This window comes from Theobroma cacao, chromosome 9 (assembly GCF_053813885.1).
Source record: "Theobroma cacao isolate CCN51 chromosome 9, ASM5381388v1, whole genome shotgun sequence".
Taxonomy (NCBI): Eukaryota; Viridiplantae; Streptophyta; class Magnoliopsida; order Malvales; family Malvaceae; genus Theobroma; species Theobroma cacao.
In genome coordinates this window covers 31432543-31504631 of record NC_142647.1, presented here as the reverse complement: position 1 = coordinate 31504631, position 72089 = coordinate 31432543, and the positions used below count along the sequence as shown (strand labels likewise).

The following is a 72089-nucleotide window of genomic DNA, read 5'->3' as shown; positions in this document are numbered from 1 at the left end:
AGGAATTACATAAGCAACGGATATAAGTAATTTTAGTAAAAATGCCTTAAGATGTGAGTTAATTGAATATGATTTCATGATAGGGTGAGAAACAGAGGTGGGATTGATGCACTAAATATATTGTCACGACCCGGAACTCCCCATCGAGCCCTTGACAACCGTCGCGAAGCCTCGACAAACATTCTTCACCTCGAATGTCGATCGAAACCTCGCAAGGCTCTCGTATCATCTTTCGCACTTCCCCGGTGAGCAATAGTTATCAAATAATCAAAATACGAAGGATTACAAATCATTACAAATCATAACAAATCAATAAAATTCATTCTAGCATGACATGGCAATTTATCGCAACCTAGCCTCTCAAGGCTGAATACACAGTATAAATCATTCTAACACCAAAATCAGTTTAGCCATTCATGCTCATTTATTATCATAAGCCATTCAATTCAAAACCATAAATTTGCAACACAAACTAGCAGTCTCCAATTACTCTATTTTCAAAACCAATATTCGATTTTCCAGAAAATTTATAACATCATTTTATAAAATTACAATTTCTCTTAAAACATAGCAATTTACCATTTAAACCCATTTTTGATAAAATCACACAGTTGTATAAAACAACTCTAGATAATTAAGACGATAATAAGTTCACTCACTGTTCTAGGAGTCGATGTACTCCTAATTCCAATCTCCAAGCACAATTTTTGTACTTTTACCAATGTACTTTGCTCACCACCTATCCACAATGTACAATACATAATTCACCACATCAATACTTGACCATTATAAAATCAATTCAGGCTCAGTATATATGCATGATAGGATATACAACTTATCCGACTACCGCTTAAATGCGGTGTTGACCTAATTCGGCCTATTATCTCCAATTTAACTCCAAATCAATTCTTCTCACTTTCGACACTCCAATTATAACTAAATTACCTCCATCACTGTGAATGAGATTCAATTTATCAGTCTCGATAGCAAATTACGAAAATACCCCTAGTGGGTAAAAATCATATTTTTGCTCCGAAAATTTCCATTATTTTTCTAGGCTCATAATTCATCATTTCTTAACCAATTCTCCTAAAATGAAAATCAAATTTATCCTCACTCAACACATGATAAATTCAGCCATTAATGATTGTGGGAGAAAATAAATTCTTTTCTTGTTGTTTTGTTCTTAAATATGCTAAACTAACTTAAAACACTAACATAACTTAAAATCAAATTAATCTAACAAGTTTCTCTCTCCTAACATATGTTTTGAGAATTGAATTCATCATGAAAACATGTAATTTAATCATGGAAAATAAATAGCAATGCTTGGGAATAAGAAAACTCAAGCTTAGTAGAAAAAATCTCACCTTTTTTCACTTAATTTCCTTGAAAATTCACACTTTTTCTTTGATTTTCTCTCTCTAGGGTTTTGTTTTTATTTTCTCTCTCTTCTTGCTGGTTTGGCCGGCCATGGGGTGGAAGATGAGCTGATTTTTGTGCCTTTTAAAAAGGAAAATAATAAATTAATAAAGGCATGACACGTGGCATCATGTCATTGGCCAGTTTTTAAAACTTTAAAAATTTTAACCCTTTTTATCTCCACCACACAATTAGTCAATGGTCAAAATGAGGATAAAGGAAGACCATGTGCTGGAAAAATGTCGTGATGGTGGAAAATTACAATTTTGCCCATGGGGTGGTAAAATTACCATTTTACCCTTTTACTCCAAATTATACCGAAATTAAAATTTTTCATTTCTAAACCTCAAATCTTACTCCAATAAGTCAAATTATGCTCCAATAAGTGAAATGGGGCCAAAAAAAATCTTTTCTAAAATTCTCATTTTATCCCTAGGTGGCAAATGACCATTTTACCCCTAGATAGCAAAAATTTCGGTTTGACTCCAAATTGATCCTCAAACTCCGAATCACCATATTAAACCATTCTAGGACTTTAAAATTCTTAATTTCATCGTAAATTCTCTATTTGATCTAGTTCGAGGCTTAAATCAACTTTATTGTACCTCTAGGTACAATACCGACTTTTGTAAATTTTTCGGGACTTTCCTAGCATGCAAACATGCTATCCATCACATGTATGTCATGATAAATATTTTTATAGAGTCGGGCTTGTCATCTTCTCCCCCACTTGGATCAACCATATGATCCTTCTTCTTGATTGACTTCGACATCAGGCTAAATATTAATATTTTAATATTATTTCATTAATAAAATATTATTTTATTCTAAAAATTTTATCTTGTCTCCTTGGTACCCAAAATACTTTATTATGCCTCACTTGACTTCCAAATCCCCTTTTATCTCACAAATTCTCCTCCGATAAAAGTATTATTATTTTATTGTTATTTTTTCACTTTCGAAATATTTTATCCTAAACTACTCCTTTTGTCTTTTATCACTTTTAAACATTTTAATTGACCTCAATTTGCATTCGATCAACTTTATTTATCACCATATCAAAGTCTGGGGTATTTCAATCTCCCCCACTTAAATAGAATTCGTCCTCGAATTCCTGTCGATGTTGCATTATCAATCTCCTTTTATGATCCTACTCCTTGTTCCTTCTATGGGGACATTCAATTTATTTACCTCGTTCACCTTCAGTTCAATTAAATGCTTTATTTATGGCAATTATCATCCTTTGGAACTGAATCAGTAATACTTTTCATAACCATGATCTCTTATATCGAGACCCTAAGCATGCCTTTATCACCCTTATTAAATTTGAACCATAACTTCACCTCAATTATACCGATTTCGATCACATATCATACTTACTTATGTATACCTATTCATCATTTTATTAATTTGCTCCATACCAAAGTTCTCAACCTTGATTCATCCATCTTATACTGGTCCATACCCTTCCTTTAATAGAGTTCCATTAAGAACTTAAACAATTCAAGGTTTACCTTCAAAGTCATTCATAACTTTAATCGTTCATTACATGTCCGTTAACACTTTAGCTCACTAACCTCTCTAGACACTATTTCAAAATCTCTCAATTACCGAGAACCATTCTTCACTTCAGTTAGTAAAATTATCAATTTCATATATACATATATACATGCATTTTCAAATGTCAACATCTCTTTTTATATATAGGAATCCATGTGTTCACATGCTTTGGACTACATTCCCCCTTTATTCATCCGTATCCCAATCCTAGTTTCAATATAATAATTCTTATAGTGCATGTCAACCTTCTTATTATACTTGTATATAACTTCATATCATTCATATCATTTCCAACTATATGTTTGAGTTTCCTTATACTATATATCATTCATCACAATGTCATCTCCATTGAATTATAATCTATTATGCATGTATGCTTTATAATTCTATTGATGCCTCAAAGATTTATCTTAACTTGATCATTGCATCTCATGCAATACCACAATTCCTAAGAGTCATCCTTTTGTCCTTAATCATCTTTCATGCCTCTATATTACCTTGTATCTTTCTTGCATTATGATATTGATTTGTCACTTAAGACTCGAACCCATTTGAATCATGTATGCCTTAAGCATTTTCGAATTCCAATTTCCATAATATATTAGGAAAGTTTCATTATCTGACTTCATTTTCAAGGTCAACTTCTATCATCCTTTGTTCCACTCCTTCATATGAACATAACATCATTCTTCCTTAACTAATTTATAAATTGTACTTGAAATTGTAAAACTTAAAACTAGATTATCCTCAAGTATTTTTCAATACTAATACTAATATCACTCTCAGCTTACAGCTTCTTTTTTATAATCACATAACTTAGTGCTAGCTTTAACGAGATTTAGAGTAAAACTTCTCTTGAGTATTTCCTTGGGAATATCTATCTTAAACTTATGTCTCATAGCATGTGATCTCTTAACTTGTGATTTAGCCGTTAGGCTTCTCAACAAGTTTTAAAAATTTTACATTTCATACTTGCTGTGTATGATTATAATCTCTTCTCAAAGATGTTTATGTATTCCTAAAACATTTACTCTTAAAGATATATAAATACATACTCATCCATTCAATCCCTAACTCATCTTCATAGGTTTCTAGGGTGTCACACAATTAGCCTCATGTTGTTCCTAACTCTTGTCATTTTACTGTATCAAAACAGATATTACAAATTCTTGTAATGATATTCTATATAAACTGATTTTCTATACCAGTCTCGTAATTCTTCCTTCACACTTTCATTACTTGGTATCTCATCTCAATATAGTCATCTCAAGAATCTTTCAATTTTTTTCTTTTAATTATATGCCTATATACAAGGCAATAAAGAAGTTTTTCAATTCATTTGGGTAAACATTCTCCAGAATATTTAAGACTCCCAGATAACAAAACACATTGACCAACAACAAAAATTCAATTTGTAAGCTCATTATCGTGTCACTCCCATCTTACTCATGCATCATATGCGTGAGGTATTCGAAGCATTACAACATTGAACAGTCAATGTTGAAGTACTGTAGCTATTAGAAATTTTCTCATCAAAGCTATTTGTTTGCATTCAAAGTCACCACATCAATCATTCTCAACCAGTGGTTTCCCTTTTAGATATATATCATGAGTTCCATAAGTATAGGTACCTTCTATTTTCTTATCATACACACTAAGCCAGATTAATACTTTCATCTCATGTCATCTTTTGACTTTTATCAACATTCATAAAATTCCACCTCAAAACATCCTTTCCATACAGTGTAATAAATTCATGATACATATACCACTCCACACATAAGTTGCTTACTATCTACAATTTTTCTCAAATTTATTGTCATCCCTATCCAATTATCTTCTTTGTCTTATACTCCAATAATTTTATTGACTTTCGGTATAATTAACTATGAAAACAGCTAAGCTTCCTCCTTACTTTATTCTCACAATCCTTACTGAATCAAAATTTTATATTCCCCATATTCCATAATTTAACTTCATTGGGTTATATTTGTGCCCAACTATTACCTCATAGTGTCATAACATCACTGAATAATCCCCTTCATGCTTAAATTACAATCATTAACTTAATCACATTATCCATTTCGAATGTCATTTATAACCTTATTGCTTCCTTCTATAACCTTCTTTAATAATTATATTACCAATTTATCTTTGTTATACTAAAAGATTCCCATACATATCTAATTATTTAAACATCTATTTTACATTTCGTTCGAGTCATACAAAATAAAAGCCACTCCTAACTCCTTTATACAGGTAACTACCACATTTTCCCTTAAACGACACTTGCCTAGATTTATGATAATACAACTTCAACTAAAGTATTAAACATCTTTAGGTTCCTCATTGTCTTGATCCGGGAACATCAATGGATCCTCTTCCTCTTGAGATTTTCTCCTTTGTTCTTCAATCCAGGCTTGTTGCATTCTCCTACGTTCCTCATCACTTATCAGTGCAGCATTTCATCCACAACTGGGAGGAAAATGTCGTACACCTGACACTTTTCTAAGGGGTTTACTCACCACTGTTACTTTCTCCTTATCCTTTTCTGGTTGTCCCCTTACATTTCTCCCATAGCTTGGTGAAAAGTGTTGGACTACTGTCATGCTCTTCCTAGAACGAATACCTCATTCGGCTATCCTTAATTTCCCCCTTTCTTTAACATGTTCCTTAGATTCTCTCAAAAGGGAACCTTTCATGCTTACATTAATATTATTACTATCTGCACTTTTTAGACTACTCGGTTCGGGTTGCCATCGGCTCCTAGCAGTAGAATCTAGCGATCCCTCGCTATCACTATGAGAGGTATCGAGACTACCACCTCTTCTAGACATGGTGTGTATGTCACCAGTGCACCTCAAAACCTATATGTAATCAAATAGTAATTGTTTAATTATTTATGCATCTCAAAAGTAGGTAGATTTCTATATGAAGATGCATATATTCTATTCAATCTAACCTAACTTAACTTAACCTAACTTATCTTAACTTAACTAGACTTGGGGCCACGCAGTGTCAGTGTAGATTCCTTAAAACAACTTTAAAACCAAAGGCTTTAAAATCTAATCCTTTACAATAAAAATATCTGATCTTTAAACCATGCTCTGATACCAATCTAAATTGTCATGACCTGGAACTCCCCATCGAGCCCGTGACAACCGTCGCGAAGCCTCGACAAACATTCTTCACCTCGAATGTCGATCGAAACCTCGCAAGGCTCTCGTATCAGCTTTCGCACTTCCCCAGTGAGCAATAGTTATCAAATAATCAAAATACGAAGGATTACAAATCATTTCCAAATCATAACATAACATATTGTTTTTTTTTTTGCTCATAGGGGCATTTTCGTCATTTTTGTTGAAAACCTCGAAACTTGCTAAAAATGTAGTAGGTAAGCCGAAATTATATATTTAATGATTAAAAAAAATTAAGTATCTAAAACGTTCATTTGAAGTGAAAATTTGACAATTTGAATATAATAAAAATATTCAATAAAATAAACTATTTTCTTGTAAAATAATTTTCATAAAACTATCGGTACATAATTCTTATAGCGTAAAAGATAATTATATTCATATATACTATAAAGCAAATAATAAAAGCATAAATTTTCTTTTACAGTGACACGTGGGCCCACATCTATCCAAAATGCATCGGAAGCTGAAAACCTACAGCTTTTACCGATTCGAGTTCAAATGAAGGTCCTTATCAAAGTCAGCTAACTATGGAATTCCCCGAGCCTGAAATGGTGAGATTATAAAATCCTAGTGAGTAAACAGATACCATCTAAACTATCTAAAGTCGAGTAAATGGAGACAATTAAAATAAGTCATCATACTGTAATTTCATTACCTTTCAATTCATTTCAACCAAATAAAATCAATTCATATAAATCGAGAAATCAACTTGGCTTATGAATTTCTTAAAACTTTGGCTCATGCCAAAACTCATACTCGGTGATACCTTGCGCAGGGCATCTAATCGAGTCCGCCAAGGCTGTTAAAATTTTGTATACACTTAAAATATATTTTAGTTTGAGAAAAATACAGCCGTTTCTTGACGTTGGCTGAGTTCCCCTTCATGTGGTGGTTTGACGTGAAGTGAACCCTAAGCTTTACCCCAGGAGATACCCTACGCGCCTCTCCGTTCGAGGTAATAATATAATGGAGTTTACCGTGCCCCTCTAATAGGTTGGTCCACGGAACCCCCTCTGCAGTAAATAATTAATATATAATCCATCAATCAATAAAATTCATTCTAGCATGACATGGCAATTTATCGCAACCTAGCCTCTCAAGGCTGAATACACAGTATAAATAATTCTAACACCAAAATCAGTTTAGCCATTCATGCTCATTTATTATCATAAGCCATTCAATTCAAAACCATAAATTTGCAACACAAACTAGCAATCTCCAATTACTCTATTTTCAAAACCAATATTCGATTTTCCAGAAAATTTATAACATCATTTTATAAAATTACAATTTCTCTTAAAACATAGCAATTTACCATTTAAACCCATTTTTGATAAAATCACACAGTTGTATAAAACTACTCTAGATAATTAAGACGATAATAAGTTCACTCACTGTTCTAGGAGTTGATGTACTCCTAATTCCAATCTCCAAGCACAATTTCTGTACTTTTACCAATGTACTTTGCTCACCACCTATCCACAACGTACGATACATAATTCACCACATCAATACTTGACCATTATAAAATCAATTCAGGCTCGGTATATATGCATGATAGGATATACAACTTATCCGACTACCGCTTAAATGCGGTGTTGACCTAATTCGGCCTATTATCTCCAATTTAACTCCAAATCAATTCTTCTCACTTTCTACACTCCAATTATAACTAAATTACCTCCATCACTGTGAATGAGATTCAATTTATCAGTCTCGACAGTAAATTACGAAAATACCCCTAGTGGGTAAAAATCGTATTTTTGCTCCGAAAATTTTCATTATTTTTCTAGGCTCATAATTCGTCATTTCTTAACCAATTCTCCTAAAATGAAAATAAAATTTATCCTCACTCAACACATGATAAATTCGGCCATTAATGATTGTGGGAGAAAATAAATTATTTTCTTGTTGTTTTGTTCTTAAATATGCTAAACTAACTTAAAACACTAACATAACTTAAAATCAAATTAATCTAACAAGTTTCTCTCTCCTAACCCATTTTTCAGAATTGAATTCATCATGAAAACATGTAATTTAATCATGGAAAATAAAAAGAAATGCTTGGGAATAAGAAAACTCAAGCTTAATAGAAAAAATCTCATCTTTTTTTACTTAATTTCCTTGAAAATTCACACTTTTTCTTTGATTTTCTCTCTCTAGGGTTTTGTTTTTATTTTCTCTCTCTTCTTGCTGGTTTGGCCGGCCATGGGGTGGAAGATGAGCTGATTTTTGTGCCTTTTAAAAAGGAAAATAATAAATTAATAAAGGCATGACACGTGGCATCATGTCATTGGCCCGTTTTTAAAACTTTAAAAATTTTAACTCTTTTTATCTCCACCACACAATTAGTCAATGGTCAAAATGAGGATAAAGGAAGACCATGTGCTGGAAAAATGTCTTGATGGTGGAAAATTACAATTTTGCCCATGGGGTGGCAAAATTACCATTTTACCCTTTTACTCCAAATTATACCGAAATTAAAATTTTTCACTTCTAAACCTCAAATCTTACTCCAATAAGTCAAATTATGCTCCAATAAGTCAAATGGGGCCAAAAAAAAAATCTTTCTAAAATTCCCATTTTATCCCAGGTGGCAAATGACCATTTTGCCATTGGATAGCGAAAATTTCGGTTTGACTCCAAATTGATCCTCAAACTCTGAATCACCACATTAAACCATTCTGGGACTTTAAAATTCTTAATTTCATCGTAAATTCTCTATTTGATCTAGTTCGAGGCTTAAATCAACTTTATTGTACCTCTAGATACAATATCGACTTTTGTAAATTTTTCGGGACTTTTCTAGCATGCAAACATGCTATCCATCACATGTATGTCATGATAAATATTTTTATAGAGTCGGGCTTGTCATCTTCTCCCCCACTTGGATCAACCATATGATCCTTCTTCTTGTTTGACTTCGACATCAGGCTAAATATTAATATTTTAATATTATTTCATTAATAAAGTATTATTTTATTCTAAAAATTTTATCTTGTCTCCTTGGTACCCAAAATACTTTATTATGCCTCACTTGACTTCCAAATCCCCTTTTATCTCAGAAATTCTCCTCCAATAAAATTATTATTATTTTATTGTTATTTTTTCACTTTCGAAATATTTTATCCTAAACTACTCGTTTTGTCTTTTATCACTTTTAAACATTTTAATTGACCTCAATTTGCATTCGATCAACTTTATTTATCACCATATCAAAGTATGGGGTATTTCATATATTGCGTTTGGATTATTGCTAGGACGTGTTAAAGTAAAGTTAAAATACTGTGGTGGCGTGTCGGAGGGAATAACGAGCAACCGACAAGTAGAAATAGCTAGATACACCTTTGAGCTAATAGCGATGTAACATCCGCTATCGTAAGGTGAGTGAACTTGCACTAAAATGTTTTGGGTAGATATACATATGTTCGATTGAATTACTTGAACTATTTAAATTATCTTTTCTACAAAATGCATGGGAACAAGCTTTTAGTGAAATGTCTTTGTGATGTGGAACATAATTGTAATGAAACTATATACTTCTATATGATGTTGATATGTATGTAAAGATATATGATGTGTATTGTTAAGCAAAGTAATTTTGTATAATGGATGTAATCGTGCATGTGCGGAGTGGGCAGTGCACATGTCGGTTAAATGATGAGGTTTCGATAGTTACAACCGTCCATGTGCAGAGTGGGTAGTGCACATGCCTGTTGAATGACGATGTTGCGATAATTACTACCATGCATGTGCGGAGTGGGCAGTGCACATGCCGGTAATTATGCATATGAGCTGGGTGATGTGATGGAGGTGTATGTGCTTATATATATACATGATTACTATATAGATATGTTTGGATTTAAAATGTGATCGCATTGACTGGTGATAACTTGAGTATTGTCAATGTGTTCAATTTAATTTGCAACGTGGCATGAGTGGATTTTTCCAATGGCAGTGAATACCCCTTGGATTTTATATGGCTAGAATCTCGATGCAGAAAAAATACCTTTTTACTGCAGTGAGAGTCAATCTATTATGTTTGACTTACTTGAAGTTTACTAAAGCTTTCACTTCTCAACCTCTTTGTTGTTCATGAGTCTTTCGTTATTAAGTGACTAAAAGATCAAGATTTGAAATGAGGGGTTTTTAATAAGGGTTAAGCTAAACTGCTTCGTTTTGAACTTAAATGCATCATGATTTTTTTTTCTAAAACCTTTCTTAATGTTGCTTGTTCCCTTCCTATGTTCACTCATTGAGTTTATACTCACGTTTTCAACTTCATGTTTTCAGATTCAGTGGTGGTTGATACATAGATTGTCAGTTAAAATCTTACTACGCAAGTATACGTATCGAATAGATAGTATATTAGCAAGCAGGGTATCGATCCCACAAGGAATTGATCTAAAACTTTACTAAGTACTAAAATTATAACAATTTAATCTTATCCAAATAATCAAAATTAAATAATTAATTAAAACTAAAATTAAAACCAACAAGAAAAATCGAAATAATAACTTGAGAAAATATCAAACAAGCCTAGGATTACAATATCCCTCACACTTCATCTAAATCTTACCTCTCTTTCTTAACTTATTTCAATGGGTTGAATTGGTAACCTAGAGGCCTCAATTATTTATAAGGCTCTCCCAACTCGTCCTATAAAAATATCTATTTTAATCAAAACACTATATCCCTATGTGAATTGAAATTAAAATAGACTCATTAAGTTCAGGCTCTAATCTTGCTACATATGGCCTATAGGTATATCCCTATCCTATACGCAAATCAATTAATATGATCATATGCTATCCCAATTTTAGTCTACTCTAAACTCCCTTTCCCAAGTTTGTTTAGGTTCCTAAATCAATTTAATTGGTGGCCAAGCAAATTAAAAGCATTAAGAACAAATTGGAATAAACAATTCAAATCCCATTGAAAATAATTAAGAAGGAGATTTAAAAACTTAGACTACATGTGAGTTCAATTGCAATCCTAGAAAAAGAAATTTAGCTACACATAATCGCAAAATAAAATAACATTATATAAAATTCAACCATTGAAAGTATCAAGAACGATAAAAGCTAAGGAATAAAACAAAACAATATTTGCCGTCTTGATCTCCAAGTTTCAGCCTCAACTTCTAGTTTCTTGAATCTCCCAAAGGGTTTTTTTTTTTAATGTTGTTCAACATATCCTACTTATACTAATAAACTTAACCTAATGTTTCTTAAGCTGACCTAGGGTTTAATTGGGCTTAAAAGTATACTAAAAGGCCCAAAAATCAATTATCAATCTTTACAAATTTCCATTCCCGATACAGTACGTCTAGCCATTTTCCAACGCGATTTTCTCTATTTTTAAAGCTGAAATGGGCAAAGTAATCTTCATAAAAGTTGTAGTTCTGTCTCTTATCTTTCCATTGGTTTAAGAATGGCATCATTTGGAGTTCTTTAGCTTGAGATATGGTCAAAATACTGAAGTATATGCAAGCAGATTCTGGGTCTGTCTACACCTTACTTTCCAAAATTAAGCCCAATCACTTTTATTCCTACAAAAGAAATATAAAAACTAATAAATAATAACCAAATTAACATGAATAACATAAAATTAAAATAACTAACTTAAAAGTAACCTAATTATAAAAACAACTAAAAATAAGTAAATTATAATTAAAAATTGAGGACTTAGCTGATATTTAATAATAAAATTGGAATAAAATAATTCTATAAAATAGAATTATCATAGATTGAGGTGTCCGCATACCCCCATCTTTTGGGTAGGTATCTTGACACTCAGTAGTCACATCTCCCATCCAGAGCCACTTCGCTGACGGTCAAAGTCTTTGCATATGTTTAATGTGAATTGCAAAGATATATTGACAAACTATCGATGTATGATTTGAATTATGATGCTAATGTGAGCATTCATTTGGGTTTTATGAGTTGCGTTGGAGAAATCGATATTTGAACACTATTAAGCTTATTCTTAAAGAAATATGCTAGATAGATGAGTTAATATACAAATGCATATTGAGAGGTTTGCTTGGGCCTAGTAGGCTATGCGTATTGGGTCCTTGCATCAATCATGGCTCGAGAACTGGGCTGTGACATTAACGTAGATGGGCAACCGAGTATAATGAATTAACGAGAGTTCTAATAAGGCTTGTTCGGGACTTGGCGGATTCTCCTAGAAGTCTCGGATGTTGTTAGCGATCGAAGAGCGATCGTTACAATCCAAGTGTACAAAGTTAAGCTCAAACACTTTTTCAAAGGATGGGAGTGAAACACAAGTGTAAAGAAAAGGTTTTTGGTCTTCTATGATGGGTTTGGCTACGGACAGCATGCTCAAAAAACGCAGTGGAAAGAAAATTAAAACTTTATAACTAAATAATAAAAACATGACTCAACCCATGGATTACCTTGGTGATATTTAACAGATAAAAGCACAAAATAAATTATTATTTAGAAAGTTACCTTGCCAAAAAATTTCGTAATCACAATGGCACTTCCTGAAGCAATCTCGTGAACACCACAAAGAGCAAAAACCTTAGCCAATTAAGTGTTTGGCTTTCAATGATAGTACACATGATTTCACTTGAACCTTCAACAAAGAAGGGGGTTTTTAATTATACTTTGTGCTAGCAAAGAGGACAACAATTATCATTTTCTTCTTTTTCACAATCTTAGTCGAACCTCTCTCAAAAATTGCTTCATAAGAAATTTTCTTTTCTATATAAAGGGAGTGGTGGAAAAGAAAGAAAATGTTTTTCTTTTTCTAACAAAAACTACGTTTTCTTCAATTGTGAAAAACTCTCGTATGGAAAATGGTTAAAAGGTTACTTATATAGTTAGGTTAAAATAACTTCAATTTTGCAATTAAGCCCTCAATATTATAACACATTATAATATTGGACCCATTACTAATTAAACTCTTTTAATTAAGTCCTTGAAAATTAAAATCAAAATTAATTTCCTTTATATTTTGCAATAAAGGCCTTATAATTATAACTATTCATAATTATGTCTAAAACTTAATTAAAATCTTTTAATTAAGTTTATAGAAGTTAATTACCTAGCATGTGATTTAAGTCTAACTTAAATCATCACTCTCCTAATTTAATTCAAATGCAATCATTGTGTGTAACCCATTAGGTTCCCAACATGTTGGCAATGGAATTGATTAATGACTTAACTGATTAATACAAATTTCAATCAATTAATTTATAATCAATTCCATAGACCAAGATTGGCATCTAGCAATGCATCATGGCCACCCAATTGTTAGGAGAGTTAAAGGGTTCTTTGACAACCTTTCAACGTATAGTCTATCAGTGTAATTCATTCCCTCATCATATATCCCAAAGATGATAAGAGCTCGGTATGGTGTCTACTCTTATTAACCTCCATATTTGTTCCTGCAGTTATAGCATTAGCTTTATAGAGAGTTATGAAACCTTTTTCATAATCTCCATGTTGCCTTGGCCAAGGACTTCAATAAGCTAATGTTAACCAAGAACTGATAGGATATGTCCTCTAAAACACTTGAGGTGATGATTCCTATCTTGATCACTCATTTGCCTTCACATGCTTCATACTATACTCAAAAGCATCTTGTTTAGGCATCCTTGGTTAAGCACCCATAAGGATGAAATCAAAGCCTAGCACTCCACATATAAGACAACCTGGTGGCTTAAGTCTAGGTAGTATTTACATGACTGACACATGAGAAGTGTTGCATAGACACTAGAGTGTATTACCAAATGCACTTCTCATCACGAGTCATGTTTAGTGAACTTGCTCTCCAAGGTAAGAACCTATATTCTAGTTCCAAGTATCTCTATACTTCAATCTATGAGATTGATTGCTTACTTCCAAAGTAAGGAACATAGAATATACCAGTCTATAGGCATCATTGATGTCCAGTCTTAGATACATTGACCAGGAACATTTTGAGATTACATTTTGATGCATAAGGATCTCATAATAGCAACCCATTACAGTTTCCTTGCAAGGCATATTAATCTCATGGACTGCATCCAGTTAGACTTATAACTCATTATAATTGATGTCTTATTGATGAAAGAAAACCTTTAATCATTCAACATGAATGATACTATTACCTGATTGGATTCAAGCCTTAACTAATCCCAATTGGCTGCAGGGCTCATTCCAACATCTCCCACTAGCACAAAGCCAATTGCTACCTCATCATATGTGTATTCAATCCATCTAGCAATCGTGTCTGCATGTAGACTCGCTTGTGCCCTTTAATGTGGTTAATTACTTTTTCTATCTTCGTGATGTCCATGCATCACATCATGTCATATTACTACATCTAGATCCAATGAGACCCAGGTTCTGCTCGTATGGCTCCATTGTTACATTAACAATGTTGAGAACCTTTTGTTAGTTCCATAAACTAATGATCTAAGTATCTTCCTATTAGAACCCTTTGAATATGATGTATATGACTTTAATTATATACATGTACATAGTCCTCTTTCTTTCTTTAGAACCATTCCAACTAAACTATGCTGTATGCATCATATGCATTTGTCACTTTTCATTGTGCTATCTATCCCTTTTAAATTTTGGCACTTTCTTTGTATACACATTGCATCCCATGTAATTATATCACCAGAGAATTGTATTCACTCCTACTAATCTCCTCATGTGTATGAGATAGATACACTTGTACATTCTATTAAATCCAACACTTTGGATCCTATTTTAATACAACAAAGTGTGTAACTTCAACGAAAAACATATTTAGTAGTTCATCTCATATGAATAATACATTTCCAATGTATCCTACTAAATCCATGGAGTTCTCATACATATGATTATGCATCTCTATGCCAAATCTTAAGAGTTAGATTCCAATGTAACCATGTAATACTAAAGAAACTCCTTTCTTAGTGTCATCATGCTCCCGCTAAATCCAAGATCCTTTGTGAAAGTAATATTCGAACTCTTTTGAATATTCCATCATGTTACATACATACATCTCAATGTATACTAGGAATCGTATTGGTTTGGAATAATATAATTGGCTACTTATATATTAGAGAGATATGGAACGTATCATATCACTATATGAATTTGCTTTCTTCTTTGAACAAACATCTCTATATTCTATTCATAAGAAAGTTCCATGTCACATGTATCTACATTCATCTTTTGAATGATTAATTAATTAGTAAGAGTAATCTTTACTAAGATCATATCTCAATAAGAGTACTTCATACTGTATAGCTCATATGATCTTATATTTGAATTCTTTGAACATTTCAAGGTTTCAAATTTTGTTTCTTTAAGTATACAAGACAAAATCTTAATTTGGTCTTGTGTAAACTTAATGAATTAGGAACATTTCCCATAATATTTTATGTTCAATGGTTAGTATACATCTATATGTATAAGATCTTTTGAACATACTAATTTATTCATTTTTGCATGAAAATTGATTTGGTCATATAAGAATTACTAGCTCCTTTATGATTCCCAATCAAAAAGATCTAAGTATCTTCATACTTTAATTCTTACTTCAATGACCAAGACTCCAATGCCATAATTGAGATCATATGCAATCAATTTTCTTGACATTTATATTGAGCATTGACTTGCTACTATTGTTTTACGCTTTATGTCATTACTTAAATGCGTTCAACATCTAGTATTGAATACTTTTGATGTTAATACAATAGTAGTAACTTCTAGCTCAATCATAAACTTTGGCAAAGTAGAAGCTTTTATAAGTTTCTTCTTTTTTAACTTTATCAAGGAAACATTTTTTTTAGTCCCTCATTTGTCCATCTTTACCATAAAAATGTTTCAGAACATTTCCCAGTTAGTGCCATTATCATGGTTGCCTTTCCAATTCATAATTAAGGCAATGTAAATTCCATCTCATGGAAGCTCACTCCTAATTATGAATTGTATTTGGTAGAGATTGTGAAACAAAAAGCTTTTTGCTTGAGAACATTTTTCAAGTCTTGGTACCTTTAAAAAGGGTTTGGTCTAATGAGTTTGATTTGCATCTAAGATGCACCATAGTGACAGATTATTAGCCATGTATATAAATTATGTCTAAATAGATAAAATAAAGCAATAAGTAAATATCATGCATAAACTATTTAAAACAAGGTTTTAAAATTTTAAATAGTTCTCCCACTATTTTCTACAAGATGATAATCCTCCATATCACCTTGAGAGATCTCTATTAGGATTCTCTTAGTGGGCTAGGATCCCATCCATCTAGTCATGGCCTTGAGTGTACTCAACAAACCATGATAGGTAGATTAGGTAGGTAACTGAGCTTACCAATTGTATCTCTATATAACTCCTAGATCATCTAAGTGATAACACAGTGCCTAAACATATCATATATGTTTTGCCTAGCCTTTGCCTCTAATTTCCATAATAATCAAGTTTCAAAGCATCCAGATTTTATGAAACTAGTTGAGTAAAACCTACCAATAGCTCAAACATACTCGTGTAAAAGTGTGACCTTGAGTGTGCTCAACAAGTCTCTGATTAAAAGAGCAGCCAGGTTATCTTGCTATATGGTGGAAGGCAACTTGCTCATGTGTGGCATGTGACTCAATATATAATGAAGGATTTTGTTTTCACCTTTATTAGGGTCTCATTTTTGCATGCATAGCATTTATTAAATCGCATAAAATAAATCTATCACATGCATATTATTTTGCATTGCATAACATTTATTAAATTGCATAAAACAAATCTATCACTTGAAAACTACTTTGGATGATTATGGACTTTAACTATACTAATTTCCTTGAGCCATCAAAGGAAACTAGCTTGTTCAAACCTAGGGGATTGCATATAAGAATCTTCAAAATTTACTTGTAATCTCCTTATCCTTTTTGGCACCTTGGATCTCTATCGTCAATTTTTCCAAAATTCAATTCCTAATCTATCCTAATTCTAATCACATTTGAATGTAGAAACCTCGAGTTACATTCGAGGGGAGTAAGATAAGGAAAGAATTTTACAAATTGAGATAAAGAGATAACGCAGGACACGCATGCCCTATTTCAAAATTACCAAGAATATACATTCAACCATAGCATAATCATATTGGGCCTTAGTCCATAATCATCCACATATATTCATTAATATGAATAAAATTTAAAGACATGTCTTATTCAAATTGTTAATCATATGAGGCATTTGAGATTAGCAATTTTCAACATTTGAATTTTACAAATTTCAAATTTTCAGGTAACCATTTAATTCTATATATATGTAAACTTCTTTCATATATGATAAGTATTACTAATCAAAATTAGTAATTTATCCATTCCTAATATTCTTAGGATTAGAATTAAATTTTTTATTACAAATTACAAATTAAAACATTTTTAATGTGTGCTCTTAAACATTTTACACAACCTATTATTAATCTCATTTAATTAAAGATTGAATGTCTATTATTACCTAATCTTATTAGGAAATAACTAAGACAATTTAAACTTTAAATTTAATGTCAAATTATAATAATCTTCTGGTAAGAAGTCAATTCAAAACAAAATTTGTCCATAAATATTTAGACTCTCATTACTCTTAGGAATCTAATTCCTAAATTAATGTAGTATTAAATTATTTAAATTTTGACACCCTTAAATTAAGGAATCACATTCCATAATTTATGAAATAAATTATGGATATTTATGGAACATATTCCTTAAATATTTAATTGGCTAAGGAAGATATTTTAACTTCCATAATTTTAGAAATCGCATTTCTTTATTTGTGGATGTTAATGCATCATCTTTGACATCCTTAATTTTAGGAATCACATTCCTTAATTTAAATGTTTTAAAAAATAAGCATAATTATGGAACCAATTCCACAATCCTCAGCCAATTAATTAATTTAATTGATCATTTATTGGTGTAAAATTTCAAGAAATTCTATGTCTTAACCAAGATAGTGTCTTATTAGAGAAAAAGCAGCCATGTCCTAATGAGGTGGCATTATGGTGGTGTATCTTTAGAAATTTAATTCCAATAAAATTTATTCTGATAGATACTCATGGAAATATACCAGAAAAAATTTTCAGGATTTTCGAAGGTGATTTGGGCTATTCAAAAAATTAAAAAACCATGACCTTTATCTATAAGTGGCAGAAATGGTTTTTGAGAACTTTTGAAATTCTTTATGACTAAAACTTAGGAATTTAATTCCTAATAAAATTTATCCTGATAGATAACTCATGGAACCATTCCATAATATTTTTTTTGGATTTTAGGAGATTTTTTGGCTGTTAAAAAAATTCAAAACCATGACCTTTATCTACAGAGGTAGTTTCAGTTTTATCTTTCTTTTGAAGTTATTTGGTGGCATAAAATCAGGAATTTAATTCCCAATTAAATTTTCCTTGATAGAAAACTTATGGAGCAATTCCATAATAATTTTCCAGGATTTTAGGAAATGTTTTTAGCTGTCAAAAAAATTCAAAACTGTGGCTTGCTGTTGGAGAGGCAGCAACATTTTTGACTCCACCAACTCAGTTTAATGAAGGCTTAATTCTAGAGATTTAAATCCTTAAAATTATTGGCAACAATTTGTATAATTTATGGAACCTTTTCATAAAAAAATCCTCGGCCAATTGGTGCAACTAATTGCACAAATTTAGGCCTTTCTTGGTTGCCAAGCCAAACAAAACCGTGACTGTCACTATTGCAAACAACAACTGTTTCAGCCACGTTTTAGTAGCTTTACCTCCACCATTTGTCACACATAATCACCCATCTTGGAACATTTCTAATGTGTATTAATCCCTTAATTTTCCTGCATTTTATGAAGCACTTAAACCTCACTTTTATGGCTGAAAATGGACCAATACCATGGGCAGATAGAATTGAATTCTTGCATTTGAATCACACCATAATGTCATGAGATCGAATCTTTATTTGGTAAATTAATTTTGTGCATCTCATGCACTTGTTAATCTTCAATATTTTGACATTAAAATGAGATTAATATTATGACAAATAAATTTTAAAATTTTCAATTAAAATCCATCTTGAAATCAAAATAACTAGAAAAAATTGTAAAACTTTAAAACTTACTACTTTGTGTATAACAAAACCCGAACACCTCATATTCCTTTTCAGCAAGGTATTAACAACAATAGACATAAAAAATGTGTTAAAATCGAATCAAGGATGGCTTTGATACTACTGATGGGCTTAGCTATGGACGGCATGCTCAAAATACGCAGCGGCAAGAAAATTAAAACTTTATAACTAAATAACAAAAACATGCCTCCACCCATGGATCACCTTGGTGATATTTAACAAATAAAAGCACAAAATAAATTATTATTCAGAAAGTTACCTTGCTAAGTAATTTCGTAATCACAATGGCACTTCCTGAAGTAATCCCTCGAACACCACAAAGAGCAAACACCCTAGACAATCAAGTGCTTGGCCTCCAATGGTAGTACACACGATTGCACTTGAACCTTCAACAAAGGAGCGAGTTTTTAATTATACTTTGTGCTAGCAAAGAGGACAACAATTGTCCTTTTCTTCTTTTTCACAATCTTAGCCGAACCTCTCTCGAAAATTGCTTCATAAGCAATTTTCTCTTTCACACAAAGAGAGTGGTGGCAAAGAAAGAAAATGTTTTTCTTCTACTGACAAAAACTATGTTTTCTTCAATTGTGAAAAGCTCTCATATGAAAAATAGTTAAAAGGTGACTTATATAGTTAGGTTAAAATAACTTCAATTTTGCAATTAAGCCCTCAATATTATAACACATTAAATATTGGGCCCATTACTAATCAAACTCTTTTAATTAAGTCCTTGGAAATTAAAATCAAAATTAATTTCCTTTATATTTTGCAATCAAGGCCTTATAATTATAACTATTTATAATTATGTCTGAAACTTAATTAAACTCTTTTAATTAAGTTTATAGAAGTTAATTACCTAGCATGTGATTTAAATCTAATTTAAATCATCACTCTCTCAATTTAATTCAAATAGAATCATTGTGTGTGACCCCTTAAGTTTCCAATATGTTGGCAATGGAATTGATTAATGACTTAATTGATTAATAAAAATTTCAATCAATTAATTTATAATCAATTTCATAGACCAAGATTGGCATCTAGCAATGCATCATGGCCACCCAATTGTTAGGAGAGTCAAAGGGTTCTTTGATAACCTTTTAGTGTACAATCTATCAGTGTAATTCATTCCCTCATCATATATCTCAGAGATGATAAAAGCTTGGTACAGTGTCTACTCTTATTGACCTCTATATTTTTTCCTATAGTTATAGCATTAACTTTATAGAGAGTTATGAAACCTTTTCATAATCTCCATGTCGCCTTGGCCAAAGACTTCAATAAGCTAATGTTAACCAGGAACTGATAGGATATGTCCTTTAAAACACTTGAGGTGATGATTCCTATCTTGACTACTCATTTACCTTCACATGCTTCATACTATACCCAAAAGCATCCTATTTTGGCATCCTTGGTTAGGCACCTGTAGAGATGAAATCAAAACATAGCACTCTACAAATAAGATAACCTGGTGTCTTAAGTCTAAGGAGTATTTACACGACTGACACATGAGAAGTGTTGCATAGACACTAGAGTGTATTACCAAATGCACTTCTCATGGTGGGTCATGTTTAGTGAACTTGCTCTCCAAGGCGAGCACCTATATTCTAGTTCCAAGTATCTCTATACTTCAATCTATGATATCGATTACTTGCTTCCAAAGTAAGGAACATAGAATATACCGGTCTCTAAGCATCATTGATATCAAGTCTCAATGATACATTGACCAAGAACATTTTGAGATTATGCTTTGATGCATAAGGATCTCATAAATGCAACCCATTACAGTTTCCTTGCAAGGCATATTAATCTCATGGACTTTATCCAATTAAACTTATAACTCATTATAATTGATGTCTTATTGATGAAGGAAAACTTTTAATCATTCAACATGAATGATACTATTGCCTGATTGGAATCAAGCCTTAACCAATCCCAATTGGCTGTAGGGCTCATCCCAACATTCTAAGCTCAAAATCACTTTAGATCACTTCTCTGTGTGATGTTTGACTGTTGGAGAGGCTTTAAATACTTGAAAAATCACTTTTGGCCGTTTGATACAAAAACTAGTTTATATTGTCCTTTTGTGCTTAAATTCAAATGCAGATAGTGCTTAATTAATCGGTTAAAGGCAGGCTTTAACTGATTAAGTCTTCTTTGACTTGCACACTGCTTTTTTGTGTTAACCGATTAACGACAACTTTAACTTATTAATAACTTTTTATTTTCAAACACTTTCGAGCATTATTTTTGGCTAGCCTCCTTGCAACCGATTAATGCTTCCTTTAACTAATTGAAGCTTCTCTCTATTCATCCTTAACTGATAAAAATGGGCTCCAACCAATTAAGAAGGCTTTAACTTTAAATCTCTAGGTTTGGTGCTTTGGATGGTCATCAATATTTTGAATTCGAATTTTGGTGTTTCTTGACACTTTAACTTTGACCTTTAACTAGTTAAATCCTTTCCTTTAATTGATTAAAAGGCTTCTGTTTTGCATAAAGCACCTGTTTAACTGATTAAACCTTGTGTTAACTAATTAAGACTTTTCTGTCTATCTATATTGTAGCACCCATAATTGCTTTAATTGATTAAGGAATTATGTTAATCGGTTAAGACTAATCTATCTTCATTGAAGCTCTTTCTTCTTTACTTGTTTAACCAATTAACCCATCTTGCAACTAAACAAGCATCTTGACTTGCTTTCAAATACCAAATATATTAATAAATTTAAGCTTTCTCTTGCACACTTAAATAATATAATTAGACACCAATGAATAGGAATGTTTTGTTATTATCAAAAACATATGGAGTCAACATTCTCTTTCTTTCTTATTTTTTATGATGACAAAACACTTCTAGATTAAGAGTGCAATGTCTATGCTCAATATGAATGCTTCAAATCTTTATGCATAACGAGTTTCTCCCCTTTAGTTAATGCATCTAGTTGTCTTTAAGGATTTGTAATAAAATATTTGTAACATCCACAGTAGCTAAATAAGATATACAGTATCCATAATAGCTAACTAAGATATATTGAATATCCATAATAACTAGCACATAATATTCAACAAAACCATAACTAAGCATCGCACACATAAATTAAACATGAAGACCTATTAAACTCTATTTAACTTCGTATTCTTTCTCTCCTTTTTGTCATCATTAAAAAAGATATTCAAAACTCGCCCTTAATGAGTGCATCTAGATTTTCCTTGAATCTTTAAATCAGACTTTAATGAATGGAAATCATAAGCACTCATACATCTATGTCATATAAGCTTATGGATATAGTTCAATAACTTCAAGAGTTAAGTTTGTAACTATATAAGAACAAATGTATGAGAGTTAAATCATTTCAAGAAGTTGTCAAGGATCACTCAAATAATGTTCAAGCAAATTTGATCATTTTGTCATAATCAAACTATAATAATTTTAAAGCTAACAAAAATGAAAGAGACCGATACGGTCTATTCGACGAAGATGCATTATGAGGAGCAATAATTTTGATAGGAGTGTAATCTTCTCTATGGGGAGATAGTACCTTAAGCTATTAAAGTCCCATTCCTTATCTGGCATCATGAATTGTCTTACATAGCTATGGTATTCAAAAACTAATACTCTTGATCTAGCTGCTTCCACTGGTGGCCTTTCACCCACCCAAGTGTCCATCCAAAAAGGTGTAGAAAGGCCATCTCTTATTGGACAATAGACGTTCCTTTTAAATATGTCCCATAATTTACAAATGGAACTCTAAAAGAAGAAATCAAATTTTGTAAATGATCCGTACAAGCATGTTTCCCAAATTATATTTTTCACGAATTAACCACACCCATAAAGCTTGTAGTTTTGCCACTATCTGCCAACATGTTTTTACCAAAAAAGAGTTGTTCATCAACCTCAAATTGTGAATGCCAAGACCTCTCACTTCCTTGGGCTTACAAACCTCATGCCATCGCAACAAATGGATTTTTCAAGAGTTACCATCACCACCACATAGGAATTTTCTACAGAGGGCCTGTAATCTTTTGCATAAATCCACCTGGATAGCCATTGTTTGCATCGTGTAGTAAGGAATTGTAGATTACAAACTTTATTAATGTGAGTCTGCTTGTAAACTATAATGAAGAAGGTTTCCAAGAACTTAATCTATTTCACATTTTTCTTATAAATACTGATATAACAATCTTCTTTTTCATCCATAAATTAAACCCCCCAAGTACTTACCTATATTTTCAGTATAGGTAAAACTAGATAAATCGTGTAAGGCAGCAATGGTATTTTGATCGACATTTTTGGAGCAAAAGAAATAAGACTTCTGTACATTAACTTTTTCACCTGAACATTTACAAAAGTAATCTAATACTCCTTAATAATCTTTAATTGGTTATGAGTGGATTTTGCAAATAAAATTGAGTCATCTGCCACAAAGAAATGGGTGAGTGTAGGACCATGTCTATGTTGTCAAATTTTCATGCAAGTCCACGTTATTGCAAACAAGCAATATAGTAGAAGTAGAGTATCGTTTCCACAGGGATTTGTGTTTAAATTTTCACTAAGTACTAAAATTTTATAACAAATCAATCTTATTTAAGTAAGCAAAAATTGAAAAAAAAAATAAAATGATATTAAAATAAAGACTAAAATAACTAGCAAAAATTAAATATATTTTAGAACGACAATAGACTAAAGTCTTATGATTGTAAGTTCATTCAGCACTTCATCTGATACCAGCTTCTTTAATTGTTTCCCTTCTTGGGTGGTTTTACTAACTTGGGATCCAAACTATGTACAAGTCTTCGTCGAGATTGTGAGACCCCAACCTCTATAGGCTTGTAACTAAGCATAGATGTAATAATACGAGCTTGGGGTAATTTCGTCATTTTCTCTAATAAGCTTCCAGAAGAAAGTTTTATGATATTTTAAGGTCTAAATGGGTATAAGACTGCATAAATGATGTGTACTGATGAAAACACGAAGAAATCTAGAAGTTTCAACAATTTTCATAACAAGGGTAAAATGGTCATTTTTCACCTCGAGTTAAAATTTTATGTTTTTATGAACTCGAGTATGTTTAGACCATTATGGATCTTGTCCCAGTGTTAAAAGAGCAAAAAGATTGCATAAAAGATTGGAGGAGAGTAAGTTAATTGGTGGAAGGGTAATTTGGTAATTTTATGAGAATGGATAAGTTGGCCTATAAATATCTTGAAATTTCCAGCACCTTCTTGAATTTCCAGCAGCTGGTCTTCTTCTTCCTTTCTCCTCTCTCATGTTTCTTCAATTCCTCCATGGGAGTTTTCTTCAAGCTTCCATAACTTTCTCTCTCTACCTCCAATTTTCATGCTTTTGGTGTACTCTTCCATAAACCCTTATGCTCTTTCATCCTCTCACTTTAAAACCCTTCAAAAATATGGTTTTCATACTTTCTCTCACTAGTTGGACGTTTTAGAAAGAGAAAGAGAAAATTACACCATTGATTTGGAAGTAATTGGAAGAGGATTTGACTACAAAGGAGCCCTAGGGTAAGTAATGAATTAAGCTCGATTTTTAGCTGCAGAAAATGGCTAGTAATTGGGATTTATGAGCTATTTTATTGTTGACTATGTTCATTACTTTTTAGTGATTAAGATAGTGAACATAGATAGCCGTTTAATGTGGCAACTGAAATCTAGCTAAGAGATAGCTTTTAGAGTTCATAGTGTGTAAATTGATCTATTATTTATGTTAATGTGATCCTAGGTTTTAAGGAAGCCCCATCATCTCATTTGGACAATTAGGGGAATTAGAGTCATCTAAAGGCTTTACAATCAATTGGTGAGTGGACTGCCTTCAAAACTTATTTTGGGAATATAATGTATTTGACAAACATTTAAATGATTTTATACGATTTTTTATGAAAATGAATGCCTTGGGAACAAGCTCTTGAGAAATGATTTATGTTGTGATATGTGGTTATTATAGATTTCTATGTGGCTACATTATGTTGATATACATATATGCTTGAATATAATGTTGTGTAATTATATTGACTCGGCTATGTGTGAGTAGGGAGTACGCATAACTCGGTGATGACCCAGCCATGTGCGAGTAGGGAGTGCGCATGAGCTGGTGAGGATGATGATGGGATGGTGTGATGATGATGATTGGTATATGCGCATATATATATACATATGTAAATATGTGTGTTATAGGAAATTGATGGATAATGGTTTATGGTTGTAATGCATGTGAAACTTGACATGTTAAACCTTGAGAAATTGTTATGTGTTTCATATTGGTTTTGAACATTTCAAACAGGGTGGTTTTCTTTGGGAGAAAGGCAAATTTTCATTCGATGCCCTATATTTCGTTGTAGAGAGAATGATTCTCGCTGTAGCTAAAAACTCTCGAGTTTTGAAAGGGTAGGCTGGCCGAAAACTCGCTGCAGCGAGGATGCATTTTCGCTGCAGCGAGAATGACACTGTAGCTTCTCACTGTAGCAAGAAACTTTCTATTTCTGGGTTGTAATTTCGCTACAGCGAGATTCAATCTCGCTGCAACGAAAAACTTTCTATTTTGGTCTCTTATCTTGTTCAATTGCTGCCCTATCTTTTACTTCTTTGCTACCATATCGGAGCATGGATTGCCAACAGTAAGGATTAAATGAGTTAAGTTTAAAATAAGGAGGTTTAGTGAGAAATCCTCGGCCAGTGGAGAAACCCTCATTCAGTTAATAACTAAATCCCAACGTTGCTGCAACGGAAATTCATTCTAGCTGCAGCATAGCTGCAGCGAGAATGCCTTTCCGCTGCAGCAAAGATTCATTCTCGTATTTGACTTACTTATGTAATATTGAAGCTTTTATTCTTCAAATAGTTTGTTATGTATAGGTTATTAGATTTTTAAATGATTAATCATTTAAAGGCTTGATGAGGAGTTTTTAATAAGAATAGAAACAAATTGCATTGTTTTGAAAAAGAATGCATCATGATTTCATTAAAGATTCCTTATGGTATGCTTGTTCCCTTCCTTGTTTACTCACTGGGTTTATACTCACCATTTTCAAATTCATGTTTTCAGATCACGAGGCAGCCGGTAACTAGGACGAGGTGTCCTTGTAGACTTGTGTCCATCTTTTGGTAGGTGTCTCGACATTCAGTAGTTGTACATTCATCCGAGTCCCTCCGCTGGAAGTCGAGTGTTATTTTGTTTTGTGTAGACAAACTTAATGTAAATTATTAGAATACATGTTGTAGACATTGTCTGTAAATTTTTAAGGAGTAATGCCAGTACGAGTTAGCAATGTATATCACTATTTTGATTCAAAAGTATGAAATATGACTTAGTGATATATGATGAAATGATGAGTAGGATAAATTGATAGGCTTGCTTGGGCTTAATAGACTACGTTTATTGGGCCCTTGCGTCGGTCATGGCCCGAAAATTTGGGTCGTGACAGAGATGCTTGCATAGATACCTAACTTAATTAGTTCATTATATGTCTATAGGAATCAATTAAATTAAGTTCATTAAGCTAGTGTCCTAATTTGGCTATGTATGGCAATTAGCATATGTCTACTCGAATTGCGAATTAGATCACTTAAGTGACGTGAACATACATTATTCAAATCTTAGTCCAATCTAAAATCTCTCTATTGAGTTTCAATTAGATTCACACATTAATTAATTGTTGGCCAGACAATCAAAAGCTTTAAAAGCAAATTTAAATAAGCAAAACTATACCCATTCATAGTAAATAAAAGAGAAACAAATATTTAAACTACATGTTGATATACACCATAATCCTAGAAAAGAAAATTTGTTCATGATATCTAAATAAAATAATATCCAAAGAAATTTAGTCATGAATTCAAGTCAAAGAAAATAATTATAACATAAAAGAGAGAAATAACTAATGTTGAAGCTTTGTTGATCTCAAATCTTTCTCAATTGCTCTTGTTCTCTTGGTTGATTCTTAGCTCTAATTCTCCAAAAGAGCTGTTGTAGTTCACCCCCCTTGAATGCTCTAAATAAGTTCTTTTTATAGGTTCAAGTTAACCTAATTTCCTTATTTCCATCAAAACTTTTTTTTGGGAAAATAGCGGCACTGTGGCTGCATTATGGAGCCATAACACTACTTCTTCAGTGCCACGACTTTTTGCCTTGGGAGTTTCTATGATGCACCTTAACTATCCAGCACTCGGCCATGATCTTCCCAGCACTGCAACCATAGCTCCCTCAGAACCACAGCCTTGAGTAACTCAAGGCCAAAACCTCCAATCAACATGCTGCCTTGTGCAGAACTACAAAATCCATCATCTTCCAATGCGATTTTCACCTTCGCCAGATCTGAATTATGTAAAATGGTAAACATGAAAGTTGTATCCTGTTCTCTTATCTATCCAATGCGATTTTCACCTTGGCTAGATCTGAATTATGTAAAATGGTAAACATGAAAGTTGTATCCTGTTCTCTTATCTATCCAATGGATCAAGAATCGCATCAATTGGACTTCTGTAGCTCAACTTATCTTTAAAATACTTCATCATGTAATAAAGAAGCCCTTACCATACTTGTACGATTTTAATTCAAATGCACCTTTCTCATCAAATATCCTATAAAAAACCATGAGAGAAATCAACAATAACTCTTCTTAAAGTAAATTAAAGAAAAATAAAGTACAATTACACTAAAATAACTTAAATTAACTACTCAACATTTAGTCTAACTTAAACTAAAAAAAATCTTAAAATGCTAAAATCTGAATCTACAACCTCAAAGATCTAGCTACTTAAGCCCCAAAATGTGTCAAAATAACTCTATATAGTAGAGTTAGCAATCTACTTAACTTTATGGATTTCCACAAACCTTGATTAATAGTTGCTTTTATGCCATGTGCCAATCTCTCCATACACAATACAAAGAGGTAAGGAGATAATGGATCTCTCTAACAAACTCCTCGAGATGGAATAAAAATATTTGATAAGGTTCCATTCCAAACAATTTGAAGCTGTAGTATCTTCAACAACAAATAATTATATCCACTATGTTTTTTAGTATTTTAGCATCAAGCAGAGTATCATGAATGAGCTCTTAACTAAGTCAATCATAAGCTTTTTCTAGGTCAATTTTGATCATCATCCACCCTAATCTTCTTTTCTTTCTTCTGAAAGAATGCATGACCTCTTGTGCTATGATGATATTGTTGGTGATGTGTCTCTTAGGATAAAGCTAGACTGATTTTCTCCAATTAAACAACTCATATAGGGCTTCAATAGATTCATGATTACCTTCATTACAACTTAAAAAATCATTGGCAACAAGCTAATCAGTCTAAATTGTGATATGGACTTTGGGGGATTATTTTTGGGAACAAGAGTGATAATAGACATATCAAGTTCCATACCAAATTTGGCTCTAATAAAGATATCTTGAGCATATTTGATGAAATCTTGGCCTACTATATTCCAATGTGACTGAAAAAAAAAGTTGGAAATCCATCCACCTTTAGAGCTTTAAGTGGTTTCATTTCATTGAAGGCCTCACATACTTCATTATCCTCAACTGGTCTTTTAAGAAAATCCAATGCTGATTGGCTAAGCTCTGGAAACATTTTTTGATTGGATATTGTGGAAAAGGTCTTTCTTCCTTGGAATACAACCTTTTGAAAACCTCCATAGCCTGTATTTTTAAAATAGTCTAGTCATCACACCATTAGCCATTAGGAACTCTAAGTCTTAAAATTTTATTCTTGCTTCTCCTAAAAGCTACCTTGAGATGAAAGTACCTTGTGTTTTTATCTCCAAACTTCAACCAATCAACTTTAGCCTTTTGTATCCAAAAAATCTTTTCTTGTCGAAGCATAGTATTATATTCAAGACATAGAGAGAATATTCAAGTCCCTTAGTTTTTGTGATGCTCTCCTCTCCTGTGCTTTCTCAATACCACTAATTCTTGCTAGTAACCATTTTTTTCTATAAAAGATATTACTAAACACAGTTTTATTCCAATGTTTAGCTTTCTTAGCAAAGTCAGAAAGGGTTTCTTGAATTCTCTTTGAATCATCCCAAGAATGTTGTACCAATCTACCAAAGTCCTCATGTGTTAAACAAGTAGCTTAAAAAAAGAATCTATCATTATCAAAAGCTATTCTACTATCTCCTAGGTTAATGAAAAGTGGTCTATGATCTATCCAATTCGAGGAAGATAATGAACGAAGGCTTTATTAAACAATAATCGCCAACTAGTGTTACACAGTACTTTGTCTAATTTTTCTGCAACTAGTCCTCATGTCTAAGTAAATCTTGGTCCTCGAAAATCTAAATCCAATAATTCAAAATTATTCACCAGTTGTTAAATAAAGGGCAAGGTTGGCTACTTTTCATGGAACCTTCAATTTTCTCATGGGAGAATAAGAAAGCATTGAAGTCCTCCACTAATAACCATGGTTTCATACAAGAAGAAGCAAAAGATGACAACTCCTCCCATAGAAATCGTCCCATGCTAGTCGTAGGATGTCCATAGATTCCTAATAGAAGCTAATGGGTATTAACAAGATGTTCAATAAAGAGATGCAAGCATTGTGAATGATGCCTAATAACTGAAACCCGAAGTTCCTTTTTCCAGAAAACCCATATGTCTCTTGAAAAACCCTCAGCTTCTATATGATATGACCTGTCAAATCCTAGTTTCTTGACAACTTTGTTTATTGAAAACCCACTAATTCGAGGTTCCACCAATGTAATCATATTCAACCAAAATTGCTTCACAAAATAAAAAATTATTCTGATAAAATTACTATCTTTAGCTCCCTAGCAATTCCACATAAGAAGTCGAAAATCCATTAAATAAATTAGAAAAATATAAAATGGAAAAAACTTACTCTGAAATACCCCATACTTTGATATGGTGATAAATAAAATTGATCGAATGCATATTGAGGTCAATTAAAATGTTTAGATGTGATAAAAGACGAAAGGAGTAGTTTAGGATAAAATGTTTCGCAAGTGAGAAAATAATAATAAAATAATAATAATTTTATCATAGGAGAATTTGTGAGATAAAAGGCGATTTGGAAGTCAAGTGAGGCATAATAAGGTATTTTGGGTACCAAGGAGACAAGATAAAATTTTTAGAATAAAATAATATTTTATTAATAAAATATTAATATTTAGCCGGATGTCGAAGTCAATCAAGAAGAAAGATCATATGGTTGATCCAATTGGGGGAGAAGATGACAAGCTCGACTCTATAAAAATATTTATCATGACATACATGTGATGGATAGTATGTTTGCATGCTAGGAGAGTTTCGAAAAATTTACAAAAGTCGGTATTGTACCTAGAGGTACAATAAAGTTGATTTAAGCCTCGAACTAGATCAAATAGAGAATTTACAATGAAATTAAGAATTTTAAAGTCCCAGAATGGGTTAATATGGTGATTCGGAGTTTGAGGATCAATTTGGAGTCAAATTGGAATTTTCGCTATCCAGGGGCAAAATGGTCATTTGCCACCTGGGGACAAAATGGAAATTTTTAGAAAAGATTTTTGGCCCCATTTGACTTATTGGAGTAAGATTTGAGGTTTAGAAGTGAAAAATTTTAATTTCGGTATAATTTGGAGTAAAAGGGTAAAATGGTAATTTTACCATTCAGAATCGAAAATTTAATTTTTTGAAAGGATTTTGATCAAATTTAATTATTTGGAGTGTGAAATGAGTATGAGGAGTGAAAATTATGCATTATGGAAAATTTTCAATTTTTGGGGTAAAAATGTAATTTTTGAAAAGTTCAGGGGCAAAAGTGTAATTTTGAAAAATTTGCTCCACCAAAACTTTGGAAAAATCTGGAAATATCACTTAAGACTTGGATAAGTCAAAGGGAATGCATGGTGAAAGAAAATAGGACAAGTGGATGGCTAGAAAAAAGAAATGAATTAATAAAATATTTAAAATATGAATAAAATAATATTATTTCATTAAACAATAAAAATGCATAAAAAAAAATCAGCCCACCCATTCTTCTTCTTCAACATTCGGCCAAGCAAGAAACAAGAGAGAGAAAGGAGAAAACAAAACCCTAGAGAGAGAAAATCAAAGAAAAAGTGTGAATTTTCAAGGAAATTAAGTGAAAAAGGTGAGATTTTTTCTATTAAGCTTGAGTTTTCTTATTCCCAAGCATTTCTCTTTATTTTTCATGATTAAATTACATGTTTTCATGATGAATTCAATTCTGAAAAAATGGGTTAGGAGAGAGAAAGTTGTTGGATTTATTTGATTTTAATTTATGTTAGTGTTTTTAGTTAGTTTAGCATATTTAGAAACAAAACAACAAGAAAAGAATTTATTTTCTCCCCCAACCATTAATGGCTGAATTTACCATGTAGTGAGTGAGGATGAGTTTGATTTTATTCTAGGAGAATTGGTTAAGGAATAATGAATTATGAGCCTAGAAAAATAATGGGAATTTTCGGAGCAAAAATATGAATTTTTACCCACTAAGGGTATTTTCGTAATTTGCTGTTGGGACTGATAATTTGCATCACACTGAGGGACATTAAGTTAATTTGGGTGCAATTGAGGTATAGAAACTGAAAAGAATTAAATTGGAGTTTAAACGAACCCGTTAGGAATTTAATCGGGTGATAAGACGAATTAGGCTAATACCGGATTTAGATAGTTACCAGTGCATTTTTGCATTCCATATCATGCATTGGTAGTCCAAATTAGTTTAATTTTGATTTAGTACCAACTTAGTGAAATTCTCGATTTTGTACTATGTCAAGGTGGTGAGTCCTCCAATAAAGGCAAGGAAATTGCATCCGAGGACCAGTAGACAGAGTGCTTCGAAAGTCTGCATTCTAGACATTGTGAGTAAACTTATTATCGTCTTAATTATCTAGAGTAGTTTTATACAACTATGTGATTTTATGAAAAATGGGTTTAAATGGTAAATTGTTATGTTTTAAGGGAAATTGTGATTTTATAAAATGATTTTATAAATTTTCTGAAAAATCGAATATTGGTTTTGAAAATAGAGTAATTGGAGACTGCTAGTTTGTGTTGCAAATTTATGGTTCTGAATTGAATGGCTTATGACAATAAATGAGCATGAATGGCTAAACTGATTTTGGTGTTATAATTATTTATACTGTGTATTCAGTCTTGAGAGGCTAGGTTGTGATAAATTGCCATGACATGCTAGAATGAATTTTATTGATTGGTGGATTATATATTAATTATTTACTGCAGAGGGGGTTCCGTGGACCAGCCTATTAGAGGGGCACGGTAAACTCCATTATATTATTACCTCAAACGGAGAGGCGCGTAGGGTATCTCCTGGGGTATAGCTTAGGGTTCACTTCACGCCAAACCACCACGTGAAGGGGAACTCAGCCAACGCCAAGGAACGGCTGTATTTTTTTCAAACAAAAATATATTTTAAGTGTACACAAAATTTTAACAGCCTTGGCGGACTCGGTTAGATGCCCTGCGCAAGGTATCACCGAGTATGAGTTTTGGCACTAGCCAAAGTTTTAAGAAATTCATAAGCCAAGTTGATTACTCGATTTTTATGGATTGATTTTATTTGGTTGAAATGAGTTGAATGGTAATGAAATTACAGTATGATGATTTATTTTAATTGTCTCCATTTACTCGACTTTAGATAGTTTAGATGGTATCTGTTTACTCGCTGGGATTTTATAATCTCACCACCCTCATTTCCTCACATTTCAGGCTCAAGGAATTTCGTAGTTAGCTGACTTGAACAAGACCTTCATTTGGACTCGAATCGGTAAAAGCTGTAGGTTTCCAGCTTCCGATGCATTTTGGATAGATATGGGCCCACGTGTCACTGTAAAAGAAATTTTATGCTTTGGTTATTTGCTTTATAATATATATGAATATAATTATCTTTTACGCTATAAGAATTATGTACCGATAGTTTTATGAAAATTATTTTACAAGAAAATAGTTTATTTTATTGAATATTTTTATCATATTCAAATGGTCAAATTTTCACTTCAAATGAACGTTTTAGATACTTAATTTTTTTTAATCATTAAATATATATTTTTGGCTTACCTACTACATTTTTAGCAAGTTTCGAGGTTTTCGATAAAAATGACGAAAATGCCCCTGTGAGCAAAAAAAAAAAAAAAAAAAACAATATGTTATGTTATAATTTTGAAATGATTTGTAATCCTTCGTATTTTGATTATTTGATAACTATTGCTCACCGGGGAAGTGCGAAAGCTGATACGAGAGCCTTGCGAGGTTTCGATCGACATTCGGGGTGAAGAATGTTTGTCGAGGCTTCGCGGCGGTTGTCACGGGCTCGATGGGGAGTTCCGGGTCGTGACAATTTAGATTGGTATCAGAGCATGGTTAAAGATCAGATATTTTGATTTTAAAGCTTTGGATTTTAAAGTTTTTGATTTTAAGGTTGTTTTAAGAAATCTACACTGACACTGCGTGGCCCCAAGTCCAGTTAAGTTAAGATAAGTTAAGTTAAGTTAAGTTAAGTTAGGTTAGATGGAATAGAATATATGCATCTACATATAGAAATCTACCTATTTTTGAGATGCATAAATAATTGAACAATTACTATTTGATTGCATATAGGTTTTGAGGTGCGCTGGTGACAAATACACCATGTCTAGGAGAGAAGATAGTCCCGACGCCTCTCATAGTATTAGCGAGGGATCGCTAGATTCTACTGCTAAGAGCCGATGGCAACCCGAATCGAGTAGTCCAAAAAGTGCAGATAGTGATAATATTAATGTTAGCATGAGAGGTTCCCTTTTGAGAGAATCTAAGGAACATGTTAAAGAAAAGGGGAAATTAAGGATAGCCGAAGGAGGTATTTGTTCTAGGAAGAGCGTGACAGTAGTCCGACACTTTCCACCAGGTTGTGGGAGAAATGTAAGGGGACAACCAGAAAAGGATAAGGAGAAAGTAACAGTGGCAAGTAAACCTCTTAGAAAAGTGTCAGGTGTACGACATTTTCCTCCCGGTTGTGGAAGAAATGCTACACCGGTGAGTGATGAAGAATATAAGAGAATACAACAAGCCTGGATTGAAGAACAAAGGAGAAAATCTCAGGAGGAAGAGGATCCATTGATGTGCCCGGATCAGGACAATGAGGAACCTAAAGATGTTTAATACTTTAGTTGAAGTTGTATTGTCATAAATCTAGGCAAGTGTCGTTTAAGGGAAGATGTAGTAGTTACCTGTGTAAAGGAGTTAGGAGTGGCTTTTATTTTGTATGACTCGAACGGAATGTAAAATAGCAGTTTAAATAATTAGATATGTATGGGAATCTCTTAGTATAACAGAGATAAATTGGTAATATAATTATTGAGGAAGGTTATAGAAGGAAGCAATAAGGTTATAAATGACATTCGGAATGGATAATGTGATTAAGTTAATGATTGTAATTTAAGCATGAAGGGGATTATTCAGTGATGTTATGACACTATGAGGTAATAGTTGGGCACAAATATAACCCAATGAAGTTAAATTATGGAATATGGGGAATATAAAATTTTGATTCAGTAAGGATTGTGAGAATAAAATAAAGAGGAAGCTGAGCTGTTTTCGTAGTTAATTATACCGAAAGTCAATAAGATTATTGGAGTATAAGACAAAGAAGATAAATGGGATAAGGATGACAATAAATTTGAGGAAAGTTGTAGATAGTAAGCAACTTATGTGTGGAGTGGTATATTTATCATGAACTTATTACACTGTATGGAAAGGATGTTTTGAGGTGGAATTTTATGAATGTTGATAAATGTCAAAAGATGACATGAGATGAAAGTATTAATCTGGCTTAGTGTGTATGACAAGAAAATAGAAGGTACCTATACTTATGGAACTCATGATATATATCTAAAAGGGAAACCACTGGTTGAGAATGATTGATGTGGTGACTTTGAATGCAAACAAATAGCTTTGATGAGAAAATTTTTATAGCTACAATACTTCAGCATTGACTGTTCAACGCTATACTGCTTCAAATACCTCACGCCTATGATGCATAAGTAAGATGGGAGTGACATGATAATGAGCTTACAAATTAAATTTTGGTTATTGGTCATTGTGTTTTATTATCTGGGAGTGTTGAATATTCTGGAGAATGTTTACCCAAATTAATTGAAAAACTTCTTTATTGCCTTGTATATAGGCATATAATTAAAAGAAAAAAATTGAAAGATTCTTGAAATGACTATATTGAGATGAGATACCAAATAATGAAAGTGTGAAGGAAGAATTATGAGACTGGTATAGAAAATCAGTTTACATAGAATATCATTACAAGAATTTGTAATATCTGTTTTGATTCAGTAAAATGACAAGGGTTAGTAACAACATGAGGCTAATTGTGTGGCACCCTAGAAACCTATGAAGATGAGTTAGGGATTGAATGGATGAGTACGTATTTATATTTCTTTAAGAGTAAGTGTTTTAGGAATACATAAACATCTTTGAGAAGAGATTCTAATCATACACAGCAAGTATGAAACATAAAATTTTTAAAACTTGCTGAGAAGCCTAACGGCTAAATCACAAGTTAAGGGATCACATGCTGTGAGATATAAGTTTAAGATAGATATTCCCAAGGAAATACTCAAGAGAAGTTTTGCTCTGGATCTCGTTAAAGCAAGCACTAAGTTATGTGATTATAAAAATGAAGCTATAAGCTGAGAGTGATATTAGTATTAGTATTGAAAAATACTTGAGGAGAATCTAGTTTTAAGTTTTACAATTTCAAGTACAATTTATAAATTAGTTAAGGAAGAATGATGTTATGTTCATATGAAGGAGTGGAACAAAGGATGATAGAAGTTGACCTTGAAAATGAAGTCAGATAATGAAACTTTCCTAATATATTATGGAAATTGGAATTCGAAAATGCTTGAGGCATACATGATTCAAATGGGTTCGAGTCTTAAGTGACAAATCAATATCGTAATGCAAGAAAGATACAAAGTAATATAGAGGCATGAAAGATGATTAAGGACAAAAGGATGACTCTTAGGAATTGTGGTATTGCATGAGATGCAATGATCAAGTTAAGATAAATCTTTGAGGCATCAATAGGATTATAAAGCATACACGCATAATAGATTATAATTCAATGGAGATGACATTGTGATGAATGATATATAGTATAAGGAAACTCAAACATATGGTTGGAAATGATATGAATGATATGAAGTTATACACAAGTATAATAAGAAGGTTGACATGCACTATAAGAATTATTATATTGAAACTAGGATTAGGATATGGATGAATAAAGGGGGAATGTAGTCCAAGGCATGTGAACACATGGATTCCTATATATAAAGAGAGATGTTGACATTTGAAAATGCATGAATATATGTATATATGAAATTGATAATTTTACTAACTGAAGTGAAGAATGGTCCTCGGTAATTGGGAGATTTTGAAATAGTGTCCAGAGAGGTTAGTGAGCTAAAGTGTTAACAGACATGTAATGAACGATTAAAGTTATGAGTGACTTTAAAGGTAAACCTTGGATTGTTTAAGTTCTTAATGGAACTCTATTAAAGGAAGTGTATAGACCAGTATAAGATGGATGAATCAAGGTTGAGAAATTTGGTACGCAACGAATTAATAAAATGATGATGAGGTATACATAAGTAAGTATGATATGTGATCGAAATCGGTATAATTGAGATGAAGTTATGGTTCAAATGTAATAATGGAGATAAAGGCATGCTTAGTGTCTAGATATAAGAGATCATGGTTGTGAAAAGTATTACTGATCTGGTTCCAAAGGATGATAATTGCCTTAAATAAAGCATTTAATTGAACTGAAGGTGAACGAGGGAAATAAATTGAATGTCCCTATAGAAGGAACAAGGAGTAGGATCATAGAAGGAGATTGATAACGCAACATCGACAGGAATTCGAGGACGAATTCTATTTAAGTGGGGGAGATTGAAATACCCCATACTTTGATATGGTGATAAATAAAATTGATCGAATGCATATTGAGGTCAATTAAAATGTTTAGATGTGATAAAAGACGAAAGGAGTAGTTTAGGATAAAATGTTTCGCAAGTGAGAAAATAATAATAAAATAATAATAATTTTATCATAGGAGAATTTGTGAGATAAAAGGCGATTTGGAAGTCAAGTGAGGCATAATAAGGTATTTTGGGTACCAAGGAGACAAGATAAAATTTTTAGAATAAAATAATATTTTATTAATAAAATATTAATATTTAGCCGGATGTCGAAGTCAATCAAGAAGAAATATCATATGGTTGATCCAATTGGGGGAGAAGATGACAAGCTCGACTCTATAAAAATATTTATCATGACATACATGTGATGGATAGTATGTTTGCATGCTAGGAGAGTTTCGAAAAATTTACAAAAGTCGGTATTGTACCTAGAGGTACAATAAAGTTGATTTAAGCCTCGAACTAGATCAAATAGAGAATTTACAATGAAATTAAGAATTTTAAAGTCCCAGAATGGGTTAATATGGTGATTCGGAGTTTGAGGATCAATTTGGAGTCAAATTGGAATTTTCGCTATCTAGGGGCAAAATGGTCATTTGCCACCTGGGGACAAAATGGAAATTTTTAGAAAAGATTTTTGGCCCCATTTGACTTATTGGAGTAAGATTTGAGGTTTAGAAGTGAAAAATTTTAATTTCGGTATAATTTGGAGTAAAAGGGTAAAATGGTAATTTTACCATTCAGAATCGAAAATTTAATTTTTTGAAAGGATTTTGATCAAATTTAATTATTTGGAGTGTGAAATGAGTATGAGGAGTGAAAATTATGCATTATGGAAAATTTTCAATTTTTGGGGTAAAAATGTAATTTTTGAAAAGTTCAGGGGCAAAAGTGTAATTTTGAAAAATTTGCTCCACCAAAACTTTGGAAAAATCTGGAAATATCACTTAAGACTTGGATAAGTCAAAGGGAATGCATGGTGAAAGAAAATAGGACAAGTGGATGGCTAGAAAAAAGAAATGAATTAATAAAATATTTAAAATATGAATAAAATAATATTATTTCATTAAACAATAAAAATGCATAAAAAAAAATCAGCCCACCCATTCTTCTTCTTCAACATTCGGCCAAGCAAGAAACAAGAGAGAGAAAGGAGAAAACAAAACCCTAGAGAGAGAAAATCAAAGAAAAAGTGTGAATTTTCAAGGAAATTAAGTGAAAAAGGTGAGATTTTTTCTATTAAGCTTGAGTTTTCTTATTCCCAAGCATTTCTCTTTATTTTTCATGATTAAATTACATGTTTTCATGATGAATTCAATTCTGAAAAAATGGGTTAGGAGAGAGAAAGTTGTTGGATTTATTTGATTTTAATTTATGTTAGTGTTTTTAGTTAGTTTAGCATATTTAGAAACAAAACAACAAGAAAAGAATTTATTTTCTCCCCCAACCATTAATGGCTGAATTTACCATGTAGTGAGTGAGGATGAGTTTGATTTTATTCTAGGAGAATTGGTTAAGGAATAATGAATTATGAGCCTAGAAAAATAATGGGAATTTTCGGAGCAAAAATATGAATTTTTACCCACTAGGGGTATTTTCGTAATTTGCTGTTGGGACTGATAATTTGCATCACACTGAGGGACATTAAGTTAATTTGGGTGCAATTGAGGTATAGAAACTGAAAAGAATTAAATTGGAGTTTAAACGAACCCGTTAGGAATTTAATCGGGTGATAAGACGAATTAGGCTAATACCGGATTTAGATAGTTACCAGTGCATTTTTGCATTCCATATCATGCATTGGTAGTCCAAATTAGTTTAATTTTGATTTAGTACCAACTTAGTGAAATTCTCGATTTTGTACTATGTCAAGGTGGTGAGTCCTCCAATAAAGGCAAGGAAATTGCATCCGAGGACCAGTAGACAGAGTGCTTCGAAAGTCTGCATTCTAGACATTGTGAGTAAACTTATTATCGTCTTAATTATCTAGAGTAGTTTTATACAACTATGTGATTTTATGAAAAATGGGTTTAAATGGTAAATTGTTATGTTTTAAGGGAAATTGTGATTTTATAAAATGATTTTATAAATTTTCTGAAAAATCGAATATTGGTTTTGAAAATAGAGTAATTGGAGACTGCTAGTTTGTGTTGCAAATTTATGGTTCTGAATTGAATGGCTTATGACAATAAATGAGCATGAATGGCTAAACTGATTTTGGTGTTATAATTATTTATACTGTGTATTCAGTCTTGAGAGGCTAGGTTGTGATAAATTGCCATGACATGCTAGAATGAATTTTATTGATTGGTGGATTATATATTAATTATTTACTGTAGAGGGGGTTCCGTGGACCAGCCTATTAGAGGGGCACGGTAAACTCCATTATATTATTACCTCAAACGGAGAGGCGCGTAGGGTATCTCCTGGGGTATAGCTTAGGGTTCACTTTACGCCAAACCACCACGTGAAGGGGAACTCAGCCAACGCCAAGGAACGGCTGTATTTTTTTCAAACAAAAATATATTTTAAGTGTACACAAAATTTTAACAGCCTTGGCGGACTCGGTTAGATGCCCTGCGCAAGGTATCACCGAGTATGAGTTTTGGCACTAGCCAAAGTTTTAAGAAATTCATAAGCCAAGTTGATTACTCGATTTTTATGGATTGATTTTATTTGGTTGAAATGAGTTGAATGGTAATGAAATTACAGTATGATGATTTATTTTAATTGTCTCCATTTACTCGACTTTAGATAGTTTAGATGGTATCTGTTTACTCGCTGGGATTTTATAATCTCACCACCCTCATTTCCTCACATTTCAGGCTCAAGGAATTTCGTAGTTAGCTGACTTGAACAAGACCTTCATTTGGACTCGAATCGGTAAAAGCTGTAGGTTTCCAGCTTCCGATGCATTTTGGATAGATATGGGCCCACGTGTCACTGTAAAAGAAATTTTATGCTTTGGTTATTTGCTTTATAATATATATGAATATAATTATCTTTTACGCTATAAGAATTATGTACCGATAGTTTTATGAAAATTATTTTACAAGAAAATAGTTTATTTTATTGAATATTTTTATCATATTCAAATGGTCAAATTTTCACTTCAAATGAACGTTTTAGATACTTAATTTTTTTTAATCATTAAATATATATTTTTGGCTTACCTACTACATTTTTAGCAAGTTTCGAGGTTTTCGATAAAAATGACGAAAATGCCCCTGTGAGCAAAAAAAAAAAAAAAAAAACAATATGTTATGTTATAATTTTGAAATGATTTGTAATCCTTCGTATTTTGATTATTTGATAACTATTGCTCACCGGGGAAGTGCGAAAGCTGATACGAGAGCCTTGCGAGGTTTCGATCGACATTCGGGGTGAAGAATGTTTGTCGAGGCTTCGCGGCGGTTGTCACGGGCTCGATGGGGAGTTCCGGGTCGTGACAATTTAGATTGGTATCAGAGCATGGTTTAAAGATCAGATATTTTGATTTTAAAGCTTTGGATTTTAAAGTTTTTGATTTTAAGGTTGTTTTAAGAAATCTACACTGACACTGCGTGGCCCCAAGTCCAGTTAAGTTAAGATAAGTTAAGTTAAGTTAAGTTAAGTTAGGTTAGATGGAATAGAATATATGCATCTACATATAGAAATCTACCTATTTTTGAGATGCATAAATAATTGAACAATTACTATTTGATTGCATATAGGTTTTGAGGTGCGCTGGTGACAAATACACCATGTCTAGGAGAGAAGATAGTCCCGACGCCTCTCATAGTATTAGCGAGGGATCGCTAGATTCTACTGCTAAGAGCCGATGGCAACCCGAATCGAGTAGTCCAAAAAGTGCAGATAGTGATAATATTAATGTTAGCATGAGAGGTTCCCTTTTGAGAGAATCTAAGGAACATGTTAAAGAAAAGGGGAAATTAAGGATAGCCGAAGGAGGTATTTGTTCTAGGAAGAGCGTGACAGTAGTCCGACACTTTCCACCAGGTTGTGGGAGAAATGTAAGGGGACAACCAGAAAAGGATAAGGAGAAAGTAACAGTGGCAAGTAAACCTCTTAGAAAAGTGTCAGGTGTACGACATTTTCCTCCCGGTTGTGGAAGAAATGCTACACCGGTGAGTGATGAAGAATATAAGAGAATACAACAAGCCTGGATTGAAGAACAAAGGAGAAAATCTCAGGAGGAAGAGGATCCATTGATGTGCCCGGATCAGGACAATGAGGAACCTAAAGATGTTTAATACTTTAGTTGAAGTTGTATTGTCATAAATCTAGGCAAGTGTCGTTTAAGGGAAGATGTAGTAGTTACCTGTGTAAAGGAGTTAGGAGTGGCTTTTATTTTGTATGACTCGAACGGAATGTAAAATAACAGTTTAAATAATTAGATATGTATGGGAATCTCTTAGTATAACAGAGATAAATTGGTAATATAATTATTGAGGAAGGTTATAGAAGGAAGCAATAAGGTTATAAATGACATTCGGAATGGATAATGTGATTAAGTTAATGATTGTAATTTAAGCATGAAGGGGATTATTCAGTGATGTTATGACACTATGAGGTAATAGTTGGGCACAAATATAACCCAATGAAGTTAAATTATGGAATATGGGGAATATAAAATTTTGATTCAGTAAGGATTGTGAGAATAAAATAAAGAGGAAGCTGAGCTGTTTTCGTAGTTAATTATACCGAAAGTCAATAAGATTATTGGAGTATAAGACAAAGAAGATAAATGGGATAAGGATGACAATAAATTTGAGGAAAGTTGTAGATAGTAAGCAACTTATGTGTGGAGTGGTATATTTATCATGAACTTATTACACTGTATGGAAAGGATGTTTTGAGGTGGAATTTTATGAATGTTGATAAATGTCAAAAGATGACATGAGATGAAAGTATTAATCTGGCTTAGTGTGTATGACAAGAAAATAGAAGGTACCTATACTTATGGAACTCATGATATATATCTAAAAGGGAAACCACTGGTTGAGAATGATTGATGTGGTGACTTTGAATGCAAACAAATAGCTTTGATGAGAAAATTTTTATAGCTACAATACTTCAGCATTGACTGTTCAACGCTATACTGCTTCAAATACCTCACGCCTATGATGCATAAGTAAGATGGGAGTGACATGATAATGAGCTTACAAATTAAATTTTGGTTATTGGTCATTGTGTTTTATTATCTGGGAGTGTTGAATATTCTGGAGAATGTTTACCCAAATTAATTGAAAAACTTCTTTATTGCCTTGTATATAGGCATATAATTAAAAGAAAAAAATTGAAAGATTCTTGAAATGACTATATTGAGATGAGATACCAAATAATGAAAGTGTGAAGGAAGAATTATGAGACTGGTATAGAAAATCAGTTTACATAGAATATCATTACAAGAATTTGTAATATCTGTTTTGATTCAGTAAAATGACAAGGGTTAGTAACAACATGAGGCTAATTGTGTGGCACCCTAGAAACCTATGAAGATGAGTTAGGGATTGAATGGATGAGTACGTATTTATATTTCTTTAAGAGTAAGTGTTTTAGGAATACATAAACATCTTTGAGAAGAGATTCTAATCATACACAGCAAGTATGAAACATAAAATTTTTAAAACTTGCTGAGAAGCCTAACGGCTAAATCACAAGTTAAGGGATCACATGCTGTGAGATATAAGTTTAAGATAGATATTCCCAAGGAAATACTCAAGAGAAGTTTTGCTCTGGATCTCGTTAAAGCAAGCACTAAGTTATGTGATTATAAAAAGGAAGCTATAAGCTGAGAGTGATATTAGTATTAGTATTGAAAAATACTTGAGGAGAATCTAGTTTTAAGTTTTACAATTTCAAGTACAATTTATAAATTAGTTAAGGAAGAATGATGTTATGTTCATATGAAGGAGTGGAACAAAGGATGATAGAAGTTGACCTTGAAAATGAAGTCAGATAATGAAACTTTCCTAATATATTATGGAAATTGGAATTCGAAAATGCTTGAGGCATACATGATTCAAATGGGTTCGAGTCTTAAGTGACAAATCAATATCGTAATGCAAGAAAGATACAAAGTAATATAGAGGCATGAAAGATGATTAAGGACAAAAGGATGACTCTTAGGAATTGTGGTATTGCATGAGATGCAATGATCAAGTTAAGATAAATCTTTGAGGCATCAATAGGATTATAAAGCATACACGCATAATAGATTATAATTCAATGGAGATGACATTGTGATGAATGATATATAGTATAAGGAAACTCAAACATATGGTTGGAAATGATATGAATGATATGAAGTTATACACAAGTATAATAAGAAGGTTGACATGCACTATAAGAATTATTATATTGAAACTAGGATTAGGATATGGATGAATAAAGGGGGAATGTAGTCCAAGGCATGTGAACACATGGATTCCTATATATAAAGAGAGATGTTGACATTTGAAAATGCATGAATATATGTATATATGAAATTGATAATTTTACTAACTGAAGTGAAGAATGGTCCTCGGTAATTGGGAGATTTTGAAATAGTGTCCAGAGAGGTTAGTGAGCTAAAGTGTTAACAGACATGTAATGAACGATTAAAGTTATGAGTGACTTTAAAGGTAAACCTTGGATTGTTTAAGTTCTTAATGGAACTCTATTAAAGGAAGTGTATAGACCAGTATAAGATGGATGAATCAAGGTTGAGAAATTTGGTACGCAACGAATTAATAAAATGATGATGAGGTATACATAAGTAAGTATGATATGTGATCGAAATCGGTATAATTGAGATGAAGTTATGGTTCAAATGTAATAATGGAGATAAAGGCATGCTTAGTGTCTAGATATAAGAGATCATGGTTGTGAAAAGTATTACTGATCTGGTTCCAAAGGATGATAATTGCCTTAAATAAAGCATTTAATTGAACTGAAGGTGAACGAGGGAAATAAATTGAATGTCCCTATAGAAGGAACAAGGAGTAGGATCATAGAAGGAGATTGATAACGCAACATCGACAGGAATTCGAGGACGAATTCTATTTAAGTGGGGGAGATTGAAATACCCCATACTTTGATATGGTGATAAATAAAATTGATCGAATGCATATTGAGGTCAATTAAAATGTTTAGATGTGATAAAAGACGAAAGGAGTAGTTTAGGATAAAATGTTTCGCAAGTGAGAAAATAATAATAAAATAATAATAATTTTATCATAGGAGAATTTGTGAGATAAAAGGCGATTTGGAAGTCAAGTGAGGCATAATAAGGTATTTTGGGTACCAAGGAGACAAGATAAAATTTTTAGAATAAAATAATATTTTATTAATAAAATATTAATATTTAGCCGGATGTCGAAGTCAATCAAGAAGAAATATCATATGGTTGATCCAATTGGGGGAGAAGATGACAAGCTCGACTCTATAAAAATATTTATCATGACATACATGTGATGGATAGTATGTTTGCATGCTAGGAGAGTTTCGAAAAATTTACAAAAGTCGGTATTGTACCTAGAGGTACAATAAAGTTGATTTAAGCCTCGAACTAGATCAAATAGAGAATTTACAATGAAATTAAGAATTTTAAAGTCCCAGAATGGGTTAATATGGTGATTCGGAGTTTGAGGATCAATTTGGAGTCAAATTGGAATTTTCGCTATCCAGGGGCAAAATGGTCATTTGCCACCTGGGGACAAAATGGAAATTTTTAGAAAAGATTTTTGGCCCCATTTGACTTATTGGAGTAAGATTTGAGGTTTAGAAGTGAAAAATTTTAATTTCGGTATAATTTGGAGTAAAAGGGTAAAATGGTAATTTTACCATTCAGAATCGAAAATTTAATTTTTTGAAAGGATTTTGATCAAATTTAATTATTTGGAGTGTGAAATGAGTATGAGGAGTGAAAATTATGCATTATGGAAAATTTTCAATTTTTGGGGTAAAAATGTAATTTTTGAAAAGTTCAGGGGCAAAAGTGTAATTTTGAAAAATTTGCTCCACCAAAACTTTGGAAAAATCTGGAAATATCACTTAAGACTTGGATAAGTCAAAGGGAATGCATGGTGAAAGAAAATAGGACAAGTGGATGGCTAGAAAAAAGAAATGAATTAATAAAATATTTAAAATATGAATAAAATAATATTATTTCATTAAACAATAAAAATGCATAAAAAAAAATCAGCCCACCCATTCTTCTTCTTCAACATTCGGCCAAGCAAGAAACAAGAGAGAGAAAGGAGAAAACAAAACCCTAGAGAGAGAAAATCAAAGAAAAAGTGTGAATTTTCAAGGAAATTAAGTGAAAAAGGTGAGATTTTTTCTATTAAGCTTGAGTTTTCTTATTCCCAAGCATTTCTCTTTATTTTTCATGATTAAATTACATGTTTTCATGATGAATTCAATTCTGAAAAAATGGGTTAGGAGAGAGAAAGTTGTTGGATTTATTTGATTTTAATTTATGTTAGTGTTTTTAGTTAGTTTAGCATATTTAGAAACAAAACAACAAGAAAAGAATTTATTTTCTCCCCCAACCATTAATGGCTGAATTTACCATGTAGTGAGTGAGGATGAGTTTGATTTTATTCTAGGAGAATTGGTTAAGGAATAATGAATTATGAGCCTAGAAAAATAATGGGAATTTTCGGAGCAAAAATATGAATTTTTACCCACTAGGGGTATTTTCGTAATTTGCTGTTGGGACTGATAATTTGCATCACACTGAGGGACATTAAGTTAATTTGGGTGCAATTGAGGTATAGAAACTGAAAAGAATTAAATTGGAGTTTAAACGAACCCGTTAGGAATTTAATCGGGTGATAAGACGAATTAGGCTAATACCGGATTTAGATAGTTACCAGTGCATTTTTGCATTCCATATCATGCATTGGTAGTCCAAATTAGTTTAATTTTGATTTAGTACCAACTTAGTGAAATTCTCGATTTTGTACTATGTCAAGGTGGTGAGTCCTCCAATAAAGGCAAGGAAATTGCATCCGAGGACCAGTAGACAGAGTGCTTCGAAAGTCTGCATTCTAGACATTGTGAGTAAACTTATTATCGTCTTAATTATCTAGAGTAGTTTTATACAACTATGTGATTTTATGAAAAATGGGTTTAAATGGTAAATTGTTATGTTTTAAGGGAAATTGTGATTTTATAAAATGATTTTATAAATTTTCTGAAAAATCGAATATTGGTTTTGAAAATAGAGTAATTGGAGACTGCTAGTTTGTGTTGCAAATTTATGGTTCTGAATTGAATGGCTTATGACAATAAATGAGCATGAATGGCTAAACTGATTTTGGTGTTATAATTATTTATACTGTGTATTCAGTCTTGAGAGGCTAGGTTGTGATAAATTGCCATGACATGCTAGAATGAATTTTATTGATTGGTGGATTATATATTAATTATTTACTGCAGAGGGGGTTCCGTGGACCAGCCTATTAGAGGGGCACGGTAAACTCCATTATATTATTACCTCAAACGGAGAGGCGCGTAGGGTATCTCCTGGGGTATAGCTTAGGGTTCACTTCACGCCAAACCACCACGTGAAGGGGAACTCAGCCAACGCCAAGGAACGGCTGTATTTTTTTCAAACAAAAATATATTTTAAGTGTACACAAAATTTTAACAGCCTTGGCGGACTCGGTTAGATGCCCTGCGCAAGGTATCACCGAGTATGAGTTTTGGCACTAGCCAAAGTTTTAAGAAATTCATAAGCCAAGTTGATTACTCGATTTTTATGGATTGATTTTATTTGGTTGAAATGAGTTGAATGGTAATGAAATTACAGTATGATGATTTATTTTAATTGTCTCCATTTACTCGACTTTAGATAGTTTAGATGGTATCTGTTTACTCGCTGGGATTTTATAATCTCACCACCCTCATTTCCTCACATTTCAGGCTCAAGGAATTTCGTAGTTAGCTGACTTGAACAAGACCTTCATTTGGACTCGAATCGGTAAAAGCTGTAGGTTTCCAGCTTCCGATGCATTTTGGATAGATATGGGCCCACGTGTCACTGTAAAAGAAATTTTATGCTTTGGTTATTTGCTTTATAATATATATGAATATAATTATCTTTTACGCTATAAGAATTATGTACCGATAGTTTTATGAAAATTATTTTACAAGAAAATAGTTTATTTTATTGAATATTTTTATCATATTCAAATGGTCAAATTTTCACTTCAAATGAACGTTTTAGATACTTAATTTTTTTTAATCATTAAATATATATTTTTGGCTTACCTACTACATTTTTAGCAAGTTTCGAGGTTTTCGATAAAAATGACGAAAATGCCCCTGTGAGCAAAAAAAAAAAAAAAAAAAACAATATGTTATGTTATAATTTTGAAATGATTTGTAATCCTTCGTATTTTGATTATTTGATAACTATTGCTCACCGGGGAAGTGCGAAAGCTGATACGAGAGCCTTGCGAGGTTTCGATCGACATTCGGGGTGAAGAATGTTTGTCGAGGCTTCGCGGCGGTTGTCACGGGCTCGATGGGGAGTTCCGGGTCGTGACAATTTAGATTGGTATCAGAGCATGGTTTAAAGATCAGATATTTTGATTTTAAAGCTTTGGATTTTAAAGTTTTTGATTTTAAGGTTGTTTTAAGAAATCTACACTGACACTGCGTGGCCCCAAGTCCAGTTAAGTTAAGATAAGTTAAGTTAAGTTAAGTTAAGTTAGGTTAGATGGAATAGAATATATGCATCTACATATAGAAATCTACCTATTTTTGAGATGCATAAATAATTGAACAATTACTATTTGATTGCATATAGGTTTTGAGGTGCGCTGGTGACAAATACACCATGTCTAGGAGAGAAGATAGTCCCGACGCCTCTCATAGTATTAGCGAGGGATCGCTAGATTCTACTGCTAAGAGCCGATGGCAACCCGAATCGAGTAGTCCAAAAAGTGCAGATAGTGATAATATTAATGTTAGCATGAGAGGTTCCCTTTTGAGAGAATCTAAGGAACATGTTAAAGAAAAGGGGAAATTAAGGATAGCCGAAGGAGGTATTTGTTCTAGGAAGAGCGTGACAGTAGTCCGACACTTTCCACCAGGTTGTGGGAGAAATGTAAGGGGACAACCAGAAAAGGATAAGGAGAAAGTAACAGTGGCAAGTAAACCTCTTAGAAAAGTGTCAGGTGTACGACATTTTCCTCCCGGTTGTGGAAGAAATGCTACACCGGTGAGTGATGAAGAATATAAGAGAATACAACAAGCCTGGATTGAAGAACAAAGGAGAAAATCTCAGGAGGAAGAGGATCCATTGATGTGCCCGGATCAGGACAATGAGGAACCTAAAGATGTTTAATACTTTAGTTGAAGTTGTATTGTCATAAATCTAGGCAAGTGTCGTTTAAGGGAAGATGTAGTAGTTACCTGTGTAAAGGAGTTAGGAGTGGCTTTTATTTTGTATGACTCGAACGGAATGTAAAATAACAGTTTAAATAATTAGATATGTATGGGAATCTCTTAGTATAACAGAGATAAATTGGTAATATAATTATTGAGAAAGGTTATAGAAGGAAGCAATAAGGTTATAAATGACATTCGGAATGGATAATGTGATTAAGTTAATGATTGTAATTTAAGCATGAAGGGGATTATTCAGTGATGTTATGACACTATGAGGTAATAGTTGGGCACAAATATAACCCAATGAAGTTAAATTATGGAATATGGGGAATATAAAATTTTGATTCAGTAAGGATTGTGAGAATAAAATAAAGAGGAAGCTGAGCTGTTTTCGTAGTTAATTATACCGAAAGTCAATAAGATTATTGGAGTATAAGACAAAGAAGATAAATGGGATAAGGATGACAATAAATTTGAGGAAAGTTGTAGATAGTAAGCAACTTATGTGTGGAGTGGTATATTTATCATGAACTTATTACACTGTATGGAAAGGATGTTTTGAGGTGGAATTTTATGAATGTTGATAAATGTCAAAAGATGACATGAGATGAAAGTATTAATCTGGCTTAGTGTGTATGACAAGAAAATAGAAGGTACCTATACTTATGGAACTCATGATATATATCTAAAAGGGAAACCACTGGTTGAGAATGATTGATGTGGTGACTTTGAATGCAAACAAATAGCTTTGATGAGAAAATTTTTATAGCTACAATACTTCAGCATTGACTGTTCAACGCTATACTGCTTCAAATACCTCACGCCTATGATGCATAAGTAAGATGGGAGTGACATGATAATGAGCTTACAAATTAAATTTTGGTTATTGGTCATTGTGTTTTATTATCTGGGAGTGTTGAATATTCTGGAGAATGTTTACCCAAATTAATTGAAAAACTTCTTTATTGCCTTGTATATAGGCATATAATTAAAAGAAAAAAATTGAAAGATTCTTGAAATGACTATATTGAGATGAGATACCAAATAATGAAAGTGTGAAGGAAGAATTATGAGACTGGTATAGAAAATCAGTTTACATAGAATATCATTACAAGAATTTGTAATATCTGTTTTGATTCAGTAAAATGACAAGGGTTAGTAACAACATGAGGCTAATTGTGTGGCACCCTAGAAACCTATGAAGATGAGTTAGGGATTGAATGGATGAGTACGTATTTATATTTCTTTAAGAGTAAGTGTTTTAGGAATACATAAACATCTTTGAGAAGAGATTCTAATCATACACAGCAAGTATGAAACATAAAATTTTTAAAACTTGCTGAGAAGCCTAACGGCTAAATCACAAGTTAAGGGATCACATGCTGTGAGATATAAGTTTAAGATAGATATTCCCAAGGAAATACTCAAGAGAAGTTTTGCTCTGGATCTCGTTAAAGCAAGCACTAAGTTATGTGATTATAAAAAGGAAGCTATAAGCTGAGAGTGATATTAGTATTAGTATTGAAAAATACTTGAGGAGAATCTAGTTTTAAGTTTTACAATTTCAAGTACAATTTATAAATTAGTTAAGGAAGAATGATGTTATGTTCATATGAAGGAGTGGAACAAAGGATGATAGAAGTTGACCTTGAAAATGAAGTCAGATAATGAAACTTTCCTAATATATTATGGAAATTGGAATTCGAAAATGCTTGAGGCATACATGATTCAAATGGGTTCGAGTCTTAAGTGACAAATCAATATCGTAATGCAAGAAAGATACAAAGTAATATAGAGGCATGAAAGATGATTAAGGACAAAAGGATGACTCTTAGGAATTGTGGTATTGCATGAGATGCAATGATCAAGTTAAGATAAATCTTTGAGGCATCAATAGGATTATAAAGCATACACGCATAATAGATTATAATTCAATGGAGATGACATTGTGATGAATGATATATAGTATAAGGAAACTCAAACATATGGTTGGAAATGATATGAATGATATGAAGTTATACACAAGTATAATAAGAAGGTTGACATGCACTATAAGAATTATTATATTGAAACTAGGATTAGGATATGGATGAATAAAGGGGGAATGTAGTCCAAGGCATGTGAACACATGGATTCCTATATATAAAGAGAGATGTTGACATTTGAAAATGCATGAATATATGTATATATGAAATTGATAATTTTACTAACTGAAGTGAAGAATGGTCCTCGGTAATTGGGAGATTTTGAAATAGTGTCCAGAGAGGTTAGTGAGCTAAAGTGTTAACAGACATGTAATGAACGATTAAAGTTATGAGTGACTTTAAAGGTAAACCTTGGATTGTTTAAGTTCTTAATGGAACTCTATTAAAGGAAGTGTATAGACCAGTATAAGATGGATGAATCAAGGTTGAGAAATTTGGTACGCAACGAATTAATAAAATGATGATGAGGTATACATAAGTAAGTATGATATGTGATCGAAATCGGTATAATTGAGATGAAGTTATGGTTCAAATGTAATAATGGAGATAAAGGCATGCTTAGTGTCTAGATATAAGAGATCATGGTTGTGAAAAGTATTACTGATCTGGTTCCAAAGGATGATAATTGCCTTAAATAAAGCATTTAATTGAACTGAAGGTGAACGAGGGAAATAAATTGAATGTCCCTATAGAAGGAACAAGGAGTAGGATCATAGAAGGAGATTGATAACGCAACATCGACAGGAATTCGAGGACGAATTCTATTTAAGTGGGGGAGATTGAAATACCCCATACTTTGATATGGTGATAAATAAAATTGATCGAATGCATATTGAGGTCAATTAAAATGTTTAGATGTGATAAAAGACGAAAGGAGTAGTTTAGGATAAAATGTTTCGCAAGTGAGAAAATAATAATAAAATAATAATAATTTTATCATAGGAGAATTTGTGAGATAAAAGGCGATTTGGAAGTCAAGTGAGGCATAATAAGGTATTTTGGGTACCAAGGAGACAAGATAAAATTTTTAGAATAAAATAATATTTTATTAATAAAATATTAATATTTAGCCGGATGTCGAAGTCAATCAAGAAGAAATATCATATGGTTGATCCAATTGGGGGAGAAGATGACAAGCTCGACTCTATAAAAATATTTATCATGACATACATGTGATGGATAGTATGTTTGCATGCTAGGAGAGTTTCGAAAAATTTACAAAAGTCGGTATTGTACCTAGAGGTACAATAAAGTTGATTTAAGCCTCGAACTAGATCAAATAGAGAATTTACAATGAAATTAAGAATTTTAAAGTCCCAGAATGGGTTAATATGGTGATTCGGAGTTTGAGGATCAATTTGGAGTCAAATTGGAATTTTCGCTATCCAGGGGCAAAATGGTCATTTGCCACCTGGGGACAAAATGGAAATTTTTAGAAAAGATTTTTGGCCCCATTTGACTTATTGGAGTAAGATTTGAGGTTTAGAAGTGAAAAATTTTAATTTCGGTATAATTTGGAGTAAAAGGGTAAAATGGTAATTTTACCATTCAGAATCGAAAATTTAATTTTTTGAAAGGATTTTGATCAAATTTAATTATTTGGAGTGTGAAATGAGTATGAGGAGTGAAAATTATGCATTATGGAAAATTTTCAATTTTTGGGGTAAAAATGTAATTTTTGAAAAGTTCAGGGGCAAAAGTGTAATTTTGAAAAATTTGCTCCACCAAAACTTTGGAAAAATCTGGAAATATCACTTAAGACTTGGATAAGTCAAAGGGAATGCATGGTGAAAGAAAATAGGACAAGTGGATGGCTAGAAAAAAGAAATGAATTAATAAAATATTTAAAATATGAATAAAATAATATTATTTCATTAAACAATAAAAATGCATAAAAAAAAATCAGCCCACCCATTCTTCTTCTTCAACATTCGGCCAAGCAAGAAACAAGAGAGAGAAAGGAGAAAACAAAACCCTAGAGAGAGAAAATCAAAGAAAAAGTGTGAATTTTCAAGGAAATTAAGTGAAAAAGGTGAGATTTTTTCTATTAAGCTTGAGTTTTCTTATTCCCAAGCATTTCTCTTTATTTTTCATGATTAAATTACATGTTTTCATGATGAATTCAATTCTGAAAAAATGGGTTAGGAGAGAGAAAGTTGTTGGATTTATTTGATTTTAATTTATGTTAGTGTTTTTAGTTAGTTTAGCATATTTAGAAACAAAACAACAAGAAAAGAATTTATTTTCTCCCCCAACCATTAATGGCTGAATTTACCATGTAGTGAGTGAGGATGAGTTTGATTTTATTCTAGGAGAATTGGTTAAGGAATAATGAATTATGAGCCTAGAAAAATAATGGGAATTTTCGGAGCAAAAATATGAATTTTTACCCACTAGGGGTATTTTCGTAATTTGCTGTTGGGACTGATAATTTGCATCACACTGAGGGACATTAAGTTAATTTGGGTGCAATTGAGGTATAGAAACTGAAAAGAATTAAATTGGAGTTTAAACGAACCCGTTAGGAATTTAATCGGGTGATAAGACGAATTAGGCTAATACCGGATTTAGATAGTTACCAGTGCATTTTTGCATTCCATATCATGCATTGGTAGTCCAAATTAGTTTAATTTTGATTTAGTACCAACTTAGTGAAATTCTCGATTTTGTACTATGTCAAGGTGGTGAGTCCTCCAATAAAGGCAAGGAAATTGCATCCGAGGACCAGTAGACAGAGTGCTTCGAAAGTCTGCATTCTAGACATTGTGAGTAAACTTATTATCGTCTTAATTATCTAGAGTAGTTTTATACAACTATGTGATTTTATGAAAAATGGGTTTAAATGGTAAATTGTTATGTTTTAAGGGAAATTGTGATTTTATAAAATGATTTTATAAATTTTCTGAAAAATCGAATATTGGTTTTGAAAATAGAGTAATTGGAGACTGCTAGTTTGTGTTGCAAATTTATGGTTCTGAATTGAATGGCTTATGACAATAAATGAGCATGAATGGCTAAACTGATTTTGGTGTTATAATTATTTATACTGTGTATTCAGTCTTGAGAGGCTAGGTTGTGATAAATTGCCATGACATGCTAGAATGAATTTTATTGATTGGTGGATTATATATTAATTATTTACTGTAGAGGGGGTTCCGTGGACCAGCCTATTAGAGGGGCACGGTAAACTCCATTATATTATTACCTCAAACGGAGAGGCGCGTAGGGTATCTCCTGGGGTATAGCTTAGGGTTCACTTTACGCCAAACCACCACGTGAAGGGGAACTCAGCCAACGCCAAGGAACGGCTGTATTTTTTTCAAACAAAAATATATTTTAAGTGTACACAAAATTTTAACAGCCTTGGCGGACTCGGTTAGATGCCCTGCGCAAGGTATCACCGAGTATGAGTTTTGGCACTAGCCAAAGTTTTAAGAAATTCATAAGCCAAGTTGATTACTCGATTTTTATGGATTGATTTTATTTGGTTGAAATGAGTTGAATGGTAATGAAATTACAGTATGATGATTTATTTTAATTGTCTCCATTTACTCGACTTTAGATAGTTTAGATGGTATCTGTTTACTCGCTGGGATTTTATAATCTCACCACCCTCATTTCCTCACATTTCAGGCTCAAGGAATTTCGTAGTTAGCTGACTTGAACAAGACCTTCATTTGGACTCGAATCGGTAAAAGCTGTAGGTTTCCAGCTTCCGATGCATTTTGGATAGATATGGGCCCACGTGTCACTGTAAAAGAAATTTTATGCTTTGGTTATTTGCTTTATAGTATATATGAATATAATTATCTTTTATGCTATAAGAATTATGTACCGATAGTTTTATGAAAATTATTTTACAAGAAAATAGTTTATTTTATTGAATATTTTTATCATATTCAAATGGTCAATTTTTCACTTCAAATGAACGTTTTAGATACTTAATTTTTTTTAATCATTAAATATATATTTTTGGCTTACCTACTACATTTTTAGCAAGTTTCGAGGTTTTCGATAAAAATGACGAAAATGCCCCTGTGAGCAAAAAAAAAAAAAAAAAAAACAATATGTTATGTTATAATTTTGAAATGATTTGTAATCCTTCGTATTTTGATTATTTGATAACTATTGCTCACCGGGGAAGTGCGAAAGCTGATACGAGAGCCTTGCGAGGTTTCGATCGACATTCGGGGTGAAGAATGTTTGTCGAGGCTTCGCGGCGGTTGTCACGGGCTCGATGGGGAGTTCCGGGTCGTGACATACTCATTCGAATGAGAGCTATCCACCGTTATTGAGGTATCATTGTCAACTTTACATGCTGACGAATTTGCTAAAGCCAATTTTGACCCTATTATGTCTTTCCTCGCCTTAAGAAATCTTCCCAATAATGTATTAAGAGAAAGATTGGTTTGGTCATTAGCTAAAGATGTCATTGGCCTAGCTTTTTTCTTTGGTGAAGTTTTGTTCACTTTAATAATGCCCTTCCTATCTAGCAGTCTTCCACCTCTTCCATGCAAAATAAAACCCTCAATTCATTCCATTGCAATCAATGAAGTTCTATTTTGCAAAGATGGTTTAAGTGTACCACTTTTTAATTTAGGATTTTCCAAAATCCTCACTGTCAAATGTTTAGATGAATCAAGAGTGACTGCCTAAGGTAGGATCCCAACTTCATGTTGATATTTTATGGTTTCATTGGTGGGCATTACACCATTATTCTTCTCATTCAATAAAGAGAACTCACTTTTTTCAATCACTCGAGAATCATTTTCCACCATATTATGTCGCTCTTTCTTTAACCTGTAGTCAACATTATTATCACTATTGTCTTTTCCATTCAAGTTTCTGTTTAATGTTGGCCAAGTGTCCATTAAGGGACTTTCCAAGATGTTGTTATCATTAGATGAGGAAGACTTACGTAATCTTCTACTAGTCCCAACAAAAAGTCCTTTCTCTACTACAGCTTGCTTTGTCGTTGTCAACTCTCCCCCTAGTTTGCCACTTGTTTTTGTTGATCTAGTTTTCCAATCATTAATGATTCCATTTTCCTTTTCTTCACCTATCATTGCATTTTGAGAGCCATTATTAGTGTGTTTATAAACATTAAAATTCCATGTAACTCTTTGCTTCCAATCTCTACCTCGTGGTTTGCGACGTGAAACTAGCATCTAAAGTCCATAGGGTGTATTTTTCGATTGTGTCTTATTCTTAGTTGCTGCAACTTGATCCATAATATTCGAAGTAGCCATTTGTTGGTACAAGCCCTGCAAGCCAATCTGTGGTTGTATGGGAATCATAATTTGAAATATTCATGTATGACATTTTGTTATTTATAACAATATTGAGGTAGTTCTTTATCCATAAGTTTGTAATTTAATTACTATTTATACTTATGTAGATAAAGCCTAATGCATTATATATGCCTTGTAAACAAATTGTATTGTGACACAATTATGAGATCTTTATGCATCAAAGCATTATTCCTAAAAGGTCCTGATCATTATATAATTGAGATGGGGTATCAATAATGCTCAAAGATTGGCACATGCTATGTTCTTTACTTTTGAAACAAGCAACTACTTTCATAGGTTGAAGTATAGAGATACTTGGAAATAGCAAGTGGGTGTTTTCCATGGGAGAGCAAGTTCATTGAACATGACTCGACATAAGAAGTGCATTTAGTATCTCACTCTAATGTCTATGTAATTCTTCTCATGTGTCAATTGTGTAACTACTCCTTAGACTTGAGACACCAGGTTGTCTTATATGTAGAGTACTATGCTTTGATTTCATCCTTACGAGTCCTACCAAGGATGCCAAATCAAGATGCTTTTAAGTATAGTATGAAGCATATGAAGGCAAATAAGTGGTCAAGATAGAAACCATCATTCCAAGTGATTCAAGGGGAAATATCTCATTAGTTCTTGGTTGATATTAGTTATATCAAATCCTTGGCCAAGGTGATTAGGAGATTATGAAATGAGTTTCATAAATCTTTATAAAACTAATGATCTAACTATAGGAACAAATATAGATGTTAATAAGAGAAGACACTACACTAAGCTCTTATCCTCTTCAAAACATATGATGAGAGAATGAATTACACTGATCGACTGTACACTGAAAAGTTGTCAAAGAACCCTTTGACTTTCCTAACAATTGGGTGGCCATGATGAATTGCTAGATGCCTATGTAGTCTATGGAATTAAATTGATTAATTTAATATGAATTAGATTTATTTAAATTAATCAATAAAGATTAATAATTCAATTTCATTGCTAACATGTTAGGAACTTAATGGGTCACACACATAAAGTTGCATTATGGATTAAATTGGGAATGTAACGATTTAAGTTAGACTTAAATCATAAACTAGTTTAATTAACTAATAAGGTGTGAAACCTCGATCTTCAAAGACATGTAGCGGAGGTAGACACGATGATGTGGATTAGGGGTAGCTCTATCATTTCCTTGGTGAGCTTCTAGAAGTGAGTTTTTCTAATATAATTAAGGTCTAAGTAGGCCTAAGGAATAAATGAATGAGGTATATAATAATTAAATAAACAAAGAAAATAGAAATAATGATATTTCCACAATAGGGGTAAAATGGTCATTTTAGGTCTTGGGTCTAAATTTCTAAGTTTTCATGAACTTGAGTACCTCTAATCTATTGTGGACATTTTCTTAGTGTCAAAAGAGTAAAAATTTTGAGCCAAAGGGAAGAAGAAGGCAAAGTCAACTATGCAATGGCATTTTTGTGAATAAGTGAAACTTTAGTCAACTCTAGGATAAATATCTCATTTTTTCCAGCACTTTCTCCCCACTTCTAGCAGCTTCTTCTTCTTCTTCCCATCCTTCTTCCTCACTAAACGTTTTCCATCTTCCATGAAAGCCATCCCTTGAAACCTCCATAACTTTCTCAAAGTAACTTCAATTCTCATGCTTTGGTACACTTTTTCATAGGATTCTTTGCGCTCTTTCACTTTTACACCTCAAGAACCCTCAAAAGTCTTTCCTCAATACTTTTTCTCACTAGTTGGATGTTTCAGAAAGAGAGAGAGAGAGGCTTTCCAAATAGCTTGAGGAAAACTCTTGAAAAGAATTCAACTACAAATTCACTAAGGTGAGTATTGAGTTAAGGTTGATTTTTAGGTTGTTGATAATGGTCAATAATTAAATTGTAGACTGTTTTATTTCATAAGGTTATTTATTTATTTATAGTTTGACTAGAGTAGTGTGAATAAATAGTCAATCAAATGGTAATAAAAAGCTAGTTAGGAATAACTAGCAAAACTTGATTTAGGAAAATAGCTTTTGGAATAATATTCATGTCATTTGAGTTGGTGTGATGCTATTGTGTGTGATAGGTTCCAACGAGACTCCATATCTCCACTTGGAGCATTAGTGGAAGTTGGAGTCGATTAAAGAACCAACAAAGACATGTGAGTGAACTTGCATTAAAATGTTTTGGGATAAATGCATATGTGTTTGATTGAATCACTTGAAATATTTTATTGGTCTTTCTTTTAAAATGTGCATGGGAACAAGCCCTTGATGAAATGTTTTTATGCTGTGAAATGTGTAATATAATGAAACCATGTGTTCTTATATTATGTGAATATGTATGTTATGCTTTGAATGATAATATTGTGTGATAATTGTAACTGCGCGTGTGCGGTGTGGGAGTGCACATGCTGGTGATGACGGGTGATTCTAGCTATGTGCAGTGTGGGAGTGCACATGAGCTGATGACTGGTGGATGATGATTCCAACTGTGTGCAGTGTGGGAGTACACATGAGCTGATGACTGGTGGATGATGATTCCAACTGTGTGTAGTATGGGAGTGCACATGAGCTGAAGACTAGTGGATGATGATTCTAGCTGCGTGCGGTGTGGGAGTGCACATGAGCTGATGACCTGTAACGACCCCTCCTCGATCGCTACTAGCGTTCGAGACCTCCGAGAGATCCTGCCAAGTTCGGAACAAGCCTATCAAAATTCTCGAGACATTCATTAAATATGCTTTCATGTACGTATGCGATTAATAATAACAATGATTATACATACTGATATTCCATTTCACATAATAACAATTAAATGTCAACCACAAAGTTTTTAACAATGCATATTCATGAATAAACAATGCTTGTAACATTTAGAAATTTTATATAACTCAACCCTAGATAGTGGAGCGACTCGGAGCGACTAAGATATGCCTTTACCTATCCTCAGTAGACTAAACACGTCGATGATTACGCGCTAGGCTGATCCCTGTCTGCAAAAGGGGAAATAAAAGGGGTGTGAGTCTCACAGACTCAGTGATCATCTGCTCCGTGAGTAGGGCGTAGATGAGAAACAAGCAATAAGGTAGAGATTTTGAATAATAAAAATCGCAAGAGTAGATAAAAATATTTAATTCAAACGGAGATTTGTGCCTTATATATATAAGAAAAGGTTGAGAATCTCTTGTAAGTCGTAATCAACCATAATGTATATCAAATCAAGTAAGTAAACTTTTGTGTAGCAAAAAGGTCAATAACCATTTTCAAACTAACTTAGTAAAATATCATTTGAAACCTCATATTTGTAAAAAATCATTGCAATCAAAATTATCTCATGTAATACTCAAATTAAATCAATAAAGTTAGGCAAGCTCCCGCGAAACCAAATAGTAACCAGGTTTATACACAGTTCGCAAATCGCCTCGTACGCGAGGGTAAAATTCATATAACAATAAATCTAGGGGGAGCTGTAGGAAACCGTATAATTTTGTTTTCACCAAGCAAGAAATAAGAGTTTGAAAACCCAAAGAGATTTTTGTCTCGAATAGGAAATCAAATAATATTCGTGGTCCCAATACCACGTAATAACCTCCGGGAGCCTCGCTCCACCGGATCCCACATGCCATGGCATTCTCAACGATGTTGGCCAACATCAGAGAATCAAGCGGTTGCAACCGCGTAATCATCTGGTGGACTAGCCACGAATACATATATCACAGGTCGTGGTCCCTGCCATGCCTAAACTCCCGTCGACGACCCAAAGGTTCTCTAGCTAGAGTTCACTCATGGACGAGGGTCACACTTAATCAAAGTGACAACCGACCCACTCTCAAATCTCTCGGTTTGTAAAACCATTTTGAAATTGTGTTATGTCCTTTAAAGCTCATGTCAAAATTATTTCCAAAGCATTCAACACAGGGTATGATAAAATCAATCATTTTCTCAAAATATATTTATGCATGAATTTCAAAACAACAACTTACATGGTGAATAAGCAATATAACCATGAATGCTGAAATACCCCATACTTTGATATAGTCATAAATAAAGTTGATCGAATGCAAATTAAGGTCAATTAAAATGTTTAAAAGTGATAAAAGACGAAAGGAGTAGTTTAGGATAAAAATATTTCACAAGTGAGAAAATAACAATAAAATAATAATAATTTTATCATAAGAGAATTTGTGAGATAAAAGGCGATTCAGAAGTCAAGTGAGGCATAATAAGGTATTTCAGGTACCAAGGAGACAAGATAAAATTTTTAAAATATTAATATTTAGCCGGATGTCGAAATCAGTCAAGAAGAAAGATCATATGGTTGATTCAAGTGGGGGAGAAGATGACAAGCCCGACTCTATCAAAATAATTGTCATGACATACATGTGATGGATAGCATGTTTGCATGCTAAGAGAGTCTTGAAAAAAATTTACAAAAGTCGGTATTATACCTAGACGTATAACAAAGTTGATTTAAACCTCGAACTAGATCAAATAGAGAAATTATGATGAAATTAAGAATTTTAAAGTCTCAGAATGGTTTAATATGGTGATTCGGAGTTTGAGGATCAATTTGGAGTCAAATCGAAATTTTCGCTATCTAGGGGCAAAATGGTCATTTGCCACCTGGGGACACAATGGAAATTTTTAGAAAAGATTTTTGGCCCCATTTGACGTATTGGAGTATGATTTGAAGTTTAGAAGTGAAAAATTTTAATTTTAGTATAATTTGGAGTAAAAGGGTAAAATGGTAATTTTTCCATCTGGAATCGAAAATTTAATTTTTGAAAGGATTTTGATCAAATTTAATTATTTGGAGTGTGAAATGAGTATGAGGAGTGCAAATTATGCATTATGGCAAATTTTCAATTTTTGGGGCAAAAATGTAATTTTTGAAAAGTTCGGGGGCAAAAGTGTAATTTTGAAAAATTTGCTCCACCAAAAATTTGGAAAAATCTGAAAATTTCACTTAAGACTTGGATAAGTCAAAGGGAATGCATGGTGGAAAAAGTAGGACAAATGGATGGCTAGAAAAAAAAATGAATTAATAAAATATTTAAAATATGAATAAAATAATATTATTTCATTAAACAATAAAAAAGGCATAAAAAAAATCAGCCCACCCATTCTTCTTCTTCAACATTCGGCCAAGCAAGAAACAAGAGAGAGAAAGGAGAAAATAAAACCTTAGCTAAGAAATTTAAAGGGAAAATAGGTGGAAATTCAAAAATCAAGTGAAAAAAAGGTAACATTTCTTAAATTTGTCTTGTGCTTTACCTTTCCCATGCATTTTCCATCATTTTTCATGGTTGAATCATGTGATTTGAGGATGATTTGAATTCTGGTCATATGGGTTTAGAGAGAGAAAGTTGTTAGATAAATTTGATTTTGAGCTATGTTAGTGTTTAGTGTTAGTTTAGCATGTTTATGAGTAAAACAATAAGAAAAATATTTATCTTCTCCATGAATTTCCCTAGGCCGAATCTAGCCAATGGTATGTGAGGATGAGGTTGACTTTATTTTAAGAGAATTGGGTGGAAAAATGATGAATTATGAGGTTGGAAATTAAATGGGAATTTTCGGTGCAATAAATTGAAATTTTTACCCACTAGGGGTAAAAGCGTAATTTATAGTCCGAACTGATAAAGTGGACCAAATTCACAGTCATTGAGGTATTGTGGATATAATTGGATAATTGAAATTGAAATGGATGGAATTGGAGTCGAATTGGGGATTTTAGGAATTTACACCGTGTATAGTCGAGTTAGGTCGGACACCGCAATTAAGCGATTGTCTAGACATTTCAAATCCTATCTAGTGTATACGCATGGGTAAGAGCCTGAAATAATTTATGATAAATTGACACAATTTATTGAATTTTGTGTCATGGATTATGGATAGGTGGTGACTCAATTGTTTCGGGTAAGATACTGCACCCGAGGGCGGAAGATAGGAGTATTTCTACTCCTAATACTGTGAGTAAACTTATTATCGTCTTAATTATCTAGAGTAGTTTTATACAACTGTGTGATTTTATGAAAAATGGGTTTAAATGGTAAATTGCTATGTTTTAAGAGAAATTGTGATTTTATAAAATGATTCTATAAATTTTCTAGAAAATCGAATATTGGTTTTGAAAATAGAGTAATTGGAGACTGCTAGTTTGTGTTGCAAATTTATGGTTTTAAATTGAATGGCTTATGACAATAAATGAGCATGAATGGCTAAACTGATTTTGGTGTTATAATTATTTATACTGTGTATTCAGCCTTGAGAGGCTAGGTTGCGATAAATTGCCATGTCATGCTAGAATGAATTTTATTGATTGGTGGATTATATATTAATTATTTATTGCAGAGGGGGTTCCGTGGACCAACCTATTAGAGGGGCACGGTAAACTCCATTATATTATTACCTCGAACGGAGAGGCGCGTAGGGTATCTCCTGGGGTAAAGCTTAGGGTTCACTTCACGCTAAACCACCACGTGAAGGGGAACTCAGCCAACGCCAAGGAACGGCTGTATTTTTCTCAAACTAAAAATATATTTTAAGTGTATATGAAATTTTAACAGCCTTGGCGGACTCGGTTGGATGCCCTGCGCAAGGTATCACTGAGTATGAGTTCTGGCACGAGCCAAAGTTTTAAGAAATTCATAAGCCAAGTTGATTACTCGATTTATATGGATTGATTTTATTTGGTTGAAATGAACTGAAAGGTAATGAAATTACAGTATGATGACTTATTTAATTGTCTCCATTTACTCGGCTTTAGATACTTTAGATGGTATCTGTTTACTCACTGGGATTATAAAATCTCACCCCTTCTTCCTATACATTTTTCAGGCTCAGGACAATTTGTAGATAGTCGAGTAGGACGAGAACTAAGCTCGGAACTGCATTATAAAAAGTAAGAGTTCACAGTCTTACATCCTCTTGGTCAATTGGAGCCCACGTGTCAGTGCAGATCAAAACTTATATTTTGGTTATTTGTATTTCTATTCATATAATTTTTATTTTACTTTCATGTGCGAAAAATTATTTACGAATATTTCTATAAAAATTTATTTTATGAGAAAATAGAATATCTTATTTATTATTTTTGAATAGTACTAGTTGTCAACAATTTGCTTTCAAATGAACGTTTTAGATACTTAATTGTTTTTAAATCATTAAATATATATTTTCTGCTTACCTACTACATTTTTAGCAAGTTTTGAGATTTTTGACGAAAAATTACGAAAATACCCCTGTGAGCCAGAAAATAATATTTTATTGTTCTTATTTGAAAATGACTTATGATTTTTTTGAAATACGAGATTTAATAACTGTTGCTCACCGGGGAGATGCGGAAGTTGATGCTAAGCCTTGCGAGGTTTCAATCGGCATTCGGGGTGAAGAATGTCTGTCGAGGCCTCGCGACGGTTGTCACGGGCCCGATGGGGAGTTCCGGGTCGTGACAAATGCACACTACACAAATATAAGGCACAGATTTTGAGATAAAATAGTGCGAAGGGCTTGTTTCCCGACTTTCAAAACACTTTACATATAATTTATACATATATATTCAAAACAATTTTTGAAAATAATTTGCATTCACAATTCCCTAAAATTTCTACCAGCACATTTTTTTTTTCTCCTTGCTTGTCTTTTCTTCTCTCATCCTTATCTCATTTTACTTCTCACTTGACTTGTCTTTTCTTCATTCCCATCCGCCACCTGTCAATATTTTTTATTTTTTTATTATTTATTTTATTCCCTCCAAATATTAAAATTTACATGTAATTCCTCAACTTCATTTTATTTACTACATAATCCTCCAACTTTCATATTTTAAAATTTCGTCTTTCCGACACATTTAAAAATTCTAATTTCCTCCTATCCTTCCTCCTTTACACGTATACAATCAAAATATCAAAATTGCATTTCAACACGGTATCATATAATATTTAAATATTTATTTACTTGCGCTAGCTCGATTTAATAAAACACGTGGGTCTCACTTACATCATTTATCTCTAAAATTCATTCATTCTTCTTCTCCCCCACTTAAATTGATCATATAATCCTTCTTCAGACTGATTCCCTTAATTAATAAAATATTAATATTTTAATATTATTTTATTCATAAAATAATATTTTATTCTAAAATATTCTTCTCAACCGTAACCGCTCTTTGACACTTAAATTTACATCAAGTGACCTTTGTCTTGTCGATAAGGTCTTATTGATTGCTAAACAAGGTCACGAGGTGTTACATGACCGGTGGATGATGATTTCAGCTTTGTGCGGTGTGGGAGTGCACATGAGCTCATGACCGGTGGATGATGATTTTAGCTATGTGTGGTGTGGGAGTGCATATGAGCTAGTGGTGCCAATAGTTGTATATATGTTACATAAAGGTTACGAAAATAAAATGTGATTGTATTGAATGCTGAATGTTAAAAATTGTTAAATACGTTCAAATTGATTTTCATTGCAGCAAAAAAGGATTTTCATTGTGACAAGAATTCTTTTAACTTAATTGTTTGGATTTTCACTGCAGCGAGAAACTCTCAAGTGTTGGGGGCTTGACCTAGTCCAGATTTTTGCTGCAGCGAGAAACTCTCAGGTGGTTGGGTAAAATGCTTGTCCGGGATTTCATTGTAGCGAAATTCCATTCTCGTTGCAGCGAGAAACTCTCGGGGGGTTGGTTCAAAACTTTTACCCTTCATTTCGCTGCAGCGAGATTTCCTCTGCCATGCTTGCCTTGCTTGGATTCTGCTATAGTTTTCACTCTTTTCAACTTCATGGTTGATCATAGATCCTTCAACACTAAGGGATTAAATAATCAAAGTTTGAAATTAAGGGTTTTAACAAGAAATTAAGCTAAATTGTATTGTTTTCAACATAAGTGCATCATGTTTTCTAAAAACTTCCCTTATAGTTGCTTGTTCCCTTCTTATGTTCACTCACTGGGCATCTCCGCTGGAAGTCAATGAGTTTTTTTGCCTGTGTATACGTACATGTGATGTAAATCACTAAGATACATGTCATCAACAATATATGTTTATTTTGATTAACGTTGCCACAATGAGTTGGCAGTGGGTGACATTATTTTGGATAATATAAATGTAAGTAGTTGGCTGCCATGTCATATTGTTGAAATAATTATACTTGAGAATTACGAAATATGGCATTTAAAGTGATGGATGGAATGATGAAAAAGATCATATAAAAAGGCTTGCTTGGGCTTAGTGGGCTATGCCCATTGGGTCCATGTGCTAGTCATGGCTCGAAAATTGGGCTGTGACATAAGGACTTAATTAAAGTGGTTTAATTAAGTGCTAAGGTCAATATTATAAGAGGTTATAATATTGAGGACTTATTACCAAACTTAATAAGTTAATTAACCTAGGTATAGAGTCATCTTTTCAACCACTTTTGAATATCCATTTTTTTTTTACAAAAAACTAATACAACTCTCTCTAGTGCCACCATCCCTTGTGAGAGTCTTTCGAAAGAGTTTTTTGTGTGATTTGGTCGAAGACAAAGAGAGGAAGATAAGGACAATTTGTTGTCCACTTTGTTGGCATAAAGGTGTGGTTGGAATTTCCCATCTTACTGAAGATTCCATTACGACTATGTGTGCAACATTAGAGGCTAAGCGATTTAGTGGCTCGTGTTCCTACACACTTTGAGGTTACATGAGTTTGAAACATCAAGAAGATACCATTTGATTATGATATCATTTGGCAAGGTAATAAATTCGGATAGGATTACTAATAATCTTCTGTTCACTTTAAAAACAAAAAGGTGATCTGAAATATGTGTGGCATTTTATTTTTCTATTCCATTGCGTTTTCCAATCTGATCATGTCATACCTAACACCATTTGCCTAGCACATGATTCCTCAGTGTGTCCATACACAACACAATTGAAGCAAAACATAAGGAGTCCTTCATATTCAATCTTTTGTGACTTTCCATTGAGAAAAAACAAGGAATAACAGCTTGTGTTTTGACGTTTCCTTAGCTTTTTGGCACCTTTATTCAACTATTTCTTCTTTACCTTGTTCCTATAATCAAATAATTATTCAAGGCATGTTTACTTTTTGTTTTCTTAGCTGAATATGCATTGTTTGAAAGCTTTTATGATATTTTCTAATGATGCATGGCTTTTCAAACAATTATGTGACCTTAGGGGATTAAAAATAAATTTGAGAAAATTTCAAATGCGTAATGTGAAGTTCAAGATAACGTGTAATTTTTGTCAAATCAAAACGTGATGCAACTTGCAGCTAACAATCTCCCCTTTTTTGATATGACTAAAACATGAGCATATTGCATTTGAAATTTCTAGAAACGTCTCCTTAACTTAATTAGTCTCTATGCCTTTATTGAAAACATTTAAGTGTAAGTGAGAAGGATATAAGAAATGAATATGAATCTTGAAAATTCTCCCCCTCAATTTATGCATGAAGTTTAAAAATGTTTCAAGAAAAATTCAGCTAATATAACATTTACTCATGACCCTTTTCCCTTCTTGTTATATTAAAAAAGAATAAAAGTATGAGCTTTAAGCACTTAAACTCAAGAGACAATGGTTAGTGATAATTATCAAGTATAAATAAGCATGAAATCCAATAATAATCTCTAACTATCAAATCAAAGTAATGAAATATATTTCCATGCAAGGATATTCAATTGAGAAATCAAGAAATATATCCATTTATCATAGTTTGAGAGTTGTGAAATCCCGTTCTTAGATAAAGGTTAGAATTGTAACCTAGCTTGGTGAGCTATTGATTGAACATTTCTAAATATGTTTAAAAAAGCATTTTATCTTGGGAAACTTATATTTTATTGAACATATAAATATACTTTGAAGTTTGAGTCTTTTTGGAGTCAAGTGGATTGATTTCTAGACTTAAAACTGCATTTTCAAGTGTATCTATCGATATATGTTCATCATGTATCAATAGATTAGCCTAGAAAATCCAAAAATTCAAAATTGATGAACATCTATTGATACATGGTCAAATCTATCGATATATCGAGCCAATCTATCGATAGATGATGGCCAGATTAAAAAAAATTATCATTTTGGTCTTATTAACACTACTTAAAAAGCCCTAAAACCCTCAACATTTTCCTATTTGGTAAAAACAAGAGTTTTAGCTGAAAACACAACTACCTTCATCCTTGTTTTCTATTAACTCCATTTTTCACAGAATCAAGGGAATTTAAAGATTTAAAGTGATTTCTAAGCTTCGTTTCCCATCCTAAGTGCTTTGGAAGGTAAATAATCAATTTTTAACTATTTAATCTTAAGCTTAAATTTTCAAAAATTTAATACAATTGCTAAAATTAGTTTTAATCTTCAAATCTAGTTTATGAGTTGGTTTTAAGGTTCTCAAGCTCACCAAGGTGAAGTTGCTCTAACTTTGGCCTTTAGTTGATTTAAATCCTTTAGTTAGAGGTTAGGTTTGATACTGGAAAATTTTAAGGAATGATTTGATGATTATTATCTTAGAAAAATTAAGTATTAATGTTGGAAATCTTGTGTTAGGTTTTGTGGAGAAGGATTGAACTTCTAGGAGGCCAAGTGTTTGATGAAAATACTTAGAGGGCAAAGCACGCTTCATTAAGGTGGATGGATACGGCGTTTTTAATTATTTTTATATAATTAAGCATGCCACCCTTTCAACCTTGCATAAAAATGATTTTGACTATGTTTGTGTGGTGAACAAATGTTTTCAAGGATGTTTGTGAAAGCTATAGGCTAGCTATATATAGTATACTACATGGCATTTAAAAATGGGGGACAAGCCTTTCAATGTGTTTATACCTCAACATCTCATTTGTGAATGATTGATGTTTGATGGATGGATTTTAAAAGGTGCATGAGAAATGTTTTCTCTTTGTTGATGCCGTGATATTTATGGTTAATTATTGTGAATGTTGTCATGGTTGTTGACTAAGGATTATAATTATGTTGATGGATGAACTATTTTGCTCATTGGATTATTATTCATTGTATGTTGAATTGTGTATTGTGGTTGTTGGAGCCTATTGGTATAAAGACCCGTAGCTAGTGGCAGGGAACACTAGCCATTGGGCATAATGAGTGGCTGCTTGAGCTGGTTGAGAATTTCTCGGGGACTCATTGGATTGGTAGCTAACAAAGCACTACCCTTTTTCTGAGTAGTTGTTGACCATAGATTAACGGGCTATTTGGTTCTAGTGTGACAACACTAGGTGGTTTGGTTGTCCTTGATTAGAGCTTCATTTTGCTTGAGTGAATGTCTAATGTGGTGATTTAGACTAAGTATTATGATATGAATGCCTAAAGTGGTGATTTAGACTAAGATATTGTTGAATGCATTATTGAATTGATTTGTTGTGTTATAACTGTTATAAATTTGTTGCATATATGTTGTATACTTGTCTATGGTTGACTTATGGACTTAATTGAGGTCCTAACGATGAGTTCTAGGCTAAATTGTTACTGTATGTAACTAATCTATTGATACTTGTTCTTGATGTATTGATAGATTCAACACAAAACCTTCAAAATTGCTTTCTGCCTTCTATCTATAAATAGATTCGAGGGATATATTGATAGATGCAGTCATCTATTAATACATAGGTCTTATATATCGATATATTAGGTTTACTTTTGAAACTAAACACTTTCAAAAGCTTTTCTAAAGAAGAAATGATTTTGTTTTCAAAACTGAGCCTTGAGAACACCCCAATTATGTTTCTAACATTCTTGAAAAATAATTTTTTAATCAAACTTTTGATTGACTTCCAAATTTTGCAAATATTTTTCTAAAAGGGATTATGAACTGTTTTACTACCATATTTTATAAAAAAAAGCTATCCATCCTTGAAACGGTTGAAAGACATTAGTCTTTGTCACGACCCGAAACTCCCATCGGGCCAGTGACAACCGTCGTGACGTCCCGATAGGCATTCATTATCCCAAATGCCGATCGAAACCCCGCAAGGCTTAGCATCAACTTTCACATATCCCCGGTGAGCGACAGTTATTAAATCTTGCACTTCAAGAAATCATAATTAATTTCCAAATCAAATCAATAAAATATTATTTTCTGACTCACAGGGGCATTTTCATCATTTTTCTTTGATAATATCGAAACTCGCCAAAAACATGGTGTAAAAGCTAAATATGTTCATACATATTTTAAATCAGATAACGAAAATATAAAATTACTTTTACAATGACACGTGGGCCCCCAACTAACCAATAAGATGCGAGTCTGTGAACCTATAATTTTGACAATGCAAGGCTAACTGAAGTCCTTGATGCAATCGGCTATCTACCGGCTATCCCGAACTTGAAATGTGTGGAATTAAGGGTGGTGAGATTATAAAATCCCAGTGAGTAAACAGACACCATCTAAACTATCTAAAGGCGAGTAAATGGAGACAATTAAAAAATAATTAACTTTAGCAAATTTTTCACATCACGAATATTCATCTCAACCAAATAATCAATTTGGCTCGTGAATTACTCAAAACTTGTCTCATGCCAAATCCTGTACTCGGTGACACTTGAACCAGGGGTATCCAACTGAGTCCGCTAAGGCTGTTAAAAATTCATATTTCGCATAAATCATATTTTTATTTTGAAACATAGCCGTTCCTTGGCGTTGGCTGAGTCTCACTCTCACGCGGTGGTACACGTGAAGTGCACTCAAAAAGCCCACCTCAGGAGATACTCTATGCGCCTCTACGACTGAGGTGAGAATATAAAGGAGTTTACAGTGCCCCCTTAATAGGCTGGCCCACGAAACCCCCCACTACTGCAGTAGCTAATCTTTTATCTACCACCTGATTTATAAAATCTTTTTCTGCATGACATGGCAATTTATCGCAACCTAGCCTCTCAAGGTTAAATACATAGTACAAATAATTCTAACACCAAAATCAGTTTAGTCATTCATGCTCATTTATTGTCATAAGCCATTCAATTTAAAACCATAAATTTACAACACAAGCAGGCAGTCTTCAATTACTCTATTTTCAAAATCAGTATTCGATTTTTTAGAAAATTTATAAAATCATTTTATAAAATCACAATTTCTCTTAAAACATAGCAATTTACCATTTAAACCCATTTTCCATAAAAACACACAATTGTATAAAACTACTCTAGATAATTATGATGATAATAAGTTTACTCACAGTTTCTGAAAACTAAATTCGGGTACTCCAACTATTACTCCTCGAGTGCGATTTCTTTGCCCTTGCTAGAGGATTAGCCACCTTGATAAATTGCACAATTAAGAGGTCTACTACTTTGGTACTAAACCAAAATAAACTAATTTATACTACTAATGCATGATATGAAGTGTAAAATGTCTAAATTTTGCCTAAACGAGATGTTAGCCTATTTCGGTCTTTTACCCGATAAATCGATATACGCGTCCGTTTAAACTCCAAATTAAATTTTTTCAATTTCTATACCTCAATTGCACCCAAATTGACTTAATGTTCCTCAGTGTGGTGCAAATTATCAGTCCCGATAGCAAATTACGAAAATACCCCTAGTGGGTAAAAATTCATATTTTTACTCCAAAAATTCCCATTATTTTTCTAGGCTCATAATTCATCATTATTCATCATAATTCTTCAAATAAACATCAAGATCAGCAGCCAATATTCTCCCAAAAAATTCAGCATAATGGGTTTCAATGGGAGAAAATTATTTCTCTAGCTTATTTTCGCTATATTTCAATATAACCTAACTAAAATCACTTAATTCAATTAAAATCAACCAAAACTCAAGCTCAAAACTCATCCATGGAGGTTTGGCCAGCATGGGTGTCCATACCCATTTTCTAATTTTGCATGGAAATGAGAAAAAAATGCATGGGTAGTGAAAATCACAAGGAAAATGAATGAAATTTACCTTTTTAATGCTTGATTTCTTGATTTCTCTTGATTTTCCCCAAATTTTTTCAGCTAGGGTTCTTATTTCTTTTCCCCCTTTTTCTCTCCTGGTTTGGACAGCTGAAGAAGATGAGAATTCTGGAATTTTGACATTTTTAAAGGCTAAAATAATATAATATTATTTTATTCATTTTTTTTGTTTTATTAATTCCTTAAATTTTAGCCATCCATTTATTTCCAAATTTTCACCATACACTTGTCCCACATAGCCATAGCTTAGATAAAATTCTCAGACTTATCCAAAGTCTTGGTGGAGTAATTTTTGAAATTTACACTTTTACCCCCGTAAAAGTCAAAAATTACATTTTTGCCCCAAAAACTGAAAAATTGCCCATAGACATATTTTTCATCCCTTATACTCATACCATTCTCCAATTTATCAAATGTGATCTAAATTCTCTCAAATTCTCAAATTTTGTCTGCGGGTAAAAAAATTACGATTTTACCCCTACACTCCAGAAATAACCGAAATTAACCTTTTTCACTGCAAAACCCTCAAATTATACTCCAATAAGTTTAATATAATCAATCTTAATCAAACGGGATTTTAAAAAATTCCATATTCGTCCTCAGGTGGGAAATTACCATTTTGCCCCTAGAATACTTAAAGTCCGGATTAACTCCATATCGGACCTAAAACTCTGAATCCTCATTTTAAATCAACCGATGGGTTTTAGTTTTCTCAAATTCATCCTCAATTCTCTGTTTAAACTAGTTCAAGACTTATTTGACTGAACCGTACCATTAGGGGCAATACAGTCATTTAACTTGTTTTCCGGGCCAATTCAATATACAAACATGCTATCCAAAGCATGTGAATGATATATCACAGATAATTTAGGGTCAGGTGTTACAGCACTACCCCCCTTAAAATAAAAATTTTGACCTCAAAATTTCATTTATCAATCTCAAAGAACTAATCGGGGTATTATCTTTTCATCATGTCTTAAGTTTAAATCTTGAACCACCAAGAACCATTTTTCACTTGAACTGATCGTAATATCAATCCCTACACATGTGTATATGCCTCATAATCCCATTGGTGCTTCAAAAATTTATCTTGACTTGATCATTACATCATATGCAATATCTCAATTTCTCAGAGTCATCTTTTTGTCCTTAATCATCTTTCATGCCTCTATATTACCTTGTATCTTTCTTGCATTACGATATTGATTTGTCACTTAAGACTCAAACTCATTT

The 72089-nt window shown here is 32.7% G+C and overlaps 4 long non-coding RNA genes across 4 annotated transcripts; all 4 read left to right on the top strand.

The window, feature by feature from the left end:
• The first annotated feature begins 31286 nt into the window (after positions 1–31286).
• LOC148760851 (uncharacterized) lies at positions 31287–33126 on the top strand. The gene is made up of 3 exons (XR_016028571.1): positions 31287–31406; positions 32056–32139; positions 33008–33126. It is a non-coding gene; the product is annotated as an uncharacterized LOC148760851 (long non-coding RNA).
• Positions 33127–38376: 5250 nt separating this feature from the next.
• On the top strand, positions 38377–40216 carry LOC148760850 (uncharacterized). Its single transcript, XR_016028652.1, has 3 exons — positions 38377–38496; positions 39146–39229; positions 40098–40216. It is a non-coding gene; the product is annotated as an uncharacterized LOC148760850 (long non-coding RNA).
• A 5250-nt stretch (positions 40217–45466) lies between these two features.
• LOC148760849 (uncharacterized) lies at positions 45467–47306 on the top strand. The gene is made up of 3 exons (XR_016028572.1): positions 45467–45586; positions 46236–46319; positions 47188–47306. It is a non-coding gene; the product is annotated as an uncharacterized LOC148760849 (long non-coding RNA).
• Positions 47307–52556: 5250 nt separating this feature from the next.
• LOC148760848 (uncharacterized) lies at positions 52557–54471 on the top strand. The gene is made up of 3 exons (XR_016028643.1): positions 52557–52677; positions 53327–53410; positions 54279–54471. It is a non-coding gene; the product is annotated as an uncharacterized LOC148760848 (long non-coding RNA).
• Positions 54472–72089: the final 17618 nt, after the last annotated feature.